Here is a 72,089-nt window from a genome sequence, read left to right on the forward strand (position 1 = left end):
TGAATTGTAATCCTTGATACTATGTTTCCTATTTGTATATTTTGTAAATTATTTATGGCTCTTCTGCAAGAGGTCATTATTTGATTTTCAATTTTCAATAAAGTTTAAAATTACCCCCAAATATTGGATTATTTTAATAATGTAATCAGAACAATAAAATAAATCCATTGTCTTTAAATTGTTATTCTTTATTTATCTGGCCAAGTTGAGTGTAATACACTGAAAAAATGTGGGTGAAATGAACTTTTTTTTTTTTAAAACTAACAATTTGGAACATTTATTCATCGTTTTAAAGTGAATTCTACTTCAAAAGAAAAGACATTTTTTTATGTCCACACAATCTCCTTCAACCACTGTGAAGTTTCCTCGCCATTTACCCCAGCAGCTTTAAGATTCTATGCTGCCTGCTCAAGAAAATTTGGACAAAACAAGTGGAATTGATCCACCCTTATAATCAATGGGCAACTGGTTCTACCAACCTAAGCCATTCTATCTGAAGCACCACCGTGACCTGAAAAAGACAGGCAGCGGCTGTCTGTACGTCGCCGGTATTAACAAAACAACTTCTATTTGTACGTAGCACTTCCGATTGGCAGTCTATGTCTTCAAAGCCATCATAGATACCAGCGGAGGAAGCACTAAAACTTGATTTAAAACCTAATGCTAACCATAACCATAACCCTGAACACGCCTATGTGAATACAAATTTGTAGTAATTAATAGGGCGCGTGCAGACGGCGACTTGAAAAAGCCTCGCGGTTTAAAACCCGAGCGTTTGTGTTCATCAGGCCTCACAGTCGAAAGTCTGCTATGAGGCGAGGGAAGAAACTGCATAAACGTTTCCCTCTTTAGATTTGGAACAATTTGAAGTAGATTTTACTCATGACAAGTACATTATTTGCCAAAACAAGAGAATTATACCCAGTTAAATGTACTTAGAATTGTATTTGTGCAAATTGTCACCAACTTTTTTGTTTTTTTTAAATCATTTACTTCTTTTTTTTTTTGTTTTTTCTTGTGTCAATGGACATTTGGAAATCTTAGTCTCATGCTTCAATCCCAATTTGTAATTAAAGGTTTGGTTGTGCCATAGAATCGTGCAATTTTTCTACAGTGATCTTGGTCTTCTGCAGCCTTCAAAAACACCTGACATGAATTAAATGAGTTACAGTTTTGGAACACTTTTGATCCAATGGCAAATGCTTTCAGTGAAAACCAGAACTTTTTAGTCACAGCATGAAGTTCTGAAGGCACCGATAAATACTGCATTTTTCGGAGTATAGTCACAGTTTGTTCTTTGCCTCCACCAAGGAAGTTGGGCGGAGGTTATGTTTTTGTGCCCCTTTTGTTGTCTGTTGGTGAACAGCTTTGAACCCACAATTTTTCATATATCATTATGAAACTTTTATACAGGATTTATATCCTGGTAGGCAAAAGGCCTGATTCAGTTTTCAAGGTCAAAGTCAGGAAAAATCTTGCAAAATTGGGAAAATCTCTAGCTTTTATCATTAATGAATAAAAAAAAAAATCGTAACTGTAAAAAAAAAAAGATTGAATTTCCTTCATAATTGAGAGTGTTAGGTAGGATGGTATCCTTTATCAACTGACAAAGTTTGATCCGGATCTGATCTGGAGTACAGATTTTGTGGCCATTAAATGTAACATTGGAAAACCCCATTTTTATATATTTTTACATTATATCTTAATCAACATGCCCCAATCACTCTCATATTTGAATGTACGGTGCAGACTGGCACTCACTATCACCTGACAAAGTTTGATCCAGATCTGATTTGGATTGTGGATTTTGCAGACATTTGAATTAATATTGAAAAGCCCATTTGGTGAACATTTTGCATTATATCTCAATCAAAAGTGCCTCAATCACTCTCATTTTTCTGTGATGGATTTACCTACACCGCCAAAATTGGATGGAGGCTCCAATTTTATTCCTGTTTGTCTTCCAGTTATCAGTTCCAAAAAGCAACGACAAATTGTGCACAGCAGAGATAAACAATGTTCTGTGAAAATGATCTGAAAAAAAAATTCAGAAACTGAAAAAGCTGAAAAAAGAAATTTTATTCAAGTCCATGAACTAAATACATCCTCCTGACATCTCATCCCATCTCCGTCATGTTAAGAAAAGTCATTTCTTACAGGACTTTGACTAAAAAAAAATTTCCACTGTAAAAATTGTGGATTTGGAAACTCACACATTCATTAATAATAATAATATAATAATAATAAGTATTTATATTGGACTTCAACCAGGAATCAAAGCACTTAAGAAAATGAAGTCTCATAATAAAATAAATGCAAATGAATAAAAATCCCACATTCAAGAGCCGATAATACAGGAAAAAAAAGGTGTCACTTATACTCCAATGCGACTTATATGTGGGTTTTTCCTCTTCGAGAGGCGTTTTTCAGCAGGTGCGACTTATACAGCGGAAAATAATTAGTTTTCCTACTAAAGTATTTTTGCTCGTCGGATATCTGCAGGTGCAGAAATCAAAAGTACAGTCAAACCTTCTGGAGCCACTATATTGTCATTTATCACATTAAAAAAAATCTAAATGTTCTTTATCTTTTCATTAAGGTGTTTATGACTTTAATGTCATCCTGCTGGCAGAACATTTGGATCTTTAACAGAAAAAACACTTCGCATACACACTTATTTAAACAAAAAAAAGCACATAATCTGGTTCATCTTACCCAAAATGAAATGGAACAAAACCCAAAGGTCCAGTTTGTTATCAGCTGCTGTGGAGCACCGGGTCTGCAGGTTTTCTCTCCGTGAGATGAGACCTGTGCATGTTGAACTGCCGTGTGAAGAACCGTCGCTGTGCTAATATGCACTTCTACAGGTGGAATCATAAAACCTGGCTCACAAAATCATAAAACACAGCACATGACATCGACCCACCAATTAAACATGCTGCAGGCGACTTTTATTTACACTTATCTCCAGAGAATGTGGAGAATTTTTACACAACAAAACTGTCAAATGTAAATCAGTCAGTGACACAAAACACTCAGCATCAATAGAATCTGTAGCTCCTGCCAAGTTTTGTCTGTTTTAAAAAAACAGTCACGTGTTCAGCCTCCGCTAATAAAGTATTAGTTATTAATTTAACTTTCACCCCTTAACGCCTATTGTCGCATATACAACCCCTGGCAAAAATTATGGAATCACCGGCCTCAGAGGATGTTCATTCAGTTGTTTAATTTTGTAGAAAAAAAGCAGATCATAGACATGACACAAAACTAAAGTTATTTCAAATGGCAACTTTCTGGCTTTAAGAAACACTATAAGAAATCAAGAAAAAAAGATTGTGACAGTCAGTAACGGTTACTTTTTAGACCAAGCAGAGGGGAAAAAATATGGAATCACTCAATTCTGAGGAAAAAAATGATGGAATCACCCTGTAAATTTTCATCCCCAAAACTAACACCTGCATCAATCAGATCTGCTCATTGACATTGACCCTATGTGTCTTTTTGCAAGGAATGTTTTTGCAGTTTTGCTCTATGGCAAGATGCATTATCATCTTGAAAAATGATTTCATCATCCCCAAACATCCTTTCAATTGTCCAAAATATCAACATAAACTTGTGCATTTATTGATGATGTAATGACAGCCATCTCCCCAGTGCCTTTACCTGACATGCAGCCCCATATCATCAATGACTGTGGAAATTTACATGTTCTCTTCAGGCAGTCATCGTTATAAATCTCATTCGAAAGGCACCAAACAAAAGTTCCAGCATCATCACCTTGCCCAATGCAGATTCGAGATTCAGCACTGAATATGACTTTCATCCAGTCATCCACAGTCCACAATTGCTTTTCCTTAGCCCATTGTAACCTTGTGTTTTTTTCTGTTTAGGTGTTAATGATGGCTTTTGTTTAGCTTTTCTGTATGTAAATCCCATTTCCTTTAGGCGGTTTCTTACAGTTCGGTCACAGACGTTGACTCCAGTTTCCTCCCATTCTTTCCTCATTTGTTTTGTTGTGCATTTTTTGATTTTTGAGACTTATTGCTTTAAGTTTTCTGTCTTGACGCTTTGATGTCTTCCTTGGTCTACCAGTATGTTTTGCCTTTAACACCTTCCCATGTTGTTTGTCCATTCCCAGGCTGCTGAAGAAATTATTTACTGTTGCCAGAAGATTAACTGGAAGTGATATTCTAAGTTTTCATTGAGTGCCACCAACAGGTCAAATGACAACATGCCTCAAAAATGTGAACTGACAATAGAATGCTAAAGCTAACATCAACAAGAGCATGGTATCATGATAGAGCTTGCTGATAGAGCTTGCTCTATTAGCATGATATGTGGATGAATAATGACTTTGACGATAAAAGCATGAAATTTGGTACAGTGTTCTAGCACGCCCTAAAGATCATTTTGGCTATACAGAGGCAGCCATTTTCCAAGATGGCCACCATGCATTGTTGTTTTATTAGCAGCTCAGGCTCTAGACCACCAAGGGTCTTGATCCTGGTCCCTAATCCTACATTTTTAAGGATGAGGAATGCAGTGGTACTATTTACTATATCCCCAACAATGAGTCAGTGAGGGATACTATGGTTTTTCATGGACCACCACCGTGTCCACCACTGCAGAGATTTCCTGCCGGTGAGGTTACTCATCGTTTTACATTAAGACCTCAGGCGCCATCCCCGTTTGGTTCAAACAATTGACACTTAAGACCAACAGTGGTAGCGAGGACTTGGGCGACTTCAGGCAAGGTTTCCATTCTGACATTTCATACAATAAAAACATGGACTTGCCTTTGGTTTCTTTCATCTTCTTCCTTCTAGCATTCTCAGGGGAGCTGAGGTAATCAATAAATCTGTTTTAAGATTAGCCAGAAACATTTCAGTGGAAGACGACTTCCTAATGTGGACCAGCAGATTATATGAACAATAAGACAAAAGGCTCTAAAGTCCACCGTCAAAAGCTCAGTAGCAGTTCCTACTGAAGAGTTCCATGTAGTAGGTATTAAAAACAAAAACAAAAAAGGGGAGGAATCTAAAGAATGTAGTTCACTCCTTTGTTTGTAATACCTCATGTTTCTTTCTTACTGTCCACTGTGGTTGAAGAAAAGTCAAAGATTAACACGAGAGTCATGGATTTATCTTCTTTCATTACATACTTTCTCACTTGTGAGATCTTTCTTGGTTTGTATCTGGTCTTCTGAACCAGGAACTATTTGATGTATTTCACTGTATGACTTAAATCCACTTTGGCACATATACCAAGGGCAATCTGACATGGAATTACTGACCCTTTGTTCAATGAAAACCTAACAAAATCACATGTACTTCCTACACCCAAAGTTTTTTCAGAGTTAATCCACAAATTGCTACTTTAAGTCAGAAAATCGCTTGGAAATGTGATGCCTGTTTTAATGTTGGTATTGTTTGTCACAGAGATACTCCAAATAAACGCGCACAGTGTACTGAAAAACTCTCACAGGTCACTTCATTGGTTACATCTGGTTAGTACTGGGTTCAACCCCCCTTTTACTTGCAGAACTGTCCTAATTTAGTCCATGGACCTGCAGTCAAGGTTGACCAAATCAGTACCACTTAAGTTGAGCAAACTGAGTAATTGGCAACATTTTTAATGCCTAGTTCTCACACCATGTGGTAAAATAGGTCATAGATCATCAGGTCAATGGACGTTGACTTTAAGTATTCAAAACAGCCAGAACAGTTCATTTTTAAATCAGCCAAATTATTGGTTGAGTCATTGGTCCAAAATTAGACTAACTTTGCTTTTGACCCCTGTGCAAAAAAGTCAAAATAAAAAATGTAAAATCACAGTTTTGACTGTTTTTACTCCATAATTAAATACCTTTAAGCAGTAGATGGTACAGAAACCCCTTTTTGGATCCTTTCTAATGTATATTTTTCAGCATGACTGGAACACATGCCAGTGTGATCTTTAACTGGTCCCGACCTGGCTGTAGCTACCACTCTGAGAAGCTTATCACTTTTGTTTTTTTACCTCCGCCAAGGAGGTTATGTTTTCGGTCGCGCTTGTTTGTCTGTCTGTCAGCAGGATAACTCAAAAAGTTTTGAACGGATTTTGATGAAATTTTGTGGAGTGGTTGGAAATGACAAGAGGAACAGGTGATTAAATTTTAGTGGTGATCATGATCTGGATCCCGATGCTAACGCGTTAGCATGTCTATGGCATTTTCAATGTTAAAAGTTAGCATTAAGCAGTTGCAGCTGTCATCACATTCGGGTGGTAATCTAATGATTATTATATACAATTTTAGAGAAAGAGACAAAAAGAAATAAATCACTGTGCCAAGGAGGGAATCTCTTTAGGGTCAGTGACCCTATGGCCTTGTTTAGAGAAGTGTTTCATAAATGTTAAAAAAATTCATATATTTGCAGTTTAGTTGAATAATAAATTGAATTTTGTCTCTTATTTGTTTTTGTCTATAAGCACATGCAATATCAATATCAGTGCTCAGATGACAGTAGCTTCTGGGAAAGGTGCAAGTTGCAATAAACTGTGATGCCAAGCGCTACATTTTTTAGGTTCAATGATTCCACGGCGGGTAGATGTTATGGCGTCAGTGACCCCATGGCCTTGGCGGAGGTTTGCACTCTCTGAGTGCTTCTAGTTTTGTTTTTGTTTTTTATGTCTGTTGTGGAATACTGAGACCAGATTGTCATTTTGTCACCTTACTTGGCTCATGGACTAATTCGTGGTGGCATAGATTCAACATGTTTCTAGAATCATTCCTCAGAGATTTTGCTGTGGACATGATGGTGTCACACACAAGACCAGCAGCAGTCTGGATTGTTGATCCAAAGCAGGGTAGATCCGTGTTTCCAAATTCTGAATTTAGCAGCCGAAATCCAGACTCCTCAGACCAGGCGGTGTTTTTCCAGTCCTACACTGATTTTGGTGAACTGTAGCTTCAGTTTCATCTTCTTAGATTACAGGTGGTAGCACCTGATGGAGTCTTCTGCTGATGTAGACCTTCTGCTTCAGAGATGATCTTCTGTGGAGTTTGGCAGTAACCAGTGACTATTTGACTTGCTAGTGCCTTTCAACCAACTGAAGCAACTTTGTCCATGATCTACACATTTGACCCTGGAGAAGCATGCCTCACTGGATGGTTCTTTGTTTCTGGACTATTCTCTGTACACTTTAGAGACGGTCATGGGTGAAATTTCCAGTAGATCAGACTCATACGAAGAACTGTACCGCATTCACAGTCTGCATTCTCTTTGGAGGACCTTTGGCTACAGCTGGAATGACTTGTGGCAAGCGAGTGTTTACGTAAAAAGATTCAGATGAGGAGTATCAATTGCATGTTGTGAGAACTTCAGCTTCGACATTTGGACATGTGGCTTGATTTTGTGCATGATCCAGCACACAGGTACCTGATCAGCTGGAGGAAGACAAGGACACGTCTACATTTAACCTGGCTGCAGCAGATAGTTACCTTCGAGAGGTGGGAACTGATTTCTTGTCTGTCTGGGTGGTTGTGATCCAGGACCCAAAGCAGCTCTGCAGTGTGGTGGAGGCAGAGATATGTTCTCAGACCTATCCTGACCACATTCTGATGTTTGGCTTGAACGTCAACAGATCCTCTTGACCTTGTCTACCTGCCTAAAGGCATTGTCTTTCTGGCCGGGCTGGCACAGTGACCCCGTGCTTCAGCCGTGTTGTGATCGAGATAGTGACAACACTCCAGAATGAAACATTCACTAATTTATGACTTTTCTGTGTGGGAAGTTACACAGCTGTGGGACATAAAAAATCTTATTTTTAGTGTTAACAAAGAGGGAAAACCAGCTGGTTTCAGTATAAAAACTGATGAAACAGTTTGAGATAATTATGGTAGTTGAGCTGTCAGAGGTTCTGCTGATTAATCATTTACAGCCTGCTGGAGTTTGCTTTGAGGTCAAAAGTTGTCATGCTTTTCCAAATATTTAACTTTCCAAACAACCTGCAACCAGCCACCTGAATAATTATTCTACCACCAAGGTTGGGTAGGATTACTTTGAAAGAATCCATGAGAATTACATGTATGTATGTACATACATTTGGATTACTTGTAATCTGATACTTTGGATTACATTTCAAAGTAATCCTACCCAACCTTGTCTACCACTAATACATTTTTTTTGCCACAGTGCTTAAAAATATTGAAAAGACAATTTGTCATTTATTTGTTTATTTATTTATTTGACAAATTTGGTCACAAGCTCCGTGACAGACTGGTGTCCTGTCCCACCTTACACCCTATGACTGCTGAGATAGGCTCCAGCCCCCCTGTGACCCTTAGCTGGAGTAAGCGGGTACAGAAAATGGATGAATGTGTTGTGGTTTGGGTCTGTGGGGCATTTTGTTATGTTTTATTAGTATTTATTTCACATATGTTTATTTTTTTCTGTGAAGTTTTATTTGGTGTTTCTCTCTTTGCACTCTCTTGTCTTTCGGTGTGGGTTTTGGTTTGGGTTTTGGTTTGGGTGTGTCTGCTCCCTTTTGTTTGCCACGCCTTCTTCCTGCTTGTTCTCCTGCACCTGCGTCTGATTATCCCTGATCACACCTGCCATTTAAGTCTCTTGTTTCCTTATTAGTCTGAATATTTAAAACGGCTGTTTTTCAGGAATTGGTTCAAAATACACCAAAGATTCAACCCGATCTTATGCCAAGTTCCTGATGGCGTCACAAAAAGTGTTTAATCTATTAGTTTGTGATACTGTCACAAAATGGAGGAGATTTTCGTGAAAAACTTTCATAGTAATATTCAGAAATTTGGGGTGACAACGGAGAGAGGGGGTGTTGGGGTTATGGTTAGGGATCAAATTAGCGTGCGAAGGGTGACTGTGTCATGAAAAATGTAATACATTTATGACAATAACACAAACAAACAAACAAAAAAGAAAGAAAAAACGTGAGACAGGGCTGCCATATGGTTATTATGAAAAAACAGTAATATGTTGGTCATATGAACTTGACCTTTGGTGGCATTGTCAGGTCATAAGTGTTTAAACTCAAACAATTTGGAGCTTAAATATGGTGAAAGGGTTTAATGTTAATGATAAAGTAACATTATTATTGTTGTTGTTGTTGTTATTATTGATAGTAGTAGTAGTAAATATAATAATCATTATTATTAATTTATTAATTGATTAATTAATAATAGAAGAAGAAAACCAGAAAAATTTAAATCCCAAGTGGGTGAATAGTTTTCAAGGCACTATATAATTTGTATTCAATCCTAATCACTTTCTACCTAGTATTTGATTATGTTACTATTTTATAGATTTTTGCATTTTACTGTTTTGTTTTTTTTATCTTTCTTCTTGTGCTGCTGTAATTGGATTAAAAAAAAACAAACGCTGTTAGTCCAGCCAGCACTGCTGTGTGATTGATTATCAGTAATCAATATGTGAGCTCTGAGGTCTTTGGAGGCGGTGAGAGCTGCTAGCGGCTCAGCGGGTGGACTTTTTAATCATTGAGCCCCGCTGCTTTGGTGGGCGGCACTCTGGACTTGGACTTGTGGACTCTGGGTGTCTGAGGCCTCAGTGTCTTTTGGTCCACAGAAGAAATGTCTCAGCTGGTGGAGTTGTGTCCCAAATTTCTCGGAGGGCCGAGACAAGAGGTGAGACGAGGACGTTTTAAAAATTTGTTATCTGTGCATTGTCAAGCCGCGGTGCCGTCGCTTAGCAACAGCAGGTTTAGATTCTCCCCAAAGTTCAACTTTTCTGAACAGCTTTTATGTGCCTAATAAAGTGTCCAAACATTTTACAGAAAGAAAACTTTAATCAGTTCTTTTCAGTGTTTGAAATGTTGCTGTATGCCAAATATACAGTATTTTACAAATGATTATTACTTTTGTTCACTTGAAAATCAGTCAAATGTGATTTATCAATCAGCTGGCCCTCCCACGCTCAAAGTTACCAAACACGCTAAGGCTAATAGGCTAACTTTGTCTCAGGTGTTTGATAAAAACATGTTTTGAGATTGGGCGGTGGCTTTTATAACTGGTAGCTTGGTGTTAAAAACTGTGTTGCCTAAATAGCCATGGCACTGTCGCTAACATTACCAAGCTATTAATACCTGCTAATTAGTGGTAACGATGCTAGCATACAAATTAAATAATACTAAAGTTTCACTCAAGGGAAGCACTGGACTTTTTCATTGGGCTTTTAGCACATTTACCCTCACAGTATGCCATATTGTCTCAGATATTTGTAATAAAATACTCAGAAAAGATAAACACGGCGAAGTTCACAACAGCTAGCCGCCACTGCCAATGTGGTCGTTGACCCGCCGGAACACGAGCTATCACTCAAAGCAATCACACCCCAATTATTCGTAACTTGTGGATTAAAATATCTTAAACAGATTAGTTTGTTTGTTTTGTTTTTTAAATGATTTTCAGGGTCTCTCACGGACAGAGCTCATGGGAGCTCCGTCCGAAAAGACCCAACCATAGTTTACAGTAAGGTTTTTATAGACATCCATTGACATCATTCACAATATGGTCCCCCCATGTGTGTGCTTACATGATCAAAAAATGTCATGTCATGCTTAGGTCATGTGGCTAACTGGGTCAAACTTGAAAGATGTAAAAACCAAGAACTTGGGGTGGCGGCTGACTGGTAAACCTGCTTGCTGTTACGTCTCTTAGCTTTTTTTGCAAGATGTCTTTTCTGTGGCAGATAAAGATTTTAATAACAACAGTGTGTCACTGTGCAGATATGATTTTCAACAAGAACATATTGACCTGCAAACTTGCTGACTGTCATCACTCCTGTAAAACCTGACCTGACGTAACCTTAGCAGGAATGTAAAAGTAGTGCCATGGGTTAGTGCATTTACAATCAATAATATTTCTAAGGTATTTATTAACAACCACACAGTTGTCATGAACAGAAATGCTAGCTATAGCAAACAAAAAAAAGGTTTGTACCAGACCATAAACATGTTTATTTCTGCTGAAATTTTGACATTTTCACATGTTTCTTTGGGGATTGACTCAATTCTGGAGCCAGCCTCAAGTGGCTATTCATGGAACTGCAGGTTTGAGCACTTCCATTTTGGTTTCATTTCTGAGCACCGGATGTTACTTCACTTCTCATCATTTCATATAAAAGAATAAGATCAGATGCTGATTGTTGCTGAGAAAGTGGATTATTTTATTATTTATTTTAGTTTTGTGACTTTACTGAAAAATTTCACTTTATAATGTCACTGTCATTTTCCTGCTTACCTGTTATTTAACCTGGGTGTCTCTGCATTAGAATATTTATTCTCTCACTGTCTTTTGTCAAAGGAAACATCACATCTACAGTAGTTTGTCGCTGCAGCAAGCAAAAGCACAGAAAGTTGGAAATATTTAACTTTCAACAACCTTTTTACCATTAAAGGTCATATTTTAGCCCAATTTGATTTGTTTTGATTTGATGTTTACAAAAATAAAATATAAGGCACAATTCAAGGGTTTTATGCTTGTACTCACAATTAACAGCTGACCTTTGACCTTTGGCAGAACAGATCTGCTTCTAGTAACAAACATCACAGAACATTTACAACAAGAAAAATATTGACCTTTGATCTGTTGTTGCTTCTTAAATGTGAAAATGTTCAACTTTTTTTATTTACTGATAATTAGACAAACATTGTCTAAACATCTTTTAGATTATTTTTATGTAACTTTGAAAATAAATTTTTTCCCCTCGTGCTGCAGGTGATTGATGCAATCGCTGCTGCGATCTCCGGTACCGCCGGCTGCAGTCTGCTGGATGTCGACCCCGGCACCTCCACCAACCGCACCGTCTACACCTTCGTGGGCTCTCCTGAGGCCGTGGTGGAGGGAGCGCTGAACGCCGCCCACCGAGCCTTCAGCCTCATTGACATGACCAAACACTCTGGTGAGTGAGTGCTGCCGCGGCCACCGCTGCTGCCGGCGTGCCTCTGAACAATGATGTGGCTTAAAGCGCGTGCCGTCTACACAGGTGAGCACCCGCGGACTGGAGCGCTGGACGTCTGTCCCTTCATCCCTGTCCAGAACACCACCATGGAAGACTGCATCACCTGTGCTAACGCCTTCGGACAGAGACTGGCGGACATGCTGCATGTGCCTGGTGAGGTCACATCTTCACTGGGATTTTTTTTAGCTTTCACACATTGTTTTGGTGTACTTGTTGTACTGTTTGGCCAACAGAGTTTATGTTTTATGGTGTCTGAAAGGGAGAACTGGCTTGTAGTCATCATTGTACATTTACATCTTTGGACAATGCGGCTACATGTCTGGCTTCTTCTGGGATCTGTAAGACACTCCACATCAGACAAAAACACACATTGTGTACTTACAAAACTGCTGATAGTGTGTGTTCGTAGCTTTTCTTGGAAGATGGAATTCTGCATGTATGTTTCATATTTGTGAACTTTACGCAATGAAGAATGCGTAAAATTCGGCAGCTAAATGCTTCCCCAAAACGTTCATTACTTAATTACTCATTTAACAGTTCATTAGACTGACATCTACTGGTCAAATCATGTATAGCACAGTTACATGTAATACTGCAAGCTGGATGGCCACAAAGCACAACTTCTGTGGACTTAAAGACGGAGCACAAAGGGTTTTTTTCATATTTAAGAATTTCATTATTTTAATTCAAGCGGAATAAAAGATTTAAGTGATATAGATGTTATGCCATTGTCTAACTCAGCATCATGCCACTGTTTTACCTGCTGGTGTTGGAAAAGTCTTTAAAGAAATAGGAAAGTAAAAAAATTGCCCTATTTATGGGTAAAAGTGCTGCATTTTGGAGGCTGTTTTCCATATTAAAATGACAGAGATGTATGTGTATGTCACACTAGACCTCTTGGTGAAATTCTATTGTACCTGCATGAATGGTAAATGTCCACCACGTGGAGGTATTGCTCCATTTCAAGAACCTTGAGTTCAGGATGCTGTGGGGCATGACGACAAGCCTGTTGCTTATAGTAGTAGATATGTTATAAAATTATTTTCGTTCAAACTATAGGCTCTTCAGTAAACATGTTAATTTAACATAATTTAAAAGACAATAACGGACGGCACCAATAGTGCTGATTGATGTTATGTGTAACTGAATAGCAGTCACAAAATAGCCTACCGAGCTGGCATGTTGTTGATTCAACATGAGTTTGATTTGCACAACTTAAGTCTCTGGGATTAAAAAAAATAAAAATTCTTCACAGTTTATCTGTACGGAGAAGCAGCACGAAACGAGGCGAGGAGGAGTCTTCCCTCAGTGCGGGCGGGAGAATATGAGGCCTTACCTGACAAGGTAAGACAGTTTGGTCACATGTCAGTAATCTGTCAGTCATTATATCAGCAAAAACCAGTTCACACTGAGAATTTAAATATCACATATCCTATAATACATTCCAGAAACTGGTCCAGATCTTTTTAGATACTCAGTCATCACTCATCTTCACCACTTATCTAGGAGTGCGTCGGGGAGGGAGGGGCAGAGCACAGATCCAGAGGACCCCAAATTTCCTTACTGAGCCACATTGACCACCTCTGACTGGGGGATCCCGAGGCGTTCCCAGGCCAGTGTGGAGATATAAACTCTCCACCTAGTCCTGGGTCTTCCCCGAGATTTCCTCCCAGCTGGACGTGCCTGGAACACCTAACCTAAGGAAGCGCCCAGGGGCATCCTTACCAGATGCCTGAACCACCTCAGCTGGATCCTTTCAATTGTGAAAGGAGCAGCGGCTCTACGCCGAGCTCCCCATGATGACCGAACTTTTTAGAAGCTGTAACAAAATAATGTTCGGAAATATATGAAATCATGATAAATATCTTAAAATGGTTTGTCCTTTATGCCTTGGTTATGGTATTACAGAGGTACAGCGAGATGCAAAAATGAAGTATTCCCATATATGTGGTGTGTGTATACAGTAGTGTTCAGAATAATAGTGCTGTGTGACTAAAAAGATTAATCCAGGTTTTGAGTATATTTCTTATTGTTACATGGGAACAAGGTACCAGTAGATTCTCACAAATCCAACTGACAGGACTGAGCAGAGCGAGGCACAGACAGAGGCTGGACACAAATGCAGGCTCACAACAGGATGTATGCGTAAAGGATGGTTTTATTCAGGCCTGGTTCAGTAACAGGAAGGCAGTCCGCGGAGCAAAAGTGCCAGCAGGGACAAGCCAGAGGACGTGGTCAAAAACAAGCAGGGTCAGTACACGAGCGAACAGAGTTGTCAGGGCTGAGGCAAAAAGCAGGATCCGGTACACTGAGCTGAGTCAAAAAAAAACACGGCTTGGCAAAACAGGACTGAAACAAAGTGCTGGTGAGTGAATGAATCAACAAACGAGCAGGTAGGAAGTGAACTGAGCAGTTTTAAATAAGAACAGTTGTTAATAAGATAATGAGGTGCACGTGGAGGAGGAAGGGCCTTGAAGGGGGCGTGGTCAGGTGACAACTAAGATCAAAAGAGAATGCAGAAAGGCGGTGACAAAGGGGCATGTAAATGACAGGTGAATGGGTGTGGCCACCAGTGGATGACAAAGTGCAGGTGCGGGACATGAGAGTGCAGTAATCAGAAAGAGACTGATAACAATGAAACTGGACATGACAACTTAGAGACCTGAGAGAAGTGCAGACAAAGAGAGAATGACAGGCAGAGATTACAGACATGACAACTAAAGATCATACAAAGAAAAACATGAACAGGAATCTAAACTTGAACAGGGCTGAAAAGCATACCAGAACGTGATAAACAGGATCATGGGAAATAACACACTGTGACAAAACCAAGTGGAACAGACAGACAAAACTATAAGAAAAACAAAACCTTGCATAACAGTACTACACAACAGAAATGAGAACAGCAAAAACAATAGGAAAACAATAACTAAATGATGAACCATGAAAACAGACTGATAGAACAAAACTAGAACGGAACTGGAACATGGCAGAAGTATAAAAGTAACAAAGAAAGGAAGTGACAAAGCAAAAATAGAACATAGAATAAACACGATGAAAAAGGCAATTAAATAAAGAGGGAAAATAAGGACTGAAGCCTGGAACTGGGTGGGGCATGACACCAACAAGACCAAGCATTCATGATATGCACACTCTTCCACTGTTTGTGGAACAAACAGGTGTGAATCAGGTGTCCCCTATTTAAGGATGAAGTCAGCACCTGTTGAACATGCTTTTCTCTTTGAAAGACATTGTTCAGAAGAACAGCGTAGTTTGATTAAAAAGTTGATTGGAGAGGGGAAAACTTATACGAGGTCTGTCCATAAAGTATCGTACCTTTTTATTTTTTTCAAAAACTATATGGATTTCATTCATATGTTTTTATGTCAGACATGCTTGAACCCTCGTGCGCATGCGGGAGTTTTTCCACGCCTGTCGGTGACGTCATTCGCCTGTGAGCACTCCTTGTGGAAGGAGTGGTCCCACCCCCTCGTCGGATTTTCGTTGTCTGGAAATGGCGGAATGAAAAGGACTTTTTTTCCATCAGAATTTTTTCAGAAGCTGTTAGAGACTGGCACCTGGAAACCATTAGAAAATGTATCTGGCTTTCAGTGAAAATTTACGGGCTTCACAGAGAATAAGGACTTTAACTACAGGTTTAAGGACCCCTTTAAAGGACGGTCGGTGCGCCGCGCTGCGAGCTGCGACGATGCGGCACAAACCACTGGATCATTTCTAAGCTGATGGCTCTGTGGATACGAGACCGTCGTGTGCTCTTTCTCTGGTTATCACAAGAGCTGGACATCAGCCATTTTCCGGCAGATTTCACTTTTAACAAGAGATTTTGTCATGGAAAGCCGCGCGGAGGCTTCGCGCGTCACGACCGATTCGCTGATGAAGCGAGACAAAGGAACACCTCCGGAGTGTTAGAGGACAAGTTGGGACATGTCTATCTCGGCTTTCAGTGCTTACCAGTCGAGTGAGTATAAAAGAACTTGTGGAGAGCTGGACATGTCCCAACTTGTCCTCTGACACTCCGAAACGGAAGTGTTCCTTTGTCTCGCTTCATCAGCAAATCGGTCGTGACGCGCGAAGCCTCCGCGCGGCTTTCCATGACAAAATCTCTTGTTAAAAGTGAAATCTGCCGGAAAATGGCTGATGTCCAGCTCTTGTGATAACCAGAGAAAGAGCACACGACGGTCTCGTATCCACAGAGCCATCAGCTTAGAAATGATCCAGTGGTTTGTGCCGCATCGTCGCAGCTCGCAGCGCGGCGCACCGACCGTCCTTTAAAGGGGTCCTTAAACCTGTAGTTAAAGTCCTTATTCTCTGTGAAGCCCGTAAAATTTTCACTGAAAGCCAGATAAATTTTTCAAATGGTTTCCAGGTGCCAGTCTCTAACAGCTTCTGAAAAAATTCTGATGGAAAAAAAGTCCTTCTCATTCCACCATTTCCAGACAATGAAAATCCGACGAGGGGGCGGGACCACTCCTTCCACAAGGCGTGCTCACAGGCGAATGACGTCACTGACAGGCGTGGAAAAACTCACGCATGCGCACGAGGGTTCAAGCATGTCTGACGTAAAAACATATGAATGAAATCCATATAGTTTTTGAAAAAAATAAAAAGGTACGATACTTTATGGACAGACCTCGTACGCAGGTGCAAAAAAATTATAGGCTGTTCATCTACAATGATCTCCAATGCTTTAAAATGGACACAAAAAAAAACAGAGACGCGTGGAATTAAACGGAAAACAACCATCAAAACGGATAGAAGAATAACCAGAATGGCAAAGGCTCACCCATTGATCAGCTCCAGGATGATCAAAGACAGTCTGGAGTTACCTGTAAGTGCTGTGACAGTTAGAAGACGCCTGTGTGAAGCTAATTTATTTGCAAGAATTCCCCGCAAAGTCCCTCTGTTAAATAAAAGACATGTGCAGAAGAGGTTACAGTTTGCCAAACAACACATCATCTGGCCTAAAGAGAAATGGAGGAATATTTTGTGGACTGATGAGAGTAAAACTGTTCTTTTTGGGTCCAAGGGCCGCAGACAGTTTGTGAGACGACCCCCAAACTCTGAATTCAAGCCACAGTTCACAGTGAAGACAGTGAAGCATGGTGGTGCAAGCATCATGATATGGGCATGTTTCTCCTACTATGGTGTTGGGCCTATATATCACATACCAGGTATCATGGATCAGTCTGGATATGTCAAAATACTTGAAGAGGACATGCCCTTGAAATGAGTGTTTCAACAAGACAGTGACCCCAAGCACACTAGTAAACGAGCAAAAATCTTGGTTCCAAACCAACAAAATTAATGTTGTGGAGTGGCTTGCCCAATCCCCGGACCTAAATCCAATTGAGAACTTGTGGGGTGACATCAAAAAAGCTGTTTCTGAAGCAAAACCAAGAAATGTGAATGAATTGTGGAATGTTGTTAAAGAATCTTGGAGTGGAATAAGAGCTGAAAGGTGCCACAAGTTGGTTGACTCCATGCCTTGCAGATGTGAAGAAATCATGAAAAACTGTGGTTATACAACTAAATACTAGTTTAGTGATTCACAGGATTGCTATAAAAGCAGTTTGAACATAATAATTTTGAGTTTGTAGCATCAACAGCAGATGCTACTATTATTGTGAACACCCCCTTTTACTAATAGCCCAATTTCATAGCCTTAAGAGTGTGCATATCATGAATGCTTGGTCTTGTTGGATCTGTGAGAATCTACTGAATCTACTGGTACCTTGTTTCCCATGTAACAATAAGAAATATACTCAAAACCTGGATTAATCTTTTTAGTCACATAGCACTACTATTATTCTGAACATTACTGTGTGTGTGTGTGTGTGTGTGTATATATATACTCAACAAAAATATAAACGCAACACTTTTGGTTTTGCTCCCATTTTGTATGAGATGAACTCAAAGATCTAAAACTTTTTCCACATACACAATATCACCATTTCCCTCAAATATTGTTCACAAACCAGTCTAAATCTGTGATAGTGAGCACTTCTCCTTTGCTGAGATAATCCATCCCACCTCACAGGTGTGCCATATCAAGATGCTGATTAGACACCATGATTAGTGCACAGGTGTGCCTTAGACTGCCCACAATAAAAGGTCACTCTGAAAGGTGCAGTTTTGTTTTATTGGGGTGGGATACCAGTCAGTATCTGGTGTGACCACCATTTGCCTCATGCAGTGCAACACATCTCCTTCGCATCATCCGTGAAGAGAACACCTCTCCAAGGTGCCAAACGCCAGCGAATGTGAGCATTTGCCCACTCAAGTCGGTTACGACGACGAACTGGAGTCAGGTCGAGACCCCGATGAGGACGACGAGCATGCAGATGAGCTTCCCTGAGACGGTTTCTGACAGTTTGTGCAGAAATTCTTTGGTTATGCAAACCGATTGTTTCAGCAGCTGTCCGAGTGGCTGGTCTCAGACGATCTTGGAGGTGAACATGCTGGATGTGGAGGTCCTGGGCTGGTGTGGTTACACGTGGTCTGCGGTTGTGAGGCTGGTTGGATGTACTGCCAAATTCTCTGAAATGCCTTTGGAGACGGCTTATGGTAGAGAAATGAACATTCAATACACGAGCAACAGCTCTGGTTGACATTCCTGCTGTCAGCATGCCAATTGCACTCTCCCTCAAATCTTGCGACATCTGTGGCATTGTGCTGTGTGATAAAACTGCACCTTTCAGAGTGGCCTTTTATTGTGGGCAGTCTAAGGCACACCTGTGCACTAATCATGGTGTCTAATCAGCATCTTGATATGGCACACCTGTGAGGTGGGATGGATTATCTCAGCAAAGGAGAAGTGCTCACTATCACAGATTTAGACTGGTTTGTGAACAATATTTGAGAGAAATGGTGATATTGTATATGTGGAAAAAGTTGTAGATCTTTGAGTTCATTTCATACAAAATGGGAGCAAAACCAAAAGTGTTGCGTTTATATTTTTGTTGAGTGTATATATATATATATATATATAGTCATGTGTGTGAAGATGGGCATAGGGGAATCTATTACCAGACACAGTTAAAACCTGTGTTTTATTGACTGAAGTGTTCCATCAGCCTGGATTGTTCACCAGTGATAACTAACTGATACGTGGATGACTCATCAAATGTAGCATGACGTAAACACAGTCACATAAATGAAAAATTGTCTCATTTAAATCAGTTATAATCGTAAATATTTTGGGGTAATTTTAAACTTTTTTTGTCCACCAAAATTGCAAATCAAAGATGTTTACTTATTTATTTAAATCTAAATAAACACATTTCTAAATTCTAAATGCTCTTTATTTTAACAGGTGTAACTTTGTTTTCTGGATTTATGACACTTTTTCTGCTTTTCATTTCAGTTGAAACGAGATGAATGGGCCCCCGACTTTGGCCCCGCCCTCTTTGTCCCGTCATGGGGTGCCACGGTCACCGGTGCACGTAAATTCCTCATTGCCTACAACGTGAACCTGATTGGCACAAAGGAGCAGGCTCATCGAATCGCACTGGACATCAGAGAGCAGGGGCGGGGCCAAGGCCAGGTACACAATGTGATTGGACTGAAGCATCTGGTCATATAAGCAACGTTAACATAAGTATCTTCTTCCTCATTTGGCTGCTCCCGTTAGGGGGCGCCACAGATAAAGATGACAGTGTTTGGGGTTATATTTTTTATTTATTTATTTTTCATGTGTTTGTGTTTGTGATCGCCTTTGAATTTACCCAGCAGCCGCTGCGGTGCTTAAACTCGAAACTGGCTTATCAGTAGCCGACAGTGTACCAAGTCAATAATAAAGTTAGCGGTTAGCTGTAACTTCCGCTAAATTTTTTTAGCGGCTTATCTGTATAAAGGTAAACTTTTCAAGTCAGCGGTTTAATGGTTATCGAAGCTAACTTTTCGGTTAGCTGTGCCTACCACTGCCCTCTGATATGTTCATTCCTAAAGGCCTGGTCAGACCAAATAATGAATGATGAATAATGAGACACGTAGCATGAATTTTTTTTGTGCGAGTTGAGTTATTCAAGAAACGCGGGAGAATAGTGGCTCTTAGAGGCAGATTATTCAGCTAACGAGGCTCAGTTCTGAACATGGCGCTAATTTTGTGAAGTTCAAGATTTAGCAAAAATATTATGGGGCGATTTGTGTACGAGGTACTAAGAGTACAAACAAGGATGTTAGAGGCATGTTAGTGGTGAGTATGTTAGAAGCCCATTATCCGAGTACCTGGCGGCTACGAAGAGGGGACAGGTTACCTGCAACAGAGCAGGTTCCACTCTGAGAACGCCTTTATTGCCTTTTTTAACATCTGTTTCCTGCAGTTCCTTCAGATGAGCATCATATTCGTAGCTCGTTATTTGAATAATCACTGAAATTTCTGAGAAATCCATACATGGCTCATTATTCATGGCTTTATCATTCGGTCTGACCAGGGCTGAATCCTGTTCATCCTTGTCACTCCCAAAGGGAATCACACCTCCAGCTCTGCCTCCTGTTTTTTGTTAGCGCCACCGTCTCTAAGCCGTCCAGCATAGCTGATTTCACTACTGTCTTGTAAACTTTCCCATTCACTCTTGCTGATGTTATTCAGTCTACTTTCACCATCTCTACTCCATGTAACTGCACTATTCCACCACACTCCCACTCATTCACACTCAGTCTCTGTAGATCATATCGCCACCTCTCCAGGCTAGACTCAACCTGTTTTCTAGTCTCACTATCACAATGTCATCTGAAAAATCATAGTCCACAGAGACTCCTGTCTGATCCCATCTGTCAACCTGTCCATCACCATTGCAAACAAGAAAAGACTCAGAGCTGATCCTTGGTGTACTCCCACCTCCACCTTGAATGAGTCTGTCATTCCTACTGTGCATCTCACCGCTGTCACACTGTCCTTGTGCATGTCCTGCACCGCCCTCACATACTTCTCTGCCACTAGACTTCCTCATGCAATACCACAACTCTTGTCTTGGCACCCTGTCAGAAGCTTTCTCTAAATCCACAAAACACAATGTAACTCCTTCTGGCCTTCCCTGTACTTCTCCATCAGTACTCTCAGAGCAAACATTGCATCTGTAGTGCTCTTGCTCAGCATGAATCCATATTTCTGCACACAGCTCTTCACCTGTTTTGCTTCTCCTCCATCCAGTGCCTGTCTCATAAGTATCAACATGCTAATATATCTTCATACGGATTAACTGACGTAAATTAGCACTGATCTCAACATTATTGTTTTGTGACTGTTATAATGTTGCCATGTTTGCTCATCATTGTCAGTAAATTTCAATACAGTCTTGTTTTTTGATAATACTGTTAGCATTAGCATGTTCTTGGCTTATTAACAACATTCTGGTATGTTTACTGACAGGTTAGCTTCATGAAGATAGTATGAGTATATGTACGTATATGTACAACCCCTGGCAAAAATTATGGAATCACCAGTCTCTGAGGATGTTCATTCAGTTGTTTAATTTTGTAGAAAAAAAGCAGATCACAGACATGACACAAAACTAAAGTCATTTCAAATGGCAACTTTCTGGCTTTAAGAAACACTATAACAAATCAAGAAAAAAGATTGTGGCAGTCAGTAACGGTTACTTTTTTAGACCAAGCAGAGGAAAAAAATATGGAATCACTCAATTCTGAGGAAAAAATTATGGAATCACCCTGTAAATTTTCATCCCCAAAACTAACACCTGCATCATATCAGATCTGCTCATTAGTCTGCATCTAAAAAGGAGTGAACACACCTTCGAGAGCTGTTGCACCAAGTGGACTGACATGAATCATGGCTCCAACACGAGAGATGTCAATTGAAACAAAGGAGAGGATTATCAAACTCTTAAAAGAGAGTAAATCATCATGCAATGTTGCAAAAGATGTTGGTTATTCACAGTCAGCTGTGTCTAAACTCTGGACCAAATACAAACAACATGGGAAGGTTGTTAAAGGCAAACATACTGGTAGACCAAGGAAGACATCAAAGTGTCAAGACAGAAAATTTAAAACAATATGTCTCAAAAATCGAAAAATGCACAACAAAACAAATGAGGAACAAATGGGAGGAAACTGGAGTCAACGTCTGTGACCAAACTGTAAGAAACCGCCTAAAGGAAATGGGATTTACATACAGAAAAGCTAAACGAAAGCCATCATTAACACCTAAACAGAAAAAAAACAAGGTTACAATGGGCTAAGGAAAAGCATTTGTGGACTGTGGATGACTGGATGAAAGTCATATTCAGTGATGAATCTCGAATCTGCATTGGGCAAGGTGATGATGCTGGAACTTTTGTTTGGTGCCATTCCAATGAGATTTATAATGATGACTGCCTGAAGAGAACGTGTAAATTTCCACAGTCATTGATGATATGGGCTGCATGTCAGGTAACGGCACTGGGGAGATGGCTGTCATTACATCATCAATAAATGCACAAGTTTACGTTGATATTTTGGACAATTGAAAGGATATTTGGGACACATAGGGTCAATGTCAACAAGTAGATCTGATTTGATGCAGGTGTTAGTTTGGGGGATGAAAATTTATAGGGTGATTCCATAATTTTTTCCTCAGAATTGAGTGATTCCATATTTTTTTCCTCTGCTTGGTCTAAAAAAGTAACAGTTACTGACTGCCACAATCTTTTTTTCTTGATTTCTTATAGTGTTTCTTAAAGCCAGAAAGTTGCCATTTGAAATGACTTTAGTTTTGTGTCATGTCTGTGATCTGCTTTTTTTCTACAAAATTAAACAACTGAATGAACATCCTCCGAGGCCGGTGATTCCATAATTTTTGTCAGGGGTTGTACATGTCAATGTTGTTGTTGTTGGATAATACATGATAATTAGAGCGTTAACAGTTTAACATTGTTCAAGCAGACTATTATCTCATATGTCAACATGATAGATTAATGCTCACTGTAATTAGTGTTTGTGTGTGTTATTAAGATATTAGCATATAACTGCAACTACAAGTTATTTCAGTACTCTGTTAATCTGTCAGTTATTTTGTCAGTGAAGCGATTTAGTTGTTTGGTTCCATAAAATGATGATAAAATGTCGGTTAGTGCTCCCAAAGTCCAAGATGATGTCCACAAATATCTTGTTTTGTCCACAACCCAAAGACATTCAGATTAATGTCAGACAGAAGGAAAGGAACCAGAAAATATTCACATTTAAGAAGATGAAATCAAAGAATTTTGACAATTCTTAAACACAAAAAAAGAGACTCAAACAGATTATGAATATAGTTTCTGATTAGTTTTAGTTGTTTAATAATCAATCAACTGCAACAGTTTTAACAAATTAGCATGCTAATTGTGATGCTAATCCTGGGCTACAAACACATTTGACAAATCTGCTAACATGCTCATTTTAACATTTGATTTATTACTTTACGTTGCCATCATCATCAACATGTTGCTGCTGTTTTATTAACATCTACCACTGAGCGGAATTTGGAGAGAAATTAGGATATTAAAGGATAAAATGATTTCTTTCCCTCTGTGGTGAATTATTATGATTTCATACCTGTGAATACGCTCCATGAATTTGTTGGCGTAACACCTCTTTGGTTGATGCTCTGGACAAACATCAGTACAGAGTTCATAGGTCAGGCGAGCATGGGGACCGTTAGGATTGAATAAGGCATGTTCAGGATGACCTGTCGTGACCTTTAGTGTGTCTTCCCCCACCAGCCTGGACTGCTGAAGAAGGTGCAGGGCCTCGGCTGGTACCTGGAGGAGGCCAACATGGCCCAGGTGTCCACCAACATTCTGGACTACGAGCTGACCCCCCTCCACACCGTGTACGAGGAGGTCTGCAGAGACGCTGAGGTCAGAGGTCAACACAGTGCTAATATGTAGTTTTACAGCTAAATCATCGGCTGCCAACAGGACTAGGGCTGGGTACCGAACTTCGATTCTTTTGTGGCACCAATCGAAATGCTTTGGTAGTACTGAGTATCAAAACATACCTCGTGTTTCGGTACCCAGAGGTTAAACGTGATCAAGACTTGACGATTCCTTTATTGGTCCTTCAGAGCGGCCCTTGTTTTTGAGGCTGTTTGTCAGGAAAATGATAATTCCTCTACGTTGATTACAGACCCTGCAGAGGGTCTGTAATCAACCGCTTCTGTAAAAGCTCCACTTTGAAGCAATGAACCAGTGAAGCAGTTGGTTCTTTGCTTCGCTGGTTTTCAGAAGCGACAAATCCACTTCTTAACCCCTCTCAAAGACATTAAAATATGTCAATCGTGAGTCACTTTAAGTCACTAACTGGGACTCTTGTCTTGTTGCGAGAAAGAAATGAGAATCGTCCTCCGTTCTGTTGACACAGCTCCAAACGCTGCACGGGTCTCTGCCGAGTCAAGTTAGAGTCCAGCCGGAATTAATAACTTCAAAGCGAATAATCATTTTAAATCAAATGACACCTCTTTCCAAATGTTGTACTACAAACAAACTGCAATCAATCAAAACATTTTTTGCTCCCAAAATGAGACGTCCTGCACTGACGTGCAACAGCCGGCTGAGTTCAGCTCAGAGGTATGGAGAGACATTCATGCCAAAATGTCTGAAAGGAAATGCTTTCGACAAAAACTACAGATTTTGTTTATTTCTATTTGTCCAGAGATCAAGGATCCAGTAACCAATTTCATATTTATTTACTTTAAGACTCAATAAAATGTTGTTGATAATAAAATTATAAAATAAAATTGGTATCAAAAAAAGTATCGTTCAGGAACCGGTATCAAAGTGAAGGTATCAGTATTGGTACCGGTTTTGAAAATTTTTGATTGATACCCAGCCCTAAACAGGACAGAAGGAAAGAGGAAATAAAACATCTGCAAAGCTAAAACATTACATTGACAAAGTTCAAGTTTTGCACTGGATGTTCTTCTTGATGCATCTTTAAAGTCTTCACAGCACTTCACTTTTTCCACATTTCATTATGTTACAGCCTAATTCCAAAATGGAGTAAATTAATTTTTTCCTCAAAGTTCTACACACAACACCCCATAATGACAATGTGAAAAAAGGTTTTTTGAGAGTTTTGCAAATTTATTAAAAAAAAAACAAAACTAAGAAATCACATGTATGTAAGTATTCACAGCCTTTACCATGAAACTCAAAATGGAGCTCAGGTGTATCCATGACAGCTTGAGATGTTTCTACAGCTTAACTGGAGTCCACCTGGGGTAAATTCAGTTGATTGGACATGATTTGTAAAGACACACACCTGTCTACATATAAGTTCCCACAGTTGCATGTTAAAGCACAAACCAAGCATGAAGTCAAAGGAATTGTCTGTAGACCTCAGAGACAGGACTGTCTGGAGGCACAAATCTGGGAAGGGTACAGAAACATGTCTGCTGTTTTGAAGGACGCAGTGAGCACAGTGTCCTCCATCATCTGTAAATGCAAGTTTAGATCCACCAGGACTCTTCCTAGAGCTGGACACCTGTCTTAACTGAGCGATCGGGGGGAAGGACCTTAGTCAGGGAAGCTATAATTGCTGCATCAACAAAGTACTGAGTAAAGTGTGTGAATACTTATGCACATGTGATTTCTTAGTTTTTTTATTTTTTAATAATTTGAAAAAAAAACACCTTTTTCATGTTGTCATTATGGGGTGTTGTGAGTAGATTTTTGAGGGGGAAAAAAATGAATTTACTCCATTCTGAAATAAGGCTGTAACTCAACAAAATGTGGAAAAAGTTAAGCGCTGTGAATACTTTCTGGATGCATAAAAACTGCAGAGCATGGGTGGCTGTGAACCTTGGACCTTCTGTTTGGGAGACAGGAGCAATAACCATGTGCACCACGTGTCAATAATTATTGTAGATAATCAATATATAAAATAGATTTTGACCATATTTACAGCATTGCTGTCTGCATAAACATTTACAGTAAATTAATACAAATTTCACATTAATCTGTTTCTGTCATAGTGACTGTTGTGCCCCTTTCTGGGAGTATTTAATTGAAATACTGTTTGTCGTCGCTGAATCAGGTTTTGCTGTTTGTGTGCTTGTTTTTTGGGGGGTGGGTTTTAGGAGCTGAGGCTGCCTGTAGTGGGGTCTCAAATCGTTGGTTTGATTCCACTGAAGGCCCTGCTGGACGCTGCAGACTTCTACATCAGTAGAGACAGGCTCTTCATCCTTGAAGAGGAGCACAAAGTCAGACTGGTAAACAGACCACAACTGTTTTTTTTTATTCTAATCCATCTTGAGCCACATCAAAGTGATTGAACTGAACCCTTTAAATTTTGTCTGACAGGTGATCAGTAAACTGGGTCTGGATTCTTTGGGGCCATTTAACCCAAAGGAGAGGATTATAGAGTGAGTTCATCCCCTGTGAGGGGTTTTATGTCATGTATAACAAAACATCATCAACATACATCAGAATCATTTTAATAAAGATTCTTTAAACACTCCATAATATTAGATATATTACTTCCAAATGCACATCGTCAATTAAATAGTGATTAACATGTTAATTTTTAATTTAACCTTTATTTAACCAGGTTAGTCTTGAGATCAAGATCTCTTTTACAAGGGAGACCTGGACAATTGTAAAGTTTCCAATTCACCTAACCTGCATGTCTTTAGATGTCTTTAATGTTTATATAGGGCAACTATAATAATCATGCTAAAATTAGAATTTGCTAATGTGTGAATGTTAGCATGTTAACATTAATACCATTGTGTACCATTAAAGCAAGACTTCAACTGGTAATACAACATGCTGGTAATGTAGTTAGCATCTTCCTTGGTTTGTTGCTAAGGATTGTGGTGGCGTTGTAACTGCAGGTACATGGTGACACAGCAGGAAAACAAAGGACTGGTCTCTCTGACCCTGCAGCAGTTTGTTCAGAGTGTCGGGGCCCGGACAGCGGCTCCTGGTGGAGGATCTGTTTCTGCCGCTGTGGCTGCGTTGGTACGACCAAACCCACCTTTTTCCTTATGAATAGCAGGACACGCATCAGATTAAAGGAGTCAGTCAGTGAGTGAGTCTGCAAAAATGTCCACAAGTAATTCTATAAAAACTACTGTATATTGAAATTTGGATTCTCTTACACGCAAGTATCAGTGATCCTCCTATTTTGGGCCATGTTGGTGTTTTCTTTTTCACAACTACAACATGAATAAGGGCAGTCAGGCCTATCAAGATGCTTGTGAAGCCGTGCTGCCAAGCACAGGGTCCTGGTGGCCACTGGAGGTCACTGTTGCTTGTTTTTGTCCAAGAAAAAAAATTTCATCCTGCAAATGCCAGAATTTTCCAGCAGGTTTCCAGATGCAGGACTTGCAGGTGAAGTGAAAAATGAGCCCACAGACTCTTTGGGATTCAAAGGATTAACTGATGGTCATGATGAGATCATCTCCACAGCTCCCTTTGTGGATACCTCTGTACCCCCCCCAAAAAATACCAAACAGATATTCGATTTACCACAAAAATATGGTGAAAAATGTCTTCTCACTGAAATCCACCAAATAAACCATTATCTTGTATTGTGTGCTGCAGGGGGCAGCGTTGGGTGCCATGGTGGGCCAGATGACTTACGGGAAGAGGCAGTTTGAGAACCTGGACGGTGTGATGAGGAGGCTGATTCCTCCATTCCATCAGGCCATGAATGAACTGCTGGTCATGGTGGACGCGGACTCCTCTGCCTTCAACAGCTACATGGTGAGGACCAAACTCTGACCTCCACACGGCTGAAATGTTCCCGCCCCACGAGGAGCTGGGAGTGCAGGCCTCCACTGATACTCGTACTTATAATGAGCTTTGTTATAAAACAGTTTTATAATAAGAGAACAATCACACAGATAATTTTAAAGGCAGATTATGACGTTTTAAGCGACATTGAGCAGTAAATTTTCAGTTTGCAACCAACCTATTTTTCACTTTCCAAGTATTAGCATGCTCAGATTCACCAGCAAGCATCCTGGCTTCACTGAAACAGACACACAACACAGTGAAGGCAGGCTGACAGGCTGACCTACACACAGAAATCACAGTAGAGATAGAAATGCTCATCGACTGGGAGCAGATTGGACCAACTCTAAATGTTACTAATGATTGCTGTGATTTTATCACCGTACACATTGTAAGCCCGCAACCCCAAGCCACTGGGAAAAAAGGTTCTATGGGCACTTTTTCAGACATACACCTGAGGCATGTGACTAGTTAGTGACTGAGTGCCATTAGCAGTCAAGCTAACATTGCCTAACTAACACTTTTCACTCATTTTGCTCATCTGTCCAACACGATGAAAGCTCTGGGTCCGTTTGTATCTCCGAAACCAAATAACAGTCACTCAGTTTTTCAAAAGTCTTGCCTATATTAATCAATGTTTTCACCAGACGTGAATCTTATTCCTGTTTGGCCTTCAGCGGATTTATCTTTATTTGTCTAAGTATTTTTTTGTATTTGCGTTATGCAGGGATGCAGTCATTTGTTTGCATTAGCTGATTCCGTATCGTTAGCTCAAGAGTCAATTCTAGAACACAAACCACAGTCCTTTCTGTAGAAGACGCTCAGCTAGAGCAGTTCCCAGGCTGTTACAGGCAGTGTTGCCACAGTTACTTTGAAAAGTTACTTTATTAGATACTTTATACAGTTACTTCATTAGCAGCTGCCGGCAACTTGTAACTAATAAGGTAACTAGTAATATAACTTGGTTACACTTAAGAATGAGTCATCCGCAAAGTAACTAATCAGCAAAGTAACTTTGCTGTGTACTCAATCTTAAAAGTAACCAAGTTAGATTACTAGTTACTTTAGTTACTTTATACAGTTACTTCATTAGCAGCTGCTGGCAACTTGTAACTAATAAGGTAACTAGTAATATAACTTGGTTACACTTAAGAATGAGTTATCAGCCAAGTAACTTTGCTGTGTACTCGAACTTAAAAGTAACCAAGTTAGATTATTAGTTACATTATACAGTTACTTCATTAGCAGCTGCCGGCAACTTGTAACCAATAATATAACTTGGTTACACTTAAGAATGAGTCATCAGCAAAGTAACTAATCAGCAAAGTAACTTTGCTGTGTACTCAAACTTAAAAGTAACCAAGTTAGATTATTAGTTACATTATACAGTTACTTCATTAGCAGCTGCCGGCAACTTGTAACCAATAATATAACTTGGTTACACTTAAGAATGAGTCATCAGCAAAGTAACTTTGGTGTGTACTCAAACTTAAAAGTAACCAAGTTAGATTATTAGTTACTTTAGTTACATTATACAGTTACTTCATTAGCAGCTGCTGGCAACTTGTAACTAATAAAGTAACTAGTAATATAACTTGGTTATACTTAAGAATGAGTTATCAGCAAAGTAACTTTGCTGTGTACTCAAACTTAAAAGTAACCAAGTTAGATTATTAGTTAGTTACATTATACAGTTACTTCATTAGCAGCTGCTGGCAACTTGTAACTAATAAGGTAACTAGTAATATAACTTGGTTACACTTAAGAATGAGTACACAGCAAAGTAACTTTGCTGTGTACTCAAACTTAAAAGTAACCAAGTTAGATTATTAGTTAGTTACATTATACAGTTACTTCATTAGCAGCTGCTGGCAACTTGTAACTAATAAGGTAACTAGTAATATAACTTGGTTACACTTAAGAATGAGTTATCAGCAAAGTAACTTTGCTGTGTACTCAAACTTAAAAGTAACCAAGTTAGATTATTAGTTAGTTACATTATACAGTTACTTCATTAGCAGCTGCTGGCAACTTGTAACTAATAAGGTAACTAGTAATATAACTTGGTTACACTTAAGAATGAGTACACAGCAAAGTAACTTTGCTGTGTACTCAAACTTAAAAGTAACCAAGTTAGATTATTAGTTAGTTACATTATACAGTTACTTCATTAGCAGCTGCTGGCAACTTGTAACTAATAAGGTAACTAGTAATATAACTTGGTTACACTTAAGAATGAGTTATCAGCAAAGTAACTTTGCTGTGTACTCAAACTTAAAAGTAACCAAGTTAGATTATTAGTTACATTATACAGTTACTTCATTAGCAGCTGCCGGCAACTTGTAACTAATAATATAACTTGGTTACACTTAAGAATGAGTCATCAGCAAAGTAACTTTGATGTGTACTCAAACTTAAAAGTAACCAAGTTAGATTATTAGTTACATTATACAGTTACTTCATTAGCAGCTGCCGGCAACTTGTAACTAATAATATAACTTGGTTACACTTAAGAATGAGTCATCAGCAAAGTAACTTTGATGTGTACTCAAACTTAAAAGTAACCAAGTTAGATTATTAGTTACTTTAGTTACATTATACAGTTACTTCATTAGCAGCTGCTGGCAACTTCTAACTAATAAGGTAACTAGTAATATAACTTGGTTACACTTAAGAATGAGTTATCAGCAAAGTAACTTTGCTGTGTACTCAAACTTAAAAGTAACCAAGTTAGATTATTAGTTACATTATACAGTTACTTCATTAGCAGCTGCCGGCAACTTGTAACTAATAATATAACTTGGTTACACTTAAGAATGAGTCATCAGCAAAGTAACTTTGCTGTGTACTCAAACTTAAAAGTAACCAAGTTAGATTATTAGTTACATTATACAGTTACTTCATTAGCAGCTGCCGGCAACTTGTAACTAATAATATAACTTGGTTACACTTAAGAATGAGTCATCAGCAAAGTAACTTTGATGTGTACTCAAACTTAAAAGTAACCAAGTTAGATTATTAGTTACATTATACAGTTACTTCATTAGCAGCTGCCGGCAACTTGTAACTAATAATATAACTTGGTTACACTTAAGAATGAGTCATCAGCAAAGTAACTTTGATGTGTACTCAAACTTAAAAGTAACCAAGTTAGATTATTAGTTACTTTAGTTACATTATACAGTTACTTCATTAGCAGCTGCTGGCAACTTGTAACTAATAAGGTAACTAGTAATATAACTTGGTTACACTTAAGAATGAGTTATCAGCAAAGTAACTTTGCTGTGTACTCAAACTTAAAAGTAACCAAGTTAGATTATTAGTTACATTATACAGTTACTTCATTAGCAGCTGCCGGCAACTTGTAACTAATAATATAACTTGGTTACACTTAAGAATGAGTCATCAGCAAAGTAACTTTGATGTGTACTCAAACTTAAAAGTAACCAAGTTAGATTATTAGTTACTTTAGTTACATTATAGTTACTTCATTAGCAGCTGCTGGCAACTTGTAATAAAGTAACTAGTAATATAACTTGCTTACACTTAAGAATGAGTCATCAGCAAAGTAACTTTGCTGTGTACTCAAACTTAAAAGTAACCAAGTTAGATTATTAGTTACATTATACAGTTACTTCATTAGCAGCTGCCGGCAACTTGTAACTAATAATATAACTTGGTTACACTTAAGAATGAGTCATCAGCAAAGTAACTTTGATGTGTACTCAAACTTAAAAGTAACCAAGTTAGATTATTAGTTACATTATACAGTTACTTCATTAGCAGCTGCCGGCAACTTGTAACTAATAATATAACTTGGTTACACTTAAGAATGAGTCATCAGCAAAGTAACTTTGATGTGTACTCAAACTTAAAAGTAACCAAGTTAGATTATTAGTTACTTTAGTTACATTATACAGTTACTTCATTAGCAGCTGCTGGCAACTTCTAACTAATAAGGTAACTAGTAATATAACTTGGTTACACTTAAGAATGAGTTATCAGCAAAGTAACTTTGCTGTGTACTCAAACTTAAAAGTAACCAAGTTAGATTATTAGTTACATTATACAGTTACTTCATTAGCAGCTGCCGGCAACTTGTAACTAATAATATAACTTGGTTACACTTAAGAATGAGTCATCAGCAAAGTAACTTTGCTGTGTACTCAAACTTAAAAGTAACCAAGTTAGATTATTAGTTACATTATACAGTTACTTCATTAGCAGCTGCCGGCAACTTGTAACTAATAATATAACTTGGTTACACTTAAGAATGAGTCATCAGCAAAGTAACTTTGATGTGTACTCAAACTTAAAAGTAACCAAGTTAGATTATTAGTTACATTATACAGTTACTTCATTAGCAGCTGCCGGCAACTTGTAACTAATAATATAACTTGGTTACACTTAAGAATGAGTCATCAGCAAAGTAACTTTGATGTGTACTCAAACTTAAAAGTAACCAAGTTAGATTATTAGTTACTTTAGTTACATTATACAGTTACTTCATTAGCAGCTGCTGGCAACTTCTAACTAATAAGGTAACTAGTAATATAACTTGGTTACACTTAAGAATGAGTTATCAGCAAAGTAACTTTGCTGTGTACTCAAACTTAAAAGTAACCAAGTTAGATTATTAGTTACATTATACAGTTACTTCATTAGCAGCTGCCGGCAACTTGTAACTAATAATATAACTTGGTTACACTTAAGAATGAGTCATCAGCAAAGTAACTTTGATGTGTACTCAAACTTAAAAGTAACCAAGTTAGATTATTAGTTACTTTAGTTACATTATAGTTACTTCATTAGCAGCTGCTGGCAACTTGTAATAAAGTAACTAGTAATATAACTTGCTTATACTTAAGAATGAGTCATCAGCAAAGTAACTTTGCTGTGTACTCAAACTTAAAAGTAACCAAGTTAGATTACTAGTTACTTTATTAGTTACATTCAGCGGCTGCCTACAAGTTGTCCGCAGCTGCTAAGGAAGTAACTGTATAAAGTAACTTTTCAAAGTTACTGTGGTAACACTGGTTATAAGGAACTGAGAAAGTTTGATTGGCTCATTTTTTGGTGTGTGTTTACAAATTGTTAACACTTACACATTAAAAATGAACAAACGTAAAATAAACTTCATAAAGCACCTTTAACTTCAATAACTTTGTCTTCTTGATTTTTACTTTTCTGGAACGCTAACGTTTGTTGTGTGGCAGGCGGCGCTGAAAATGCCGAAGAACACTGCAGAGGAAATTCAAAGGTATTTCTGCAAAAAAAAAAAAAAGAAAACACACACACGTGCACACTGGAGAGACGAACAACCAACCAGCTCGGCTCGTGTTTGCAGACGGGAGCCTAGACTTTTGGACTGTGTGCTGTTCTTATATGTTTCTAATAAAAGTTGTTCCTTCACATCTGTGGCCTGTAAGGCGAGACGATGCTATGCAGGACGGTTTGAAGAAGGCGGTCGGCGTCCCGCTGGCTCTGGCTGAGCGGATCAATGTACTCTGGCCCCACCTCAAAGAAATGGTCCTCTACGGAAACGTGGCCTGCAAGTCTGACGCTCAGGTGTGCCGTCAAATCAATCGATCCGTAAAATCTCTAAATGTCACCGTCCGGCCAGCGAGCTGTTAATGCTTCGCTGTTCCTCATGTGGTTTTCCAGGTGGCAGCGAAAACCTTGGAGGCGGCTGTTTTTGGCACCTATTACAATGTTGTCATCAACCTGAAAGACGTCCAGGACAGCGATTTCAAAATGACCGTACGTACGGGATTTATTTATTCCTCTATCCCTGTCAGATCTGGCCCCGCCCTCATCTGCTTTATGTTCTTTGTGCTACAGACTCAGTCAACAGCGGAGGCGTTACTCCAGGCGGCCAAAGATGGCGCCGCTGCCGTTCTGGATGCTGCTGACAACAGAAAGTGAAACCACAGAGTGGCGAGATTTAAAGTTTTCTTTATTTAAGAAAAATGTGGTTTTAATAACACAATGCACACAGAAATAACTTGGTCACATCGAACAGTTTGCTTATAAATGTTTGACCATTTAGTCTGTTGTAAACAATGTTACATTTGCATTTTTTTTTAGAAGCCAACGAATGATTTTTTTTTTAAAGATATTGAATTTTTGAACATTTTGACTTGATAAATTAAAAAAATTATTCAAAAATTGTCTGTTGTCTGGTGTTTAAGTACTCAAAGGAAACTTCCATTATTAAGTGTGCTTGTATGGTGGTCATGAGGTGTTAGTGATGCAGCTCTGATTATTTCACCAACACACTAAGGTAAACAGAATTAATGCAGAATTAATAAACTCTGCAGTACACGAGCATGTCACATTTCTTCATGGAAGTGCTAGTAACAGCTGATAATACAAAATATACTCATGACCATTACAACACAACTTGAATAATAAAATAACATTTCTTTATGTAATGATTCCAAAAAAACAAAGCACAAAACAACTATTTAAGTAACAATCAATGAGCACACGGGAAAGAATGCACACAAGTAAAAAATTTAAACATAACGCAATGCTAAAAAAAAACAAAAAAAAACACCTTGGTCATACGTGTATTGTCTTTATAATATGCAGTTGTTTAATTAATTATTAAGATCATTGTGTTACATAGCATTTGTTCATCTTCAAAAAGCCCCTTTATCTATCAATCAAACAATATTTACATTTTAATGGTATCTGCAGGAGTGCGTGCATGCGCGTGTACATGAGCTTTTGACAAGTGCGGAAGTTAGCTTTGAGTTAGCGGAAGATAGTGTGCACTCTAACGTCCGCGAAATGTTATGAATTACTTCAGAGGTGTTATTAGGTTCCAAAAACAGCGTTTTTAGTTTTAGAAGTGTTTTTCTTGCTAGCTTTTAAAGAATATATGAGAAACATGTTATATAAATACATAAAGGAAGCGGTTACAGAGAGACCAGCCACTGACATCACAGTGCCGCTCTACTCTGACAGTCACTAATGCCACTCAAAAAAAAAAAAAAATGTGACTTTTTAACCTCTTAAAATACATCCATGTTAGCCATCTTTGAACTTGTCCAAGGTTTGCGACCCAAGAATGCTCCCTGTGAATTTGAAGACTGGCAGTAAGGGGACTGGACTTATACTGAGCACAGATGGACGGACACACCTGAGCTCCATTTGGAATTAAAATAAAGCAGTTAGAGGCCACCCATGCAATATTCTCCTTGTACATCTGCAGTTGTGCCCATAAAGTCATCCAGTGTAAAACATGCAAAATCAATGTGTCTGATCCATGCAGAATCTGCTGTGATGACCCCAAGCAAAAGGGGAGGAGCCAAAAGACAAATCACAAATTGTCAATAGTAGGAAATATGTTTTGATTTAAAAGACTGATGTCAGCAGCTAATTTATTCCATGAAATAGTAAAGATTCTGCATCGTGCTGACATATTTTTCACTTTGGGAACACAGAGTAAACCTGCGCCTGCAGGACGGCACATAAGGTTTCATAAATTCTGAGATACGCCAGCAAACAGCCATTTAGTGTTTCACCACTTTTCCAGCCACTTTTCTTTCAGTGAGCGTCTTGGTGGCGTCTCCTTACATGGTCATTTCAAACTGCACAGCACCACACTGATTGCATTTTATTTCTATTTCTTATTGATTGAAATGAAGTCCAAAAGACATTCAGTGACTTGGAAATGTTCATGTATCCATTCCCCAACTTGACCAAAAGAAAACTGGCTGTAAAAGTGATGATTTACTGTAAATGAAAAAGTGACATAGCGCCAAAGACAAATATCTCCAGTGTTAGTAACAGTGGTCATAAATAAGGTGAGGAGTAAACGTTTAGATTAGCACTACGTGTGCTCCGTATATTTCATTAAGTAATTTATTTAATCAACAGAAGAAATAAAGTGCTGACTCATCGTCGACCATGTGCCACCAAGGAGGTGTCAAAGAACATCGTGCCCATGAATTTAAACCTCACGGAAAGAAAATCCTCTTTTTTCTTAAATGCATGTGTAGTCCGTACTAATAACTTATTGTCATCATGTAGCAAAGATAAATTTTACATCCTGCTTCATTGTTGAGGACTGGTTTCGGTTGGTGACGGTGGGCGGTTCCCCATGGTGGCACATTTGCAATACCTACGCGATATATTGACTTGGCCTTTATTTCTGCACGTTCTACAATCTTACGTAAGAAATCAGGCTTCTTAATAATCCTAACAATGACTATTTACATTTTAAATACTATAATGTGTTGTACAAAGTTTTGGTAAACAAACAATTATAGATGAAAGTTCAGTAAAACCCTCTTGGAGGAAAATATGTGAAAAAAATGTAGTAACAGTAACAGTACCTGTAGGCAGCCGTAAGGACTACGGCTATCTGACATTCGACCCCAATGATCTGGAATTTCACCCGTTATTGACCTCTTGCTGACCTTGCCAGGGTAGTTCTGGAACCACTTGGTCCATGTTTGGTACAAATCAGCAGAAGGACCTGGGATGACCTGGCTAACTGTCACACAGACAGACAGCCAGACATGACCTTGACCCCAGGGATTGGCACTGGGCAAATTTGCCACTTGTTGAGCAATTTCTGAGCCCACCCCCGCTTTTGTGTTCCAATTTTGGTGGAAATTGAAGTGAAAAACTTGAATTTTGAGCTTGGACCCCAATGATTTACCTTTATCGTCAATTTGATCTCACCAATTCCAGAGCCTACCTCTAGAGGTGTCTCAATTTTGGTGGATATCGATGGTTGTCAGGCTTGGTCATCCACCAAGGGACCTGGCAGCAGCAGAGCAGTACTCAGGTTTGTGGTTTTTGCTGTATTTTTGCTGTACTTGTATCATCAGTCATTAATACTTTGGAATGTGACTGCGTTTCAGATTACAGCCCACACAGGAAGGCCGAGGAGTTCACTATCACCCCGTAGCCAAAGCCGGCGTACAGCGGCTCGGTGAAGGTGCTGTGGAATGTGTACAGGTGGATCAGTGTGTCCTCGGACACGCTGTAGAACGACAAAATCCCGGCAGGATGGTCCAGGTACACGCCCACTCTGTGAGACCCCAAGGAGGAGGCGGAGCACAGAGGAAGACTCCCACTGTTGTTGTGCCAGGCGGTGTAAGCGCCATCGGTGCAGCTCAAACTCCATGACAGATCGTTCCCTCCAAACCTGCAGGTGTCACTCTCTCCTCTCCGGCCGATTCCTCTGTACGTCACCGCTACGTAAACCTTTCCAGTCCACTCCACCTCCCAGTAACAGCGACCAGTCAGACCAGTGGCACACAGGACCTGAGGCCAGTACCCGAACCGCTCTGGGTGTTCTGGGTACAGGTGCACCTTCCTCAGGTCGGTCACTCTTTTGTTTTCCTCGGAGAGTTTCAGGAATTTGTGTGATGTGTTTGGGTCCAGTGTGAGTTTGCAGAAATCTGATGGAAAATACAAACAAACAGTTATTGATTACGTGTGTTATTTATTCTAAGAGATTTATTCTAATCTGATCCTGTTTGTCTGTTTGTCCAAAGGGACAGAGAGGAGTAGAAAAAAACAATGTCCACTGAACGTGGTATGTGGACAGAGGTTAACCCAAGAAAATCTGCCCATAAAAAGTTTGTTTCAGAAAAGGTCAAGGTCACTGGACTCAAAGGTAAAAAAAATTTTCACTCTGATTTGCATTAATTTAACACATGCAGGTGGGTTCCACAGCTGCTCAGACATTAATCGGGGTTACATTCATTGGGTCAAGGGTCAAAATGCTGTCCCCAGTCCAATTTGCACCAAAAAGTCAGAACTAGCATTTTAACACAGCGTTTCCTCAGGGGTGAGTTCAAGAACAGATGGCAACTCCATGTGCACACCACAGTATATGCTGTTACTAAACATGAGGACTTTTAAATATACCCATATTTTCAGAGTACAAATTGTGTTTTTTTTTTTTTTACTACTTTGGGATTCTATGCGACTTGTACTCCAGCGTGACATATACTAAAAATTCACAAGTTTGTTATTAATAATAGTAATGATAAGAAGTATTTATATTGAAGTTTCCCAGGAATCAAAGCAATAAACAAATTAATATCCAATAATAAGTTGGTAAGGTTAGACCTTACTTGTGTGAAGCATCTTGAGGCAACTTTGTTGTGATTTGGAGCTGTATAAATAAAAATAAATTGAAAAAAATGGCAATAATAAAAATACACTACAACATTGCATTAAAAAAAAAAAACAGAGCTCATAACACAGAAAAAGGTGCAACTTATACTGTATATAGCCCCCCCCCCACTTCAAGAGGCATTTTTTCACAGGTGTGATGTATAATCTGGAGCATACAGTAAAATAAAATAAGCAACAAATAAAAGTCCATCTGATTTTCTTTTTCAGTCAGCTGTTTCATTTTGGGATTTTTGTGCATCGCTGTAGTGTACTTTTATTACGAGCATTTTTATTGTTATTATTATTATGTAGTACGTTGATTCCTGGGAAAATTTTGTGAAAAATCATTATGAACGAATAAGTCGTAGGACCTCCCAAACAACAGTAAATAACTGACTATTTATATTCTTTAGCATTCAGGTTTCCTTGCAGGAAGCATGTTCTGATTGATCCTGTATTCGGGTTTATCTGAACTTGTTCCAGTGTATTTTCACACCGATTAATGTACTCGTGCACTGTATGTGCTCGTTATTCTTGCACGTTCTTTCATTATAACATGAGTGAGTATTCAAGAGTTTAAAACCATACTCACACTTCCTCAGACCCGGTTCTAACCACTGGGGACCACGAGGCTCCATGCTGAAAGGACAAGAACTGAAGTCAGACCAGCTTTGATATGACCAGTAATGTGTCCACATCTCCTCGCACCCACACCTGAGTGTGTCCAGAGTCCACGCTGCATCCTTCGGTCCGGCGGGCAGCACCTGAACCGCCGAGTCTCCTGGATGGTTGTAGCTCAGGTCCAGTTCTCTCAGGTGAGATGGGTTAGAGGTCAGAGCTGAGGCCAGAGAAGTAAAACCTTCATCTGTGATCAGACACCCAGACAGCCTGCAAACACCCAGAGCAAACATCACGTCATCTCAAAACACTGCTCTAAAAGCCAGTGTAGAAATAGCAGAAAGAACAGCTGCTGCATGTCGCTAATTCACTATGAGAGCTAACGTGGGTGAGCTAACATTAGCGTTCTGATCAATACATTTAATCAGCACAAAGCAATATGTGTTATTGTCAATCTGATGTCAATATCTGATGACAGAGAAGAACGAGCGGTCACTCATCTCTTCACTGACAGAGGTATGTTTGTTTGCTATTTACCTGGAAGGTTTGTTAGCTTGCATTGCTAGTGTGCTAACGCAATTCCAAAATGGTTTCTTAACACATTAGCTGAACGATTTCAGACCCTCTCTCCGCTGAACATCAGTTCCTCTCTTCTTCAGGTCAAGCTTCATTTGGCACAACTGGAAGAACATCTACAAAAACATGTTCCTGCAGTTCCTTTGATCAGCTTCTAAAATTTCCAAACCTTTGTGCACATCAACATGACTGATCTTGATGATTCTCATTTTTGTTAATTTGTCATGTCAGCTAAAGATTTTTACTTGATGACAGCAAAACTAACATGAAACAGTCACAAAAATTACTTTCACTTTCTTCATACCACCAAAATCTTGACTCCACCTCAAATCGTCCACATTCTGACTTAAAAATATGTATTTTTCCGGCCTGTCTGGACTCTCCCAGTATGGTAACGGCTACATATAAAGGTCTTGCAGTGAAATCTGAATAATAATTAAACTGGGGGGAGCTTGTGGATTCATGAGGTCCCTGGATAAAAGCCTTTTGATGACACCAATAACACTACAGGAGAACAAACGTCCAGGTCTTCAGGGTCCTGGAGCTTCCTGTATTACTGGATTGTTGTGAGACTTTGACGCTAACCACTGGTCTGAGGTAACGACGAGTACTAGGTGTCTACAGAGGACACTTGGGTACCACTGGAATGAGTTTGTATGAGTAGTACCACTGTCACTGAAAAGGAACTTCAGCTACGACATTTTGACCTTGTGGCATGTTTTTGGAGACACGATCCAGCATGCAGGTGCCTCCGTGTGGAGGACATCATCAGCTGGATGTCTCACCTGACCGTGGCAGACAGATGGTTACTTTTGGGAGGTGGGGGATGAGCCGGTTGTCTGTCTGGGTGGTTGTCATCGAGCACTTGCTCCCAGACCTGACCTGGCATGACACTGAATGTTTTATAAAATTCTGCATCATGGACTTAAGTCCACAGATGCTGCAAGAGGACACAAACTATCTTGTTCAAAATATGCAAATCAATTGGAGCAACAATTGCGAAGACTTCAACAGGTTCTTCTGAGGGAACTGTGGACAAACCCACAGTCTCCTGAAGACTGAAAAAGATCAAACTGCTCCAACCTGAGAGTTTCCAGTTTGCAATGTGGACTCTCCAGTCCAGCAGAGAGCAGCTTCACTCCTGAGTCCTGCAGGTCGTTGTTACTCAGATCCAGTTCTCTCAGACGGGACGACTCAGAGCTGAGAACTGACTGCAGAACTTCACAGCTTCTCTCTGTCAGGTTACAGCCACACAACCTGGAGAGACGAGGTGAAGAGAGACGGTAAAAAAAATACAAAATACTAAACAGGACATGTGAAGCACCTAAAGCACTAATGAGCTATCTTCACACTTACAGAGCTTTTTTAGAAGCTTTGACGACTGGCAGCAGCCTCACTAGAGCCTCCTCAGAAGCAGAGTATTTCTTCAGGTCAAAGATCTCCAGATCTTTTTCTGATGACAGTAAGATGAAGACCAGAGCTGACCACTGAGCAGCAGACAGTTGATCCGTGGACAGACATCCTGCTTTAAGGTACTGCTGGATCTCCTCCTCCAGAGAAGAATCCTTCAGTTCATTCAGGCTGTGGAACAGATTGATGCTTCCATGTGGAGATGGAGTCTCCTCAATCTTCTTCTTGATGTACTGGATTGTTTCCTGATTGGTTTGTGAGCTACTTGTATTTGCCAACAGGCCTCGTAGGAGATTCTGATTGGTCTGCAGTGAAAGACCCAGGAGGAAGCGCAGGAACAAGTCCAGATGTCCATTTGGACTCTGCAGAGCCTTGTCCACTGCACTCTGGTAGAGATGCATCACTGAAGTTTGAGTTGTACGTTTTTCAGACAGCAGATTGACTCCAGAGTTGTTGAAGGTCAGATGGACATAAAGAGCAGCCAGAAACTCCTGAACGCTGAGATGAATGAAGCAGAACACCGTGTCCTGGTACAGGCCTCTCTCCTCTTTGAAGATCTGTGTGAACACGCCTGAGAACATTGAGGCTGCTCTGATATTGATGCCGCACTCTGTCAGGTCCGACTCATAGAAGATCAGGTTCCCTTTCTGCAGCTGCTCAAAAGCCAGTTTTCCCAGAGACACAATCATCTGTCTGCTCTCTGGATCCCAGACTGGATCGCTCTCACATCTTCCATCGTACTTGACCTTCTTCAGTTTGGACTGAACCACCAGGAAGTGGACGTACATCTCAGTCAGGGTCTTGGGAAGCTCTCCTCCACTGGTTTGCAGGGTATCTTCTAGAACCGTGGCAGTGATCCAGCAGAAGACTGGGATGTGACACATGATGTGAAGACTTCGTGATGCCTTCATGTGGGAGACAATCCTGTTGGACTTCTTCTCATCACTGAATCTCTTCCTGAAGTACTTCTCCTTCTGAGGGTCAGTGAACCCCCTGACCTCTGTCATCATGTCAACACACTCAGGAGGGATCTGACTGGCTGCTGCCGGTCTTGTGGTTATCCAGAGGTGAGCAGAGAGAAGCAGGTTCCCCTTGATGAGGTTTGTGAGGAGCACGTCCACTGAGGTCGACTCTGTAACATCAGTCACGATCCTGTTGTTGTGGAAGTCCAGAGGGAGGCGACACTCATCCAGACCGTCAAAGATGAACACGAGCTGAAACTGTTCAAAGCTGCAGATTCCTGTTTCTTTGGTTTCAGGAAACAAATGATGAACAAGTTCCACCAGGCTGAACTTTTTCTCCTTCAGCGTGTTCAGCTTTCTGAAGGTGAGTGGAAATGTGAAGTAGATGTTCTGGTTGGTTTGGTCTTCAGCCCAGTCCAGAGTGAACTTCTGTGTTAAGACTGTTTTCCCGATGCCAGCCACACCCTTTGTCAGAACTGTTCTGATCGGTTGATCTCTGTCAGGAGAACGCTTGAAGATGTCTTCACATCTGATTGTCCTTTCTGGTCCAGCTGTTTTCTTAGATGCTGTTTCAATCTGTCTGATCTCATGTTCATCGTTGACCTGTTTGGACTCTCCCTCCGTGATGTAGAGTTCTGTGTAGATGTCCTTCAGAAGGGTTTGGTTTCCTGCTTTGGCAATCCCCTCAAACACACACTGGAACTTCTTCTTCAGCTTGCATTTGAGGTTCTGCTGGCACATGGTTGGAGATTCTGTAAAGATAAAAACAAGTTATAAAGAAATTATTACCATATTTTCCGGAGTATACAGTAAGTAGCACCTGTCAAAAAATACATTGTGAAGAGGGGTTTTAAAAAAAACCCTAAAGAGTCACATTTATGTGGAACTCACTTTTTAACACGTTTTCCTGGGGGCAAGTCGAATGGCACACAGGAACTCAATAGCACATGTGCACACCACAGCATGTGCTATTACTTAACATAAAGAATGTTAAATTCCAAAAATAAGCAAGATGGACAAATAAATGTACATTCGACAACATTTGTGATATTATTTGATGCAGTCTGGAGAAGATAAATCATCAGATGAACACGGATTGCTGGCCCACAGCCACATGGGGGAATGAACAGTAGATTTCTGAGACAAGCTCTGAGCTTAAATGTGTAACATCACAACTGTTACATTAAAAATAGCCAGATGGATAAATAAACGTGTTGGACAACATACTGGATGTTATTTGATGGAATAAGAAACTGTCAGATGAAGAGTTGCTGGCCCACTGAATTAGAAACGCTACAAAAAGTATGTCCATTTTATTTATTTATTTATTTATTTATTTTTTAAATTGGTGCGTCAATTTGGGATTTTTGTGCATAGTTGCAGTGTATTTTTATTATTGTCAGACTTTTATTATTGTAATTTATTTTGTTGAATGCTTTGATTTCATGGGAAAGCCCTGTATCAATAGTTGGTGTTGTTGTTAATAATAATAATGTAAGAGGTCCTGCAAGTTATACTCCAGTGTAACTTAAACACCAAAAAATTATGCATTGTTATTGTTAATAATAATATAATCCATCCATCAACCCCTGGCAAAAATTATGGAATCACCGGCCTCGGAGGATGTTTATTCAGTTGTTTAATTTTGTAGGAAAAAAAAGCAGATCACAGACATGACACAAAACTAAAGTCATTTCAAATGGCAACTTTCTGGCTTTAAGAAACACTATAAGAAATCAGGAAAAAAAATTGTGGCAGTCAGTAACGGTTACTTTTTTAGACCAAGCAGAGGGAAAAAATATGGACTCACTCAATTCTGAGGAATAAATTATGGAATCACCCTGTAAATTTTCATCACCAAAACTAACACCTGCATCAAATCAGATCTGCTCGTTAGTCTGCATCTAAAAAGGAGTGATCACACCTTGGAGAACTGTTGCATCAAGTGGACTGCCATGAATCATGGCTCCAACACGAGAGATGTCAATTGAAACAAAGGAGAGGATTATCAAACTCTTAAAAGAGGGTAAATCATCACACAATGTTGCAAAAGATGTTGGTTGTTCACAGTCAGCTGTGTCTAAACTCTGGACCAAATACAAACAACATGGGAAGGTTGTTAAAGGCAAACATACTGGTAGACCAAGGAAGACATCAAAGCGTCAAGACAGAAAACGTAAAGCAGTATGTCTCAAAAATCAAAAATGCACAACAAAACAAATGAGGAACGAATGGGAGGAAACTGGAGTCAACGTCTGTGACCGAACTGTAAGAAACCGCCTAAAGGAAATGGGATTTACATACAGAAAAGCTAAACGAAAGCCATCATTAACACCTACGAGGTCTGTCCAAAAAGTATCAGACCTTTTTATTTTTTCAAAAACCATATGGATTTGAATCATGTGTGCTTGCATGAGCCAACCTTGAACCTTCATGCGCATGCTTGATTTTTTTCATGCCCGTCTGTTGCGCAATTCGCCTGTGAGCAGGCTTTGTGTGAGCACTGGTCCTCCCCCCTCGTTGGATTTTCATTGCGAGGTGGAACGATTTGGAGTTTTGCTGCATCAAATTTTTCCAGAAACTGTGAGAGACAGCCAGGTGGAAACCATTTGGAAGATTCAGACGGCTTTCTGTGACGATCCTATGGGCATCACACAGATTAAGAAGTGTTACAACCGGTTTAAAGACGGCGCACAATGGCGGAGGGTGCGCCGCAAGAGGCCCTCGACAGGCTGAAACGACCAGATCATTTCCAAAGTGAACGCTGTGTTGAACCGGGACGTCATCTGACTACCAGAGAAATTGCAGAAGAGGTGGACATCAGGACTTTTTCGGCACATTCCACCGTTACAGGAGATTTTGTAATGAAAGACGTGCGGAAGTTGGAAGTCTCACAGGACATGTGACGTCCAGCTCTTACACAATTCCTCGGATACTCACTCGACTGAAAAGCCACTGAAAGCCGTTTGAATCTTCCGAGTCGTTTCCACCTGGCTGTCTCTCACAGTTTCTGGAAAAATTTGATTCAGCGCTGCTCCAATCGTTCAGACATTTTCCTCGCAATGAAAATCCAACGAGGGGGGAGGACCAGTGGTCACTCAAAGCCTACTCACAGGTGAATGACGCAACCGACAGGCGTGAAAAAACTCACGCATGTACACGAAGGTTCAAGGTTGGCTCACGCAAGCACACGTGATTCAAATCCATAAGGTTTTTGAAAAAAATAAAAAGGTCTGATACTTTTTGGACAGACCTTGTAAACAGAAAAAAAACAAGGTTACAATGGGCTAAGGAAAAGCAATCGTGGACTGTGGATGACTGGATGAAAGTCATATTCAGTGATGAATCTCGAATCCGCATTGGGCAAGGTGATGATGCTGGAACTTTTGTTTGGTGCCGTTCCAATGAGATTTATAAAGATGACTGCCTGAAGAGAACATGTAAATTTCCAGTCATGGATATGGGGCTGCATGTCAGGTAAAGGCACTGGGGAGATGGCTGTCATTACATCATCAATAAACGCACAAGTTTATGTTGATATTTTGGACACTTTTCTTATCCCATCAATTGAAAGGATGTTTGGCGATGATGAAATCAGTTTTCAAGATGATAATGCATCTTGCCATAGAGCAAAAACTGTGAAAACATTCCTTGCAAAAAGACACATAGGGTCAATGTCATGGCCTGCAAATAGTCCGGATCTTAATCCAATTGAAAATCTTTGGTGGAAGTTGAAGAAAATGGTCCATGATAAGGCTCCAACCTGCAAAGCTGATCTGGCAACAGCAATCAGAGAAAGTTGGAGCCAGATTGATGAAGAGTACTGTTTGTCACTCATTAAGTCCATGCCTCAGAGACTGCAAGCTGTTATAAAAGCCAGAGGTAGTGCAACAAAATACAAGTGATGTGTTGGAGTGTTCTTTTGTTTTTCATGATTCCATAATTTTTTCCTCAGAATTGAGTGATTTCATATTTTTTCCCCTCTGCTTGGTCTAAAAAAAAGTAACCGTTACTGACTGCCACAATTTTTTTTCCTGATTTCTTACAGTGTTTCTTAAAGCCAGAAAGTTGCCATTTGAAATGACTTTAGTTTTGTGTCATGTCTGTGATCTGCTTTTTTCCTACAAAATTAAACAAATGAATGAACACCCTCCGAGGCCGGTGATTCCATAATTTTTTGCCAGGGGTATACCCGCTTACTCTATTTAAGGGTCCCGGGGGCTGGAGCCTATCCCAGCAGTCAAGAGGGTGTGAGGTGGGGTACAGCATGGACAGGACACCAATTCTGTGACAACAGGGTCACATATAGGCCACCTAACCTGCATGTCTTTGGATGTGGGAGGAACCCGGAGCACCCGGAGGGAACCCACACAAACACGGGGAGAACACGCAAACCCCACACAGAAAGGCCACAGGTGGGAATCAATCCCGACCTTCTTGCTGTGAGGCAACAGTGCTAACCACTAAGGCACCGTGCTGTCCAATAATATAATTGTTATTAATGATGATAAGATCATCATTGTCATTATTCATAGTAATACTTGTGTGTTGGGGGCCATCTCCTGCTTTCTTCCACCAATGGGCCTGCACAGGACTTGTTCTCTTCTTTTGACAACCATTATCGATCTGGTCCAACAATCAAAACTTTGACCAAACTAGAATGAAATAAAGCCCGAAGAAAGGACAGCTTTAAAAAATAGAAGACTGAAGATTAACTGGAATACGGTGGGACATATGAGGTTTAACTATGATCGGGATTCAGAATTGACCTTTGGAGAGGTAGTGAATGGACTCAAGCAGTTTGAGGACCTGAGATTAGAAATATCTGAACTTGGAGAACTGGATGCAGAAATTGTGTAGTTTTAAAGAAAACAGTGCGGGGCTGAAAACCATGAAGCTGCAACTACATTCATCAGCCACATGGTGGCGCCAAACCACTGACTTTTAAATCAGCCAATGCTGTGAGTGGACTATTGGGGCTTTGTGTTGGTTTTTCCCAGCAGTTGACAGTCTTGACCAAACCTGTTTTGCCCTGTCAGGTTTGGGTAAAACAGGGAGACGTAGCAAACCTGCAGAGTGCCTGGTCTCTAAGAACAGGGTTCAGAACCAAGCCTTTAAAAAGTTCTGGATGGAGTCTGGAGGCCTAGATGGTGGTTTTGAGGTAGTGTGAACCACAGCAAACCATTAAAGACAATTTGTACCCCCAAAAAGCAAGCACAGAGTCTGGGACAATAAATATTTACAAACCTGATTTCCCTGAACACTGTGTTGGACACGACAGAGGTGTTCTCATTCGACACAAACCCACTGTGCACAAAGCATTGTGGACATTTGGTCGAGCAGTATTATCACCCAAACTGGTGACAAGTGATGTTAACTTTGTATGGATCAACCCCAAAATTTAACAGTTTTTATGCCTCTGATAAATCAAGGTTGGCAGCATTATGTCAAGCCCTCTGCATCAGTGTCAGTTAACATTTAATTTCTGTCAAATAACTTGCAAACACTTTCAACGATTCACCTGAAACTTTTGGTGAGGGTTGGTCTCTATAAGAAAAATCACTTTCAATACCGGAGCACCCACAAACAACACCCAAGCCAGGAGCATTGGTCTGCTTTGGTCGTTACCTCAAGGGGTCAACATCTTTACAACAGGGAACCAACATTTGAGACCCAACAGATCAATCCTCCATTTAACATTTTAAATTTGGACCCCTTCTGTGACTTTCCCCTCTCAATACTTTGGGGTGGAGCGTTATAGAATTCCTCTTACTGCTCTGCAAACAGTCGGCCAGCGCCTCCTTCTTCATTCTCCTCAGAAAATGCAACGTGATCTTCAGAAAGGCCTCTCTGCTGTGCCTCCACTGCTCTTGCTCCTCCTCATCCACCACCTCCTCATCCTTACTCTGCCTCTCCAAGTATTTTGGGCAGTTTGGACTCAGGACCCTGTGGAACATCTTCAGCTCACTCTTCACAAAGGTGACAATGCTCTCCTGCAGAACCTGGAATATAGTATTTTAAATCGTACCACAACAAGAATTCAATGGCAGATCCACCTTACAGACTGAAATCTATCATTAAAGTCATTAACTCTCACCCACCTGAAATGTGGGGACCAGGTCCAGGTCCAGGTCTTCTTGGTGCTGCTGCACAACTCTGTGGAGTGAAAACCTGATTCAACTTGGTCATACGAAGAATTTAATATTTAATTTGTGTGCCCTCTCAACCAGGAAGAGCCAGAAGCCCGGCGATGTGACTTCCTGTCAGTTCTGCTGCAGGTGCAGTGTATGGAGCCAATCGTCGACAGTTGACCAACATCATCAACACAATGCCTCACTAACAGGTTAGCAGCCTCGTGTTAACCTGGATAGCATAGATCAGCTGTTCCCAAATTTTGAAATCATAATATGTAAGGCCCACCCAATCATTTAATCAATATTATGCCCACACAGCACCCCCACCCCCGTGGCAAAAAAAGTATTTTTTCTGTATATGAAAATCACTTTTTAACACAGTGTTTATCTGGAGGGCAAGTTTAACAACAGACAGGAACTATGTAGCACATGTGCGCACCACAGTGTGTGCTGTAACTTAACTTTTAAATTCCCCAAATAAACAAGATAAATGTGTGATGGACAAGATACTGGACGCAATCGTCAGATGGATAAAGATGAAAAAGTGAACGGTGTATTTATACCGGAAGCCTTTTACCTGTGGTGACACACATAAGGACTTCTGTAATCCAAAAATGAGCAAGGCAGACAAATAATCATGCACTGGACAATATAATGGATGTTATTTGATGCAGATTATTATTATTAAACTCAATTTTTCTTTATATAAATTGCACACTGGTGTGTAAGTTGCAGAACTGCCCCAACTAGTAAAAAAAACTGACTTATACTCTGGAAAATACTGTAATTTTAAACTTTCTGACAAAATTGACAAAGACATTTTTATTTTATATTTAATGACCTCTCACGGCCCACCAGCAGTATTGTCACAACCCATCAGGGGACCTCGGCCCAGCACTTGGGAATCACTTGCACACATGATGCCACGATTCCCAGGCGCACACACAAGGTAAGCAAGCTTGTTTTCAGGCCGGCTGAACACGCCTGTGTTTTCATCCATCAGATCTCTGATTAGAATCCAGGTAATAGTACCTGTCGGGTTAAAGACTGTAAGGGCTACCGTAATCTGACATTTGACTACACTGACCTCAACTTTTACCTAAATAACTGACCTCTGGCTGACCTTGTTCAAGCAGTTCTGAAAACCACCTAAATAAGTGCAACATTTGATCTAAATTGGGTTGAAATTCAAACTTGCTTACCCTGACCTTTTATTATTGGCAATTTCCGGGGTCAACATTCATTGTCTACCAACTTTGATAGAAACTGACAACAAACAGGCAGGCAGACATGACCTTGTCTTTTGCAAATTTGACCTTGCTTGGGTAGTTGCAGAATCTATCCCCCATATGTGTGCCATGTTTCATGCAAATTACAGTGTAACAACTTAATTTTTCACCTTTCACCCCAATGACTGTCCTTTGGCAAATTGGACCTTACCTTGGTAATTCCACAACCCGCCTACATATATGTGTCACGTTTGGTAGAAAGTGGATTGGGGAGAAAGAATAGTAATTTTGGCCTTTGACCCAATGACCCCAACCTTCCTGAGGCTGACAGTCATCTCACATTATGAGTTTGATGGGAATCCTCCAAAGGACTGAGGAAGATGAGGAGAAATTCCACTGAAATTATCAAAAATTTGTTCTAGAAATTCACTGGACCCTCAAGCCCAATGCTGAAGTGCTCCTCAGCAAACTGTAGCTACATAATGACGACTTCTGCTAAATTTGACCGTGTGCACCACAAACATGTCTGTAAAAGTAGAAGCTGTTTACTCTTCTTCAGGGCAGGACAATCCATCGTAAAACATCAAAGGGTTGGACATGGACTGACTGCTTTTCAGGGACACACCGCTGGCTTCAGGTCTGGCAGAATCTGGATCCTGATGGATTCCGCTGGAAAAACAACACAGGTTACATTTGTTCAAGCTCACATGCATGAACGTGCGCGTTTAACGGTGGCACTGCCAGCATACCTTCCACCAGGTGTCTCTTCAAAAACTATAAAGCGACTTATTGACCGATCGCTCTTCATGGACGTGTAGCTGCATCCTACTTCCGGTGACCCTGGTCTCTGGATTCTTGACCTCAGCCTTTTCACTCCTGGGTGATGGATTCTACTCCATAAAAAAACCACGAAAGGGGGGAAATTCAGTTTTAGTCATTCTCCCTTTTCTTTTTTATTCCACCACAAATATAATGTATTTCAGTAAAGAAAACCCCCACGCGCCCCTCCATAACTCATTATGACCAATCGAGTTTCACTTTGACTGCGTCTGGGTGGATTGTTAGCAATCACATGTCAACATTCAGGCGAGATGATGAAATCCATCCACATGACACTGCAAAACCTTTTCTGTGACAAAGAAGAACTCATTTAAAATAGACAAAATACCAGCACAGAAGGGAAGTGGTCCAAAACCACCTCCACATCACCAAATTTCTAAACTCAATGAGGCAATGAGTTATAACCACAAAACAAGTAGATGTTGACATACAAAGACAGCAGGTAGAAAGGAGGTATAGCAGGATGTGCAGTTTATGGGGTTTTATTTTGAACACAGTAAAAATGCAAATTTAGCAATTTGAAAAGTGACAATAAAAGACTGAATCTGTTATTTTTTCTGTAAAGCATCCAGTCCCGCCACATGAAATACTGGTTCAAATATGAGTGTATATATATATATATATATACACACACATACATACATACATACATACATACACACACACACACACATACACAGTAGTGTTCAGAATAATAGTAGTGCTATGTGACTAAAAAGATTAATCCAGGTTTTGAGTATATTTCTTATTGTTACATGGGAAACAAGGTACCAGTAGATTCAGTAGATTCTCACAAATCCAACAAGACCAAGCATTCATGATATGCACACTCTTAAGGCTATGAAATTGGGTTATTAGTAAAAAAAAAAGTAGAAAAGGGGGTGTTCAGAATAATAGGTGCATCTGCTGTTGACGCTACAAACTCAAAACTATTATGTTCCAATTACTTTTTTAGCAATCCTGTGAATCACTAAACTAGTATTTAGTTGTATAACCACAGTTTTTCATGATTTTTTCACATCTGCGAGGCATTAATTTTGTTGGTTTGGAACCATGATTTTTCCCGTTTACTAGTGTGCTTGGGGTCATTGTCTTGTTGAAACACCCATTTCAAGGGCATGTCATCTTCAGCATAAGGCAACATGACCTCAAGTATTTTGACATATCCAAACTGATCCATGATACCTGGTATGCGATATATAGGCCCAACACCATAGTAGGAGAAACATGCCCATATCATGATGCTTGCACCACCATGCTTCACTGTCTTCACTGTGAACTGTGGCTTGAATTCAGAGTTTGGGGGTCGTCTCACAAACTGTCTGCAGCCCTTGGACCCAAAAACAACAATTTTACTCTCATCAGTCCACAAAATATTCCTCCATTTCTCTTTAGGCCAGTTGATGTGTTCTTTGGCAAATTGTAACCTCTTCTGCACGTCTTTTATTTAACAGAGGGACTTTGCAGGGGATTCTTGCAAATAAATTAGCTTCACACAGGCGTCTTCTAACTGTCACAGCACTTACAGGTAACTCCAGACTGTCTTTGATCATCCTGGAGCTGATCAATGGGTGAGCCTTTGCCATTCTGGTTATTCTTCTATCCATTTTGATGGTTGTTTTCTGTTTTCTTCCATGCGTCTCTTTTTTTTTTTTTTTGTCCATTTTAAAAGCATTGGAGATCATTGTAGATGAACAGCCTATAATTTTTTGCACCTGCGTATAAGTTTTCCCCTCTCCAATCAACTTTTTAATCAAACTACGCTGTTCTTCTGAACAATGTCTTGAATGTCCCATTTTCCTCAGGCTTTCAAAGAGAAAAGCATGTTCAACAGGTGCTGGCTTCATCCTTAAATAGGGGACACCTGATTCACACCTGTTTGTTCCACAAAATTGAAGAACTCACTGACTGAATGCCACACTACTATTATTGTGAACACCCCCTTTTCTACTTTTTATTTACTAATAGCCCAATTTCATAGCCTTAAGAGTGTGCATATCATGAATGCTTTGTCTTGTTGGATTTGTGAGAATCTACTGGTACCTTGTTTCCCATGTAACAATAAGAAATACACTCAAAACCTGGATTAATCTTTTTAGTCACATAGCACTACTATTATTCTGAACACTACTGTATGTATATGTATGTGTATATATATATATATATATAAAAACTTTGACAAGATCACTACAAGAACCATCATATAGTAGCACTGACAATGCATTAAATCAAATTATTTGTGGTCATTTAGATTCTTTCACAGTTCTCCTAACCTGCACTGGCTACTCTGACAAACATACAAAGCATCTCCTGGTCTTCCCTCACAATTTTATCTCAGCAATGGAGCCATGTTATTTTCACTTCAATTCATAAGACCAGCAGAATAAGGTCATATTGTGGAGCATTTTACTTCTGCTTTTGTTCATAAAGCAGCACTTTCTCTAGACTCAGGGTACGCAGGGTACCGTAGGTTCTATTTCAGACCATTGAAAGGATTCAAGATTTTAAAATTTCCATGCCCCTTTCTGCATGCATTCCTGGCCATCTCTGAAGATTTTTTGGGCATTTACTGGGTCTAAACATCCTCGGAATATATCATAGATCTTGAGATCTTGTGTCATTATGGAACTGGTGAACGTAATGTGCAGAAAGTCCCACTTTCTGACTTATGACATACGGACATGATGTAATAATCTGAGGAGTCACGGTAGACCCGTTTGCACTGTCTATTGCACCACTGTTTCTTGCAATCTCACCTGATTTTTGTTTTTATTTTATTTTCAGTGTGCTTTCATTATTATTTATTTATTCACTTATTTATTTTTACAGATTTGGTTTTCAGAAGAGTTTTTTTTTTTCCCCTAAAATCATCTTGAAAAAAGAGGTCATGTTATAGTCAGGGCCATCTTATATTTCGGTCAATATGCTATTTTTGTTTCTCTTGATATATGTGATCATTTTTCAGATATCTTGGTGGAAACAAACAGTAAATCCTGTATAGGTCCAGAGGACCCTTGGTGCAAGTCCCATGGATTCGGTAGCATGAAGCAGAAGTCCACAACTCCCCCTAGACAGGGTTACTAGGTTACTTCCCCAGCCAAGGCCAGTACCCAAAAACACCTGGGTTGACTGAGACAGAGCAAATAAAGTGTTCTGTCTGAGGATACAGACAGGTATTATAACCGGAAATCAAACACAGGTCTATATTTTGGAAACCAGCTCCTTATTCCATTGACCTACCAGCTCTTTAATTAGAGACTTAAAATGTTTTATTTTTAAAAGTGAAGGTGAGGGTCAGTCACATATTTGTACCAATCAAATCCAATTCACCAGGTAGTTTTGGTTCACTAAAAATAGATTTTAAACTTATAATCTGGCTGACAAATCAACCGTATGTTGCCATTAGCCAGAGGTAGGACGAAGTCACCATCAAGTCACTCTCAAGTCATGAATCAGCAAGTGTCAAGTCATAATGACCAACTGTTTGCAAGCTGACTTGAGACTTGACTTAGAACTTGCTGATTGATGACTTGAGAATGACTTGACAGTGATTTACTCCCACCTCTGCCATTAATCATCAGTCACCATCATCGTCGATAATAGTACTGGTGACTTACTCCTGTTTTGACTGGTTCCTCTTCCTGGACACACAGCTGGACTCTTGATTCAGAAGATCTGTAGTTTGATGGATGCTAGCAAACAAAGAAAAAAACAAAGACACATCTTTGAACACAAGGCATCCCAGCTGGTAATTTGGACTATGGCATTAAACTGGCCATATGTCGCTGGGATGGTTTGAGTATTGATAACATTCTAATATAAGTTCAACAAAACTTATCTGAGTTTCACCAAATTTGAACCAGACATCCCAAATGAGTGTATCTTGGACAGACACACACACACATATATACATATATATATCTATATATATCTATATATATATATATCTATATATATATCTATATATATATATATCAATCATATAATAGGCACTGTTTAATAAATGAGGCCAAAACTGTGTTGCTGACCTAATTGTGTTATCAGATTTTGTTGGATAGAATATTGGTATTCTGACCAATCTTGCTGTTTGGTAAACCCCACCACTCTGAACTTCAAATGTGTCCAAGATACACTCATTTGGGATGTCTGGTTCAAATTAGGTGAAAATCAAATAAGTTTTGTTGAAGTTATATTAGAACATTATCAATACTCATGAGAAAGTAGTTTTGTGAAAAATCACGATTCAGACGTTAGATTGCAGGGAGACGTACTAAGGATTAAATAAGTTTAAACATGTGATTAGTGTGAACTGAATGTGGTACCAAGAAGAATTAAAGCAAACTTCAGGTTTACAAGACCAGCAATGAAGTATGAGGGTGTGAGATGGGCAGTGAAGGGAGGGCAGGAGAAGAAAAATTAACAAAGGCTGAAGTGAAGGTGGATGAACAGAGCAAAAAGACTTTAGAGGATGATAAAGAGAAATGCAGTACTGCCATGTACCTTAAAGAAAGTTTTTCAAGTGAATTTGGTGGCCCCATGTTAGCCTTTCCATCGGTGTGCAGCTGGCTTTCAAAAATAATTCCTGTCAATCACATGACAAATGCAGAGTTCTGAGTGGGACACAAATCCAACAAACAAACAACATTTTCCAGTATGTTATTTCAAAAATAGCATTAAATACATTTTAAAAAGCTTGTAGAGAAGACTCTTGATGGTGTCTTGACTCTACAAGAGTCAAGACAGAAGTCAGACTACCAGAGCAAGAAATTTAGCTGAGGAAGCGTCTGCATTTAGAAGTGAAACGTCCTCCCGTCAAGCAACCCAGTCCAGTCGAAGATTCAAGCTTCTCTACTATACAAACCCCCCAAAAATAAAAATCTTAACATTATTGAACATAGAATTACTCCAATGCAACATTACTACAAATACCTTTGAAATAGTCATTTAAAAAAAAAAAAAAAAAAAAAAACCTTTCCTGATTTTTTTTTTCAGCACTAAACAAAACTGAATATTTTACACAACTTTAAAGTGGTCATAATGTTCAAACTGTGTTTAATCTCCTTTTAAATGTATATATTGTTTCATTTTTAATGCCCTCCACATCCTATAATTCTGTGACTAGTTAAAAAAAAGTCTCCCACCAAAATGTAAACCTCAGTGACATACAGCAAGTAATGGAAGTCCATATTTGGGCTTCTGGTTGCTCTGTGGGGCACATCCACATGGTTTATAGGAGACAGAAGACCACGCCCCCTTCCGACAAACAGTGGGCACCAAATAGTTTGTTTCTATGGGGTGTTGTCTATAAACTTTTATATTTTATAAACACCCGGTGACATAACATTACCCCTCGAATCTGATGTCTGAAATGTTTATGAACTTTACTACAGTTAAAGTAACTGTTCCTTGACAGTCTTCTTTCACATCATCATTTCACACTTTGTGGTGTTGATGTGTTTTATGGTTTTGATTAAGTTTTACAACTTCTTCAACCTCCCATTTCCTCAAGTACCTGGTCTAAATAAACACTGCGGTTTACATTTATGAAATAAACATTTGGTTATTTGATCATATGTTTTGTCAAGTTATTAAACTGTATTTTTAGTCAAAATAGTAAATACAGAAAGAAATTCATTCAAACTAAGTCCCTTTGGCTGCTCCCTTGTTTTCACTCAAGGTCGCCACAGCAGAGCCGCGGTGGATCTGCATGTAGATTTGGCACAAATTTTACACTGGATGCACTTCCTGATGCAACTCCACATTATATGGAGAAATGTGGCAGGGGTTTGAACAAGGAACCTTCTGCACTGAAACCAACCACTTGGCTACCACCCCAGCTATAGAAAGGAACTCATTAACCAGGTTGTGTAATTAGTCAAGAAACAGCAAGATGTGTAATGCTAGCAGCTACAGGTTTGGTGGTTAAAATGCCCGCTGTTTTTCTCTTTTCTGCAAATATATGTACTTATGTCTCCATATACATTTCTACACGCTTTACCTTTTCTTGTTCCCCCCTTTTAATATTATATTTAAGTAAATATTGGAGGAGTGGGGTACAATTAGTTATACCTAACAGCTAACGCTAGCTTATATAGCCGGCCTTAGCAATGTTCATTGCAGCTTACAAAATAGTTTTTCCTTTGTGTTTGATAATCTTCTCCTGTGATGTCTTATCCTTCTTATGTCTTATTACTTATTATATTATATACCTTTTGTCTTGAGCTGCTTGGGTGGGTAGGGAGAGTTCCCATGGGATAAAAAAGCTTTTTAACCTACCATCCCTGGTTCTCAAGACCAGGCACATAAGTGGCTCTACTCTACTCTTTTCTACTCTCCTATTTTACTCTTCCTTTTTAGATATACCTTTGTATACTGGCATAGTTCCACCTTAGAATTGGAATATATAAGATATAGCTTACTGAATTTTCATGAATAATGAATTTATGGTAAATTCATTATTCATGACTACTTACACAACCCAGTTAATACCATTACAATTACAGTAGCAGTAGATTCAGTTATTGTACCTGATTACTCCAACTAAGGGTCACGGGGGAGCTGGAGCATATCCCAGCAGTCAATGGGTGAGAGGCGGGGTTTAACCTGGACAGGATGTCAATCTATCACAGGGCCACATATAGACTGTTACAATATTAATTCAATCAATATTAATAATATCCCATATTACTGTGGTGTTTACATGTTGTTTTGGAGTCACAGGCGGTAATGACATAGTAATACTGTAATGATAATAAGTAAGTCCCTTCAGCTGCTTCCTTGTTTTCACTCGGAGTCGCCCAAGCAGAGCCGAGGTGGATCTGCGTGTTGATTTGGTTAAAGTTTTACACCGGATGCCCTTCCTGATACAACTTCATATTACATGGAGAAATGTGGCAGGAGAGGGTTTTGAACAAGGAACCTTCTGCACTAAACCGCTTGTCCACCACCCCTACCTTTATTATTAATAATAATAATAGCTACATTACTTTCAGGATGAGTCCAATTCAGTTGTTTACAATATCAATTTGACATAAAACAGGGTTTAAAAAAAATTACACAATAAAAATTATAATCATAAATACACAAGGAATGTTAATATAAAATATTCAAATGAAAATAGATAAAATAAACGCAATTATAGAGTAAAGAAGTGTGTGTTTTAAGACTCAACAACACGTGACTTTCGGACTCAAGCACGATAAGACACACACACACACACACACACACACACACACACACAAAAATAAGAAAAGCAGAACTTAAAGCTTTCATTTGCATTACTCTCCTGTTTTCTCTGAAATTATTTGCAAAATATTTTTCAACAATCAACCTGACCCAAAACAATTAACTCTTAATTTAAAAGTCTTTTATTGAAACAATGACTTACCTTTTTCTGTAGTTGTTTAATTTTATATTTGTGTTTTAACCACGAATGGAAACTGTGGAAGTTAAACTCAAACAAAAACTAAAAGCTAAAAAAAAAGAGAAAAGCTGCTGTCATCAAGTTTTTCTTGAAAGTATTTTTCCGTAGCACGAGAACAACCCCACCACCAAAAAACAAACACCTGTACACGTGAGAAAACGTCTTGACGTCAGCTATTTCCGGTGACAACTCAGAAACGGTGTAAAGATTGTTGAGTTTTTTTTAAAGCATAGAACAGGCGAAATGTTACCTTTTAGTGAAAATAATCCACGTCAAACAGCTGCGCTTTGTGATCTGAAAGAAACTGATTTGAGCCGCCAAGAAGAGAAGATCTGGGCGAAACCCGCAGATTGTATACGGAGGTGCGCGCGGTGTTGGTCGTTTGTCTGCCCGACAACCGGCCCGGCTCTCAATTGGGCGGATACTGGCCTCCATTTTGGAGTGAGAGATCGCAGTGCTAAAGGACCAATAGGAGAGCAGCGCTGGAATTCCCCTCTCCTAAACGATAGGAGAGAACGCAAGCTCCACATCAACGTGAGGCCGACGTATGTGCTGACGTCAGCGTCTCGGATGCCAACCAATCACAGGCTAAGAGAAAGAGGCCAGTATCCACTCTGCTCAGAGCGCTGTTCTCATTGGACCGACATGTCTGGAACAGTGGGATAGCTGCTCGTGTATGGAGCTAAATCCAGGCCAAACGTTTTGTAATCTGAAAATAAAAAAAGATTGAAAAAATAAATTTTGAAATGAAAATTCAATGTTTGTTCTTGAATTTTATAAACATTTAAAAAGTATTGTCAAAATTAAAAACAAGTGTAAGATATATACTTTTCAGTTTAAATACATTTTTGATTCAGCTCTAATTTTTTTGATCAAATAATTTATTTTCATTCATATTTCTTTTTTCACCTTCAGATCTTATTTTTTCAGTTTCAAACTTTTGGCCCCGTTCTGGTGTGGGAGGGCGTGGCTTTGATTGAGAGGGGCGTGGAATTGTGAGTGACAGGAGAGCAATCAGTCCTCACATGACATTGCTTTCAGGAAACGTGGGTACTTTGATAATGACTTAAAACTTTCCACTGTATTGTCTTGATACCTGTAAATAAAGTAATGCTAAAGATGTCTATTACAAGTAATTCTAGACCACTCTTGGTCATTTTTGATGTTTAAAAACTGGAAAATATGCAAGATTGTTCAGTTTAACACCTATACCTTAAAAACAGATGCGTCCCAAATCCACACAAGATCGTGAACGCAGTATCGCCACATGAAAAGGAGGCAGGTCGCTTATTTTACAGGCTGCAGTGGAGTGTTACAAGCTTTCTAAGTGACACACAGAGAGACCTGGCTCAGCAGATCTGATGGAATCTTTAATATGGACACAACCAAGCAGACCGCCCGTAAATCCAAATCCTCGCCGTTACAGGCCCGGCACTGTGGCACTGAGAGAGATCCGCCGCTACCAGAAATCCACCGAGCTGCTGCTCCACAAGCTGCCTTTCCAGCGCCTGGTGAGAGAAATCGCTCAGGACTTCAAGACTGACCTCCACTTTCAGAGCTCCGCTGTGATGCTCTGCAGGAGGCCGGCGAGGCTGACTTGGTCGGCAGCTTGTGTATCAGCAGCTCGGTGGATTTCTGGTAGCGGCGGATCTCTCTCAGTGCCGGTGATCCACTGAACCGTTACACATCAATCACAATAAACAGCTTTATTTCAAGGGTTTAAAGCCTCGTAATAAACTTTCATTCTCTCTATTTTCTTTCAAGCGCCAGCCGCGTAGTAATCCACGATAGAGACGGGAGCAGAGTCATTATCTATCAAAGTACCCACGTTTCCTGAAAGCAACATCATGTGAGGACTGATTGCTTTGCTGTCACTCACAATTCCACGCCTCTCTCAATCAAAGCCACGCCCTCCTACGCCAGAACGGGGCCAAAAGTTTGAAACTGAAAAAATAAGATCTGAAAGTGAAAAAAAGAAATATGAATGAAAATAAATTTTATCAAAATAATTACAAAGCTGAATCAAAAATTTGTTTGAACTGAAAAATACACAACAAAAATATAAACGCAACACTTTTGGTTTTGCTCCCATTTTGTATGAGATGAACTCAAAGATCTAAAACTTTTTCCACATACACAATATCTCCATTTCCCTCAAATATTGTTCACAAACCCGTCGAAATCTGTGATAGAGAGCACTTCTCCTTTGCTGAGATAATCCATCCCACCTCACAGGTGTGCCATATCAAGATGCTGATTAGACACCATGATTAGTGCACAGGTGTGCCTTAGACTGCCCACAATAAAAGGCCACTCTAAAGGTGCAGTTTTATCACACAGCACAATGCCACAGATGTCGCAAGATTTGAGGGAGCGTGCAATTGGCATGCTGACAGCAGGAATGTCAACCAGAGCTGTTGCTCGTGTATTGAATGTTCATTTCTCTACCATAAGCCGTCTCCAAAGGCGTTTCAGAGAATTTGGCAGTACATCCAACCAGCCTCACAACCGCAGACCACGTGTAACCACATCAGCCCAGGACCTCCACATCCAGCATGTTCACCTCCAAGATCGTCTGAGACCAGCCACTCGGACAGCTGCTGGAACAATCGGTTTGCATAACCAAAGAATTTCTGTACAAACTGTCAGAAACCATCTCAGGGAAGCTCATCTGCATGCTCGTCGTCCTCATCGGGGTCTCGACCTGACTCCAGTTCGTCGTCGTAACCGACTTGAGTGGGCAAATGCTCACATTCGCTGGTGTTTGGCACGTTGGAGAGGTGTTCTCTTCACGGATGAATCCCGGTTCACACTGTTCAGGGCAGATGGCAGACAGCGTGTGTGGCGTCGTGTGGGTGAGCGGTTTTCTGATGTCAATGTTGTGGATCGAGTGGCCCATGGTGGCGGTGGGGTTATGGTATGGGCAGGCGTCTGTTATGGACGAAGAACACAGGTGCATTTTATTGATGGCATTTTGAATGCACAGAGATACCGTGACAAGATCCTGAGGCCCATTGTTGTGGCATACATCCAAGAACATCACCTCATGTTGCAGCAGGATAATGCACGGCCCCATGTTGCAAGGATCTGTACACAATTCTTGGAAGCTGAAAATGTCCCAGTTCTTGCATGGCCGGCATACTCACCGGACATGTCACCCATTGAGCATGTTTGGGATGCTCTGGACCGGCGTATACGACAGCGTGTACCAGTTCCTGCCAATACCCAGCAACTTCGCACAGCCATTGAAGAGGAGTGGACCAACATTCCACAGGCCACAATTGACAACCTGATCAACTCTATGCGAAGGAGATGTGTTGCACTGCATGAGGCATATGGTGGTCACACCAGATACTGACTGGTATCCCCCCCCCCAATAAAACAAAACTGCACCTTTCAGAGTGGCCTTTTATTGTGGACAGTCTAAGGCACACCTGTGCACTAATCATGGGGTCTAATCAGCATCTTGATATGGCACACCTGTGAGGTGGGATGGATTATCTCAGCAAAGGAGAAGTGTTCACTATCACAGATTTAGACTGGTTTGTGAACAATATTTGAGGGAAATGGTGATATTGTGTATGTGGAAAAAGTTTTAGATCTTTGAGTTCATCTCATACAAAATGGGAGCAAAACCAAAAGTGTTGCGTTTATATTTTTGTTGAGTGTATATATCTTACACTTATTTTTATTTTAATAATACTTTTTAAATTATTCTAAAATTCAAGAACAAACATTGAATTTTCAGTTTCAAAATGTATTTTTTCAATTTTTTTATTTTCAGATTACAAAACTAATTTTCAGTTTCAAAATTTAATTTTTTTCAATCTTTTTTTATTTTCAGATTACAAAACTTTTGGCCTGGATTTAGCTCCATAATTGTGCATGGATTGAGCTCGCCGGACTACTTTCGCCACCCTGCTCAGCGTGCCGCTCTCATTGGAGCGACCATGTGCGACAACACACAGAATGTGTCTCTTCCCAGATAGATCTCTTTCAGTGCAGCTTCTTGTTCTGACTTTAACACCAAGTTAACACCCAAGTCTTTCATCGCCAACTGTAAATGGTAATCAAAGCATTCTTCTTCGTCTTTTGGCTGTTCCCATTAGGGGGCGCCACAGCAGATCAATCGTTTCCATCTCACCCTGTCCTCTGTATCTTCCTCTGTCTCACCAACAACCTGCATGTCCTCCCTCAGCACATTCATAAACCTCCACTTTGGCCTCTCTCTTCTCCTCCTGCCTGGTGGCTCCATCCTCAGCATCCTTCTCCCTATATACCCTGGGACCATCCTCTGCACATGTCCAAACCATCTCAATTTCGCCTCTCTGACTTTGTCTCCAAACCGCCCCCCCTGAGCTGTCCCTCTGATATGTTCATTCCTAATCTTGTCCATTCTTGTCACTCCCAAAGAGAAGCTCAACATCTTCAGCTCTGCCACCTCCAGCTCTGCCTGTCTTTTTGTTAGTGCCACCTCTAAGCCGTACAACATAGCTGGTCTCACTGCTGTCTTGTAAACTTTTCCCTTCATTCTTGCTGATATTCTTCAGTCACAAATCACTCCTGCCACCTTTCTCCACCCACTCGACCCTGCCTGCACACTCTTCTTCACCTCTCTACCACTCTCCATTACTTTGAACAGTTGACCCCAAATATTTAAACTCATCTACTTTCACCACTTCTACTCCTTGTAACAGCACTATTCCACTGGGCTCCCTCCCATTCACACACACATGTACTCAGTCTTGCTTCTACTGACTTTCATTCCCCTTCTCTCCAAAGCACATCTCCACCTCTCCAGACTAGAATCAACTTGCTCTCTACTCTCACTACAGATCACAATGTCATCTGCAAACATCATAGTCCATGGGGACTCCTGTCTGATCTCATCCATCAACCTGTCCATCACAACTGCAAACAAGAAAGGACTCAGAGCTGATCCTTGGTGTAATCCCACCTCCACCTTGAATGAGTGTCATTCCGACTGTGCATCTCACCGCTGTCAAACTATTCTTGTACATGTCCTGCATTACCCTAACATACTTCTCTGCCACTCCAGACTTCCTCATACAATACCACAGCTCTTCTCTCGGCACCCTGTCATAAGCTTTTTCAAAGTCCACAAACACACAATGTAACTCTTTCCGGCCTTCTCCAACAGTATTCTCAGTGCAAACATTGCATCTGTAGTGCTCTCTCGGCATGAAACCATATTGCTGCTCACAGATCTTGACCTGTTTTCTAAGCCTAGCTTCTACTACTCTTTCCCATAACTTCATGCTGTGGCTGATACACTTTATGCATCTGTAGTTACAGCTGCTCTGCACATCACCCTTGTTCTTGAAAATAGGAACCAGCACACTTCATCTCCACTCTTCAGGCATCCTCTCACTTTCCAAAATTGTATTAAACAATCTGGTTAGAAACTCTACTGCCATCTCTCCTAGACATTTCCATGCCTCTACTGGAATGTCATCTGGACCAACTGCCTTTCCACTCTTCATAGCATCCCTCACTTCTTCCTTACTAATCTCTTGTACTTCCTGATTTACTTGTGGCGAAGTGGAATCTCGCTCCTGGGGTAGGGTTATTTGTTTGTTTATCCTAAGTAAACACTAGAGACACTATAATTTAATTCCACTTTTAAAAGAAGGACCAACAACGCCACCCAGGGATACAGCCCTGGGACCAATCAAAGCCCAATTTATAACAGAAGGCTGCGCAAGGTACGGGAAATAAATAGGGGTGTGCTTATCACAAGGTAGCTTTATTCTGTCAAATTAGTTTAAAAATATAAATAAAAAATTACAAATTTCACATTTCATAATATTGTTTTTCACATTCACCTTATATTGCACAGAACTGCCTTATTCAGCTTTCAACCAGATCTTATATTGCACTTAACTGAATTAAATTATTCACCTTCAACCAAATTAATGTTGGGTGAGCAAGGGTCCAACTCAGACAAAAAAAAAACAAACAAATTAAATACAAAAAAACCCCACTGCAAACCAAAACATGAACAAACCAGACAAAAAAAACCAAACATGCATCAAACTTGACCGATAAGGAATAAACCCCTCACCCCACCACATTAATCACAGCAGGTGAAATCAATCCCGTGTAGTGCGCCAACAGCACCCGCAGAGGGCGCCCTTTGCAAAACAATGTACACAGCTGTTGGCAGCCGATGAAATGTGGATGAAGCAACGGCCCTTTAATAAGGGGTGGCGACTCAAACGTACACTCTGCACACCCACATGGGGTGTGCAGCCAGTACATTCTGAGTGCCGGTCCCAAGCCCGGATAAATGAGGAGGGTTGCGTCAGGAAGGGCATCCGGCGTAAAACAAGCCAACCCAACTATGCAGACTCAGAATCGAATTCCCATACCGGATCCGTCACGGCCCGGGTTAACAACGTCCGCCACCGGTGATATTGCCCAACAGGGTGCCGGTGGAAATTGGGCTACTGCTGGGCGAAGACAACGAAGAAGAGGAGGAAAACGTTGCCACGAACAGTGGGAGAAGAAGAAAACTAGAAGGGTGGAAATGAGAGTGGGGACTTTGAATGTTGGTAGTATGACTGGTAAAGGGAGAGAGCTGGCTGATATGATGGAGAGGAGAAAGGTAGACATATTGTGTGTGCAAGAGACCAACTGGAAGGGAAGTAAGAGCAGGAGCATCGGCGGTGGGTACAAGTTCTTGTACCATGGTGAGGACAGGAAGAGAAATGGTGTTGGGGTCATTTTAAAGGAAGAGTAGGTTAAAAGTGTGTTGGAGGTTAAGAGTGTCTGACAGGGTGAGGAATGTGAAGTTGGAAATTGAAGGGGTGATGATGAATATCATCAGTGCATATGCCCCACAGGTAGGTTGTGAGATGAAGGAGAAAGAAGATTTCTGGAGTGTGTTAGATGAGTTGGTGGAGAGTGTGCCCAAGTATGAAAGAGTGGTGATAGGAGCAGACCTCAATGGGCATGTTGGTGAAGGGAACAGAGGTGATGAGGAAGTAATGGGTAGATATGGTATCAAGGATAGGAATGGTGAAGGACATATGGTAGTTGATTTTGCAAAAAGGATGGAAATGGCTGTGGTGAATACCTACTTTAAGAAAAGGGAGGAGCACAGGGTAACATATAAGGGTGGAGGAAGGTGCACACAGGTGGACTACATTCTTTATAGGAGATGCAAGCTAAAAGAAATCACAGACTGTAAGGTGGTAGCAGGAGAGAGTGTCACTAGACAGCATAGGATGGTTGTTTGTAGGATGACTTTAGAGGTAAAGAAGAAGAAGAGAGTGAGAGCTCAACAAAGGATCAGATGGTGGAAGCTGAAGAAGGAAGACTGTTGTGTGAAATTTAGTGAGCAGGTGAGAGAAGCACTAGTTGGAGGGGAAGCAATTTTGGACAACTGGAAACGTACTGCAGATGTGGTGAGGGAAACAGCTAGGGGAGTACTGGGTATGACATCTGGACAGTGGAAAGAAGAGAAGGAGACTTGGTGGTGGAATGAAGAGGTCCAGGAAAGCATAAGGAGAAAGAGGTTGGCGAAAAAGTTTTGGGATAGTCGGAGAGATGAAGAAAGTAGACAGGAGTACAAGGAAATGCGGCATAAGGCGAGAAGAGAAGTGGCAAAAGCAAAGGAAAAGGCATATTGCGAGCTGTACAAGAAGTTGAATAGTAAGGAAGGAGAAAAGGACTTGTACCGATAGGCCAGACAAAGGGACAGAGCTGGAAAGGATGTCCATCAGGTTAGGGTGGTAAAAGATGCACATGGTAATGTGCTGACAAGTGAGGAGTGTGTGCTGAGAAGGTGGAGGGAATATTTTGAAGAGATGATGAATAAAGAAAATGAGCGAGAGAAAAGGCTGGATGATGTGGTGAGAGTAAATCAGGAAGTAAAAGAGATTAGCAAGGAAGAAGTGAGGACTGCTATGAAGAGGATGAAGAGTGGAAAGGCAGTTGGTCCAGATGACATTCCAATGGAGGCATGGAAATGTCTAGGAGAGATGGCAGTAGAGTTTCTAACCAGATTGTTTAATAAAATCTTGGAAACTGAGAGGATGCCTGAGGAGTGGAGACGAAGTGTGCTGGTTCCTATTTTCAAGAACAAGGGTGATGTGCAGAGCTGCTGTAACTACAGAGGCATAAAGAAAGAGCACTACAGATGCAATGTTTGCTCTGAGAATACTGTTGGAAAAGTACAGAGAAGGACAGAAAGAGTTACATTGTGTGTTTGTGGACTTAGAAAAAGCTTATGATAGAGTGCCAAGAGAAGAGTTGTGGCATTGTATGAGGAAGTCTGGAGTGACAGAGAAGTATGTTAGGGTAGTGCAGGACATGTACAAGAATAGTGTGACAGCGGTGAGATGCGCAGTCGGAATGACAGACTCATTCAAGGTGGAGGTGGGATTACACCAAGGATCAGCTCTGAGTCCTTTCTTGTTTGCAGTGGTGATTGACAGGTTGACAGATGAGATCAGACAGGAGTCCCCATGGACTATGATGTTTGCAGATGACATTGTGATCTGTAGTGAGAGTAGAGAGCAAGTTGAGTCTAGTCTGGAGAAGTGGAGATATGCTTTGGAGAGAAGGGGAATGAAAGTCAGTAGAAGCAAGACTGAGTACATGTGTGTAAATGAGAGGGAGCCCAGTGGAATAGTGCAGTTACAAGGAGTAGAAGTGGTGAAAGTAGATGAGTTTAAATATTTGGGGTCAACTGTTCAAAGTAATGGAGAGTGTGGTAGAGAGGTGAAGAAGAGAGTGCAGGCAGGGTGGAGCGGGTGGAGAAAGGTGGCAGGAGTGATTTGTGACCGAAGAATATCAGCAAGAGTGAAGGGGAAAGTTTACAAAACAGTAGTGAGACCAGCTATGTTGTATGGTTTAGAGACAGTGGCACTAACAAAAAGACAGGAGGCAGAGCTGGAGGTGGCAGAGCTGAAGATGTTGAGATTCTCTTTGGGAGTGACAAGAATGGACAAGATTAGGAATGAACATATCAGAGGGACAGCTCAGGTGGGACGGTTTAGAGACAAAGTCAGAGAGGCGAGATTGAGATGGTCTGGACATGTGCAGAGGAGGGACCCAGGGTATATAGGGAGAAGGATGCTGAGGATGGAGCCACCAGGCAGGAGGAGAAGAGTGAGACCAAAGAGGAGGTTCATGGATGTGCTTAGAGAGGACATGCAGGTGGTTGGTGTGACAGAGGAAGATACAGAGGACAGAGTGAGATGGAAACGATTGATCTGCTGTGGCGACCCCTAACGGGAACAGCCGAAAGACAAAGAAGAAGAACCACACCATGGTTCCTTGTGCCTAAACAAAAGACAGGGGCAATAAAAAAAAAAACACACACACACACAACCATATTAACTCAGCCTGTGTAGTTAAAATCTTACCTGCCAGTGTAGGCGCACGCACCCGCAGATAGCAGGAGGAGGAGAGGGAAAGAGCCCACAACAACTCAGGCTCTGAAGCAGAATTTGACATTAGCTGTGACACAGCACGCAAAGCCAGAAAGACCATGAACGAACTTACCACAGGAGAGAGCCCCGAGCTCACGACGCGTACCCGACAGCACGCACTCCCAACAACCAGGAATCAACAAAACACACTCCAGCCAGGTAGTGTTGGGCGAAATGAAGAGAGGCTCCGAAGGCTGTATGAGCAAAAGGGGGCGTGTCAAATGAAGCCCCGCTTCGAGGCCTGTATCAAACCATGTGACTACAGCTAAACAAGGCCTCGTTTCCTGAAACCACGTGACTGCTTCGTTGAGCGAATCGATTCGCTGAAAAGCGCTCGAAAAATGCAGGAAACGTTTGGTGCTTGCCCGGTCCAGCGCGTGGAGGAGAGTGATTGACAGGTTCAATGCCTGCAGCTGGGATGCAATTTTATGGATTGTTTTAAATTGTTGATTATGGACTTAGCAGCCCCTCTCTCCCAAAAATAGTCTTTTGTTGTTATAAATTATTTGAAACCATCCATTTAAAAAAATGACATTAATATATGTCTCAAAACTAATATGTCTAGGGCCTTATTTGTTTAATTCACTAAGTTAACGAACAATATTATTCTTGGTTTATTAATTTATTGTTTCAAGTATTTATTTGCACAATTTAAGATCAAACATCAAATCCAGGGGGTCGTCAGAGTAAATTTATCCTGTGCATTTCTTTCTCCATTTGATGGCAGTACAGCAAACCAAGCGTTGCGTGAGGCCTCAAGACATGTATCGAAACGTTTGATGAGAAGCCTCGAGTCTTGAATGGGGCTTCATTTGCCCATCACTACAGCCAGGGTGCTGCCCTGAACCCGAGACGCATGCAATTAAATAACACCATTGTCAACCGAGGCTACAGAAAAGCACAAAACTGACCTGTAAGAACAACTAGAACCCTCAGAGTCCGATGCAACCGTGCCCAAACAAATCGGTACAGAACCCGCAGCACGCCGCCACCACAAGCCCACTCCAGGTGGTATGTCTCTATGAGCGTGCCCTGCACACTTTAAAGACCCAGTTGGCCCTGCCCACCTTCACCTTAAAGGTATACTGTGCACCAACATACCACATATTCTCACATCATCCAGCCTTTTCTCTCGCTCATTTTCTTTATTCGTCAGCTCTTCCAAATATTCCCTCCACCTTCTCAGCACACACTCCTCACTTGTCAGCACATTACCATGTGCATCTTTTACCACCCTAACCTGCTGCACATCCTTTCCAGCTCTGTCCCTTTGTCTGGCCAATCGGTACAAGTCCTTTTCTCCTTCCTTACTATTCAACTTCTTGTACAGCTCGCAATATGCCTTTTCCTTCGCTTTTGCCACTACTCTTTTCGCCTTACGTCGCATCTCCTTGTACTCCTGTCTGCTGTCTTCATCTCTCCGGCTATCCCAAAACCTTTTTGCCAACCTCTTTCTCCTTATGCTTTCCTGGACTTCTTCATTCCACCACCAAGTCTCCTTGTCTTCCTTCCACTGTCCAGATGTCATACCCAGTACTGTCCTCACGGTCTCCTTCACCACATCTGCAGTACTTTTCCAGTTGTCCAAAACTGCTTCCCCTCTAACCAGTGCTTCTCTCACCTGCTCACTTAATTTCACACAACAGTCTTCCTCCTTCAGCTTCCACCATCTGATCCTTTGTTGAGCTCTCACTCTCTTCTTCTTTACCTCTAAAGTCATCCTACAAACAACCATCCTATGCTGTCTAATGACACTCTCTCCTGCTACCACCTTACAGTCTGTGATTTCTTTTAGCTTGCATCTCCTATAAAGAATGTAGTCCACCTGTGTGCACCTTCCTCCACTCTTATATGTTGCCCTGTGCTCCTCCCTTTTCTTAAAGTAGGTATTCACCACAGCCATTTCCATCCTTTTTGCAAAATCAACTACCATCTGTCCTCCCCCATTCCTATCCTTGATACCATATCTACCCATTACTTCCTCATCACCTCTGTTCCTTTCGCCAACATGCCCATTGAAGTCTGCTCCTATCATCACTCTTTTATGCTTGGGCACACTCTCCACCACCTCATCTAACACACTCCAGAAATCTTTTTCCTTCATCTCACAACCTACCTGTGGGGCATATGCACTGATGATAATCATCATCACCCCTTCAATTTCCAACTTCACACTCATCACCCTGTCAGACACTCACTTAACCTCCAACACACTCTTCCTTTAAAATGACACCATTTGTCTTCCTGTCCTCACCATGGTACAACAAGGTGTACCCACCGCCGATGCTCCTGCTTTTAATTCCCTTCCACCTGGTCTCTTGCACACACAGTAAATGGACTGCATTTATATAGCGCTTTTCCATCTGCATCAGACGCTCGAAGCTCTTTACAATTATGCCTCACATTCACCCCGATGTCAGGGTGCTGCCATACAAGGCGCTCACTACACACCGGGAGCAATAGGGGATTAAAGGCCTTGCCCAAGGGCCCTTAGTGATTTTCCAGTCAGGTGGGGATTTGAACCCATGATCTTCTGGACTCAAGCCCAACACCTTAACTACTAGACCATCACCTCCCCCAAGTATGTCTACCTTTCTCCTCTCCATCATATCAGCCAGCTCTCTCCCTTTACCTGTCATACTACCAACATTCAAAGTCCCCACTCTTTGTGGAAACGTTCTCCTCCTCTTCTTCATCATCTTCGCCCAGCAGTAGCCCAATTTCCACCGGCACCTTGTTGTGCAACAGCACCGGTGGTCCGTGACCAATCCGGTATGGAAATTCAATTCTTAGTCTGCATAGTTAGGTTGGCTTGTTTTACGCCGGGTGCCCTTCCTGACGCAACCCTCCTCAATTATCCGGGCATGGACTGGCACTCAGAATGTACTGGCTGCACACCCCATGTGGCTGAGTTACCATTTCAGTCGTATCTTTCTGAGCTCTTCTGCATCAAACTCCATTAAGTCAATGTTTACAATGCTCATAGTTTATTAAATATTTATTATAGCCACTGTTAAAACTTCAGTTATCTTTATAATTTTATTTCTGGTAAATTTTAGAATTGATTTAGATGAGATATACTCATTATCTCACAACTATCTGGGAACTACTTTTTGCGCAGGAATTCAGGAAGCACGTCGGGCGCGTACTAACACAGAATACCCAAAAACTGGACAGTTGTTCGGCCATAACGAGAGCGTCCACTTTTAGCTTGCCATAAGCTAACCTAGTGGCACTCGTGAGTGTGGCCAGTATCTTATTAAAGTTTGGTTTAAAAACGTCAAACTGGAATATGTTGTACATTTGTACACCAACCAAACTATCACAGTGTTGTCAACTCACTGAAACAACCCGCTGCTGTCAGATTTTATCACAGATGTCAACTGTTCAGCACAGGCTTCCAGCAGCAAAAGCATTAGATCTATGATTAGTCACATGACCAATAGGGAAGGACTCAGTCTTATCTAAGCCAAATTCCTGGGGAATGTTAAAGAAGTGTACTGCCGGTGAGCGTGTTATCTGTAAATTGGAAATTAAAGTGGATTGGTCATTCCGATTAATTAATCTCCATTTTGTCACTTGCTGGAGGTCCTGGTGCCATGGCTGAGCTGAGCACAGGGGGGAGGGTGTCCAGTCAATTGGCTGAGAGTGGAGCAAGTAGACCATCTTGATGATTCACGGGACTTGGTTTGGGAAGACGCTGCAGTAAGATGGAGATTTTATCAAGAATTAGGAAATGTGAATAAGTGAGGGATGAACTTGTGTTACATCAGACCTGAACAGGAGTTTTGGGTGTTGAGATCTGTGTGGTCCAGTGTAAATGGATCAGATTTCAGTGGTGTCTTTCCATCTGATGGTCAACACAGTCATGAAAATTCAGTTTGTGTCTACAGCAACAAATTCCAACATAAGTCACCCCAAGGTGCTTCACAAGGGTGAGGTCTAACCTAGCTGGTCCCTCACAGCAAGAAGGTTGTGGGATCGCTTCCCGCCCTTTCTGTATGGAGTTTAAATGTTCTCCCCATGTCTGCGTGGGTTTCCTCCTGATGCTCCAGTTTCATCCCACAATCAAAAGTGCTTATTTAGGGTCTGCCCCTGACCAAGGCAGCGTCTTGAAATCTGGAGTTGGACCCTGGGTGCCCACTGCTCCATGTGCTTCGATTGTGTCTAACTATAATTAGGGTGGTTAAATGCAGAGGACACATTTTGTTGTATATATGTACAATGACAATAAAAGGCTCTTCTTCTCACCCACCGTCAGAACAAGAAAAGGCAAAAGTGGTCAGGAAAAACTCCCTCTGGCATTTAATGACTATGGGAAGAAACCTCAGGCAGACCAGACTCAAAGGGGCGAACATCTGCTTTGACCATGCAACCAAGATGACCTGCCACAGTTTTCATCTGCCTTCACAGCCTTTGGGTTAGAAGCCATCACCTCTTCCACTTGATCCACCATTGAGGACTTCTTGTTTCACCAGAGACCCGTTAGCCGTCTCTTGTTCAGAGTTAGGCCTGTTAGGCTTTCATGTTTACCATAGTGGCCACAGGGCACACAAGGTCCCCACTGTATTTCACCCCAACAGACATTCCCCTACTTGATGTGTTGTGCAGGTTTCACGATGTGGACGAAGGGTAAACATAAGCATTCTGGCTGAAGCCAAGCTCCAGACCATAGAGTGTGTCTTCATCAAGAACTACCTTCGGTGGGTGGGTCACATCATTAGGATGGATGATGACTGATTTCCCAAACAAATCTTCCACTCCCAGCTGCGTGAAGGAAAACAGTCCAGAGGAGGGCAGAAGGAACAGTACAAGGATCTCCTGAAGGACAGCCTCAAGAACTGCTCCATCAACTAGAAGACCTGAGACCTGTGAAAAACCTGCAAGAGACAAAGCCAGCTGGCAAACAACAACCCACATGGAAGTGGATTTCTTGGACACAATGTGAACGAACAACACAGAGGAGAAAGAGGAAGGAGAGGGTGCAAGATCCTGACCGGCAGAAGATTCCCGCAGCAACCACGTGCAGTGCCTGTCAGAAACAGGGCACGTCAACCGGACCAGTTCAGTCATCTCTGGGTGCACCATCCTGTCAGGAATCGATCAAGAGACCATCCGCCTTTGATTGCCCCACAACATACATCAAGGACACGTTTGTAAGGACACACGAAAAACACAATAAAAGTATGATCTTTTCGCATTCCAGCAGTTTTTATTTCTACACAGTTAGATCTGTACTTAATTTGGTGTCATGTTCTGAATTAAAATCGCTGTGCTGGTTTGGCTGTGGGTGAGACAATATGGCAGACAGTGACCTCAGTTAGCTCCATATCTCCGCCCAGTGGTGAGAATCAGCGGTGCAACAACTCAGTTTTCTTTCCTTTTTTTTTTTTATTTATTAAACTAAAGGTACAAGACATAACAAAAGGTACAGGTGAACAATCGGTATGTCTAACATATACCATAGATAACAGACATCATCCCAAACTTAACAGAAGACATAATATACAACACAAATCCGAGAGGTATGGAAGGTTTATTGTAAACCAAAGTTCTTTACCAAGTTTAT

The 72,089-nt window shown here is 40.7% G+C and overlaps 2 protein-coding genes across 3 annotated transcripts; one reads left to right on the forward strand and one right to left on the reverse strand.

The window, feature by feature from the left end:
* Positions 1-9,532: 9,532 nt before the first annotated feature.
* ftcd (formimidoyltransferase cyclodeaminase) lies at positions 9,533-33,878 on the forward strand. Its single transcript, XM_034178926.1, has 14 exons — positions 9,533-9,649; positions 11,741-11,924; positions 12,009-12,137; positions 13,240-13,328; positions 19,369-19,548; positions 23,705-23,842; positions 26,062-26,193; positions 26,285-26,346; positions 26,818-26,944; positions 27,530-27,691; positions 32,938-32,981; positions 33,151-33,289; positions 33,386-33,481; positions 33,563-33,878. The coding sequence occupies exons 1-14, from the start codon at positions 9,596-9,598 to the stop codon at positions 33,644-33,646; spliced, it is 1,620 nt and encodes a 539-aa protein (XP_034034817.1). The 5' UTR covers positions 9,533-9,595; the 3' UTR covers positions 33,647-33,878.
* A 149-nt stretch (positions 33,879-34,027) lies between these two features.
* On the reverse strand, positions 34,028-57,456 carry LOC117517754 (NLR family CARD domain-containing protein 3-like). 2 transcript variants are annotated; one of them, XM_034178908.1, is made up of 12 exons: positions 57,310-57,456; positions 54,137-54,218; positions 53,254-53,328; positions 49,546-49,686; positions 49,346-49,465; positions 47,535-47,589; positions 47,207-47,435; positions 40,418-42,185; positions 40,145-40,318; positions 38,582-38,755; positions 38,460-38,506; positions 34,028-37,143 (listed from the first exon to the last, which is right to left on the reverse strand). In XM_034178908.1, exons 2-12 carry the CDS (start codon positions 54,172-54,174, stop codon positions 36,602-36,604), a joined length of 3,363 nt encoding a protein of 1,120 aa, XP_034034799.1. In that variant the 5' UTR covers positions 54,175-54,218; positions 57,310-57,456; the 3' UTR covers positions 34,028-36,601. The 2 variants fall into 2 exon arrangements, with proteins under 2 accessions (XP_034034799.1, XP_034034807.1); XM_034178916.1 differs by lacking the exon at positions 57,310-57,456 and adding an exon at positions 57,024-57,060.
* Positions 57,457-72,089: the final 14,633 nt, after the last annotated feature.

This window comes from Thalassophryne amazonica, chromosome 1 (assembly GCF_902500255.1).
Source record: "Thalassophryne amazonica chromosome 1, fThaAma1.1, whole genome shotgun sequence".
NCBI classification, from domain to species: Eukaryota; Metazoa; Chordata; class Actinopteri; order Batrachoidiformes; family Batrachoididae; genus Thalassophryne; species Thalassophryne amazonica.

Excerpts from the sequence above, each read along its gene's own strand:
- ftcd (XM_034178926.1), top strand. The coding sequence starts at position 9,596 with ATGTCTCAGCTGGTGGAGTTGTGTCCCAAATTTCTCGGAGGGCCGAGA. Across the intron at positions 12,138-13,239 it reads GGACATGCTGCATGTGCCTG|TTTATCTGTACGGAGAAGCA; the intron begins GTGAGGTCACAT and ends AATTCTTCACAG. Across the intron at positions 13,329-19,368 it reads ATGAGGCCTTACCTGACAAG|TTGAAACGAGATGAATGGGC; the intron begins GTAAGACAGTTT and ends TTTTCATTTCAG.
- LOC117517754 (XM_034178908.1), bottom strand. The coding sequence starts at position 54,174 with ATGGGGCCACCAAATTCACTTGAAAAACTTTCTTTAAG. Across the intron at positions 47,436-47,534 it reads ACCTGGTCCCCACATTTCAG|GTTCTGCAGGAGAGCATTGT; the intron begins GTGGGTGAGAGT and ends ACTATATTCCAG. Across the intron at positions 42,186-47,206 it reads GGCCGACTGTTTGCAGAGCA|AATCTCCAACCATGTGCCAG; the intron begins GTAAGAGGAATT and ends TTATCTTTACAG.